General features: G+C 40.2%; 1 protein-coding gene across 1 annotated transcript; it reads left to right on the top strand.

Moving 5' to 3' along the window:
• The first annotated feature begins 21,986 nt into the window (after positions 1 to 21,986).
• On the top strand, positions 21,987 to 29,447 carry LOC135476489 (uncharacterized). Its single transcript, XM_064756521.1, has 8 exons — positions 21,987 to 22,449; positions 22,796 to 23,071; positions 24,330 to 24,521; positions 25,388 to 25,537; positions 26,135 to 26,514; positions 27,302 to 27,386; positions 28,587 to 28,672; positions 29,382 to 29,447. The coding sequence occupies exons 1-8, from the start codon at positions 21,987 to 21,989 to the stop codon at positions 29,445 to 29,447; spliced, it is 1,698 nt and encodes a 565-aa protein (XP_064612591.1).
• The last annotated feature ends 31,740 nt before the right edge of the window (positions 29,448 to 61,187 follow it).

Below are 61,187 nucleotides of genomic sequence, written 5' to 3'. Positions count from 1 at the left end.
TATACCTATGTCCACATAATGATATCTATAAGTATATCCACATAATAAGGTGAATAACTATGTAGTGATGATAATGTCTCTACCTATGTCTATACCAGCCACCGGGTGAGTAAACGAGGCGTTGTTGACATACACATATTTTTTATTTCTGTGTTCTGTGATTTCCAAATCTAGGAGGAGCTAAGCATCAATTAAATTTTAAAACATATTCTAAAACGAGCGCTGGGGGCCTCCGTGGCTCAGTCGGTTAGCGCGCTAGCGCAGCGTAATGACCCAGAAGCCTCTCACCAATGCGGTCGCTGCGAGTTCAAGACCAGCTCATGCTGCCTTTCTCTTCGGCCGTACGTGGGAAGGTCTGTCAGCAACCTGCGGATGGTCGTGGGTTTCCCCGGGCTCTTCCAGGTTTCCACCCACCATAATGCTGGCCGCCGTCGTATAAGTGAAATATTCTTGAGTAGAGCGTAAAACACCAATCAAAAAAAAAAAAAAAAGAAACGAGCGCTGCTTTTGAAACCATGTTATCTTTATGTGGTTTGTATCAAAGCGGGTTTAGTTTTAAACAATTCATTAAAATAAACAACATATTTTTAACTACAGACAGCCCAGGCGTTAAGCTGACAACACGTCCCCAACAGGCGCTTAGCTGATAACACGTCACCACCAGTCAATAAGCTGATAACACGTCGCCACCTGGCGCTTAGTTGACAACACGTCGCCAACAGGCGCTTAGCTGATAACACGTCACCACCAGTCAAGAAGTTGATAACACGTCGCGACCAGGCGCTTAGCTGACAACACGTCGCGACCAGGCGCTTAGCTGACAACACGTCGCCACCAGGTGCTTAGCCGATAACGCGTCGCCACCAGGCGCTTAGCTGACAACGCGTCGCGACCAGGCGCTTAGCTGACAACACGTAGCCAACAGGCGCTTAGCTGATAACACGTCACCACCAGTCAATAAGCTGACAACACGTCGCCACCAGGCGCTTAGCTGACAACACGTCCCCACCAGGCGCTTAGCTGACAACACGTTGCCACCAGGCACTTAGCTGACAACACGTCGCCACCAGGCGCTTAGCCGACAACACGTCGCCACCAGACGCTTAGCCGATAACACGTCGCCACCAGGCGCTTAGCCGATAACACGTCGCCACAAGGCGCTTAGCCGATAACACGTCGCCACCAGGCGCTTAGTCGATAACACGTCGCCAATAGGTGCTTAGTCAAAGAATAATTTAATTCACCGTTCGTCAGCAATGCTGTACACAAATACAATTTAGATTGATTGATTGACTGATTGATTGATTTTAATGCTTGATTGATTTATAAATTGATTGATTCAGTGATTGATTGGTTTAGTGATTAAGTGGTTGCGGCTCTGAATGATTGAGTGGTTTGCTGATGGATTTAGTGATTCGTTTATCCTTGATAGTTCTCCTTGATGTCCAAAATGTATATTTATATGCAATATTGCTAATCCTTGTCTGGTTTCACAGTAACAATTGAAATTGTGAAGAATTGTTCACTGGACATTACCACTACAAATTTCGATCTGAGCTCAGCATTATATGCCCGCCATTACAGACTTACACATAAAACTGAAATTGACATAAAATTTGTCTCAATCTGAGAGCTTTATTGGTCAAAGAAAAGTGATTTAAGGTAAGATAAAAAATGTATGTTTTAGCTGACGGCTGGTATACGAGTGTCTAATCCCATGTGAGACAAGCGTCATATACGCCCACACGGATTTGTTTTGAGACAACGAAGAAAGTTGAAAAATCACGTGACCCAAGGATGGCCGCAACTACACATGTAATAAGTGTATAAAAAGGTTACACACAGTGTTCTGGACTTGCACACTGACTAAAAACAACCAAAATAATGCCTTGATAGACTCCAGAACACCGCGAGAGGGCCCTGGGTATGGAATCCACGAGAGCCACCCATGCCCACATTGCAAGGACCTTCGGCTGCTCTCGTGTAATTGTGTCAAACTTGATGCAACGTTACAGAGTAGACATCGGGCAGGCCAAGAATAGGCCGGCTAGGGTAACTACGCCCAGAGAAGACGGGTACCTGCCTACCTTACACCCAGAAGAACCGCTTCCTGACAGTGACGTCACTTTCAATCAATGCCTTAGTTCACCAAGTCAGTCAGCAGACCGTGTCCAGTTGACTCATGACTCACGGAATTAGGGCCTATCGACCCTTCAGAGGACAGTTGTTGACAGCCTAACATCGTCACTAGAGGTTACGATGAGCTCGAATTGTACGCCGTTTGCAGTACGTGATTGGCAACGTGTTGTTTTCACGGATGAAAACCGCTTCTGCCTATTACTAGCCGATGGAAGACAACGAGTTTGCCGTCGAAGAGGCAAACGAAAGGCTGCATCATACGTCCAGGAAGTGGTACTGTTTGGTGGCGGCAGCGTGATGGTGTGGGGTGGGATTTGTTGACACAACTGGTCATCATCTACGGGAACCTAACAGCTCAACGTTACGTGGATGAAATTCTACGTCCTGTTGCCCTGCCATTCCTTCAACAGCAGCCACGTGGAGTCCTATACCAGCATGACAACGCCAGACCCCACACCTCCCGAACCTCCAGTACGCCAACGACGTCGACGTCTTGCCGTGGTCTGCACGTTCCCCAGATATGTCCCCCCATAGAACACCTTTGGGATATCATGAGTCGTCGAGTAGACAACGGCCAGTTCTTGTCGGTTGGCTGCAAAGAATGGCCGTTGTCTTACTCGACGTTCACTCCCAAGATGAATGGCAACGAATCCACCTCACCTCATTAGACGACTGACTTTTTCTATGCGTCAGAGAGTTTTTGCATGCATTGAAGTAAGAGGTGGCCCACACGCGATATTGATTGTTTTTGATATTGACTGATTTTAAAAATAATCGACGTTTTGTATGCTCTGCCCATTGGTAACCAAGATGGAATGGCTATTTTTCTACCCTGCTCTGTTTGTTTACTTGTAAATGATTTGAGGGCTGCTTTGTCCGTTCTTACCGAAGACTTTTAATATCTAAAGTCATTGGTCTTTTCAATAGATTAAACTTCAGTCATCCTGCCTTTTGCTTTGGCAGAATAAATTGATTTTGAACTCTTTGTAAAGTTTCTTTTGGCCGTCAGTTTAGTTACAGTTTCAACGCTATCTGCTGTTGGCTATTTGCTGTGCACAATTGTTAACATCGTATGGCAGATTAGAAGAGCTCTCCTTCATGTAGAAAGAAGTTTTGCAAGTGAACCAGTTTTTGGGGAGGAACTAAGGGAAAATTCCCCTGGGCGTTGGCAGCGTTAGAACATCACAGAGGTCAGTGTCAGAGTTCTCCAATCTTTCATCTTCGTGTCATCTTCGTGTCATCTTGACAGAAAAACAGCATTTCCTCAAAACCTGTCACCCACTATCACACTAGTGAAGTGTGAAATAATGAATTCTGCGTTAAGTGTGATATAACTGCTGAGTCATAATATGACGCAATGAAAAAACATCAACAGCGTTGAAATGGCGACAGTGCCCAGCGGTTGGGTGAGAGGGGCTCAGGTGGAGCGACAGGAAGCTTTGTCAGCTACATGAGAGTCGCACAAAACAACACAGTATGCAAGCAGCAGCGAAATTCCAAAACGCCATTTCATTGGTCACCATCAGTCGGAATCTAGAACCCGGAAATAGAGCTATTGAAGGCCTGTTCCGATAATCTTGAAATGGGCATGGATTATCACAGACTCAGTCTTAATTTAAGAACTGTTATGTTACTACAGCGCTTAACTAGTAATAAATCACTCAAATTTCAGTTTTAACACAAGCAGTAAGTTTAAATGTCATGACAAAGAAGGAAGTTAATACTGAAGTACAAATCTCAAGGCTCATGAATAGAGCCACAAGGGAAAAGCTAAGTCTGTATGAAACTGCAGACAGCTTTTTGAACCAGGAATCTTACGACGTGAAGATTTAACGGTTGCGAGATTCGATGGCCCCTAAAATCCGTCGGCCTCCTAGGGGCTCCCATTAATCTCCGACTAATGGAAAAACAACAATCAAATAAATAAATAAGCCTGTGTAAAGGAGTGTAAGCATCAAGGATTTACTGTATAATGTCAATCATGTATGAACAATGGCTATTGTGAGTACGACTAATGGTTGAAGTTTAGTTCTAAGTTCTAAAGTAAATTGGAGCAGAGAATCACGCTTCTTACTACTATGGCTTAAACGTTCAAAAGTAAAACCTCATAAAGAAAATGTTCGCTTTGCTACACTTTATCACTGAGTGTCCTTTGTCGAATTGATTCTGTAGTTTACATAACACCGATCTGTAGTGGCGAGTAGATGAAGAATCAGGGTCTTGTAACCACGGGATGAGATGAAGTTAATTACTTAAGCTTGTCAAAATGATTACAAACTGTCATTGTCAACGCTGCCAAGTTCTTGTCGTACACGGGGCTAATTTCTTTAAATATGTAGGACAAGCGGTGAATGCAGCTTAAATCGAGAATTAATTGGTCGATTGTTATCACTGACTTTAAGACGTGAGCTAACATGAGGCAATGCCATGGCGGGAGCAAAGGTATTTAACCTTGATTATCACAGGGGTGGGTGGGAGCTCAACCCAATGTCTCGACAAACTTAATTCTCGAGCAAAAGTTCAAACATGAAAAAATTACATAATAAGACTTACAGCAAGCTAAGTGTACCTAGAGATCGCAAAGTTCTATTAATTTTATTAATATTTAATAACTTAAACACAATTAATCATATGTCAGCACAAAAAGACATAAATCACATTATTTAAGAATGCATATCATTTACTGACCCAGAAAAGATCCTCTTAGCCTGCACGCTCAGATGTTGTTATTGTTCTGCGGTCGACCTCCATTGCTCCGCTACCGTGCCATAGGCATTCCATTGATAGGCATGTTTAATGTCCATGTCATTGTAAAAATCGTAAATCCACATCTCCAACGAACCAGGAATCCCCTTTGCAAATCCTGCTTCTGCTCGCTCCTATGTTGTTTTAAGTCAGGAAGTATCACCGACCACTACCACTATAACGAATATTTGCTTCAACACATACATAAATGATACTGTAGTACTTTTTTATCTTTAGCACTAAAAGAGATCGACATAGAAACTCTCATATTTACAACATCCGTGTTATAAGTGAAAGTCCCGGGGCTCAAACCCGAGTCAAACCTTGCCAGAGGCTTTTGGCAATCTTGATACCTCCCTGCTTCGCCGCTCACCAGATGGTTGTACAAATGGAAGGCCCGAGGTTTGAATATTACGAGAGGGTGCTGCGCTATATCTGATATCATCCAACTTACATAGAGGAATTATTGCCTCGAAACAAACATTTCAGGTCAATTATCGTCAGGCCAGTTCCCAAAAACGACATTTAACATAAACCACCAAAGGGCAAAGAAAGAAATATGAAGTTTCGGTACATTTGTAAAAGTTTCCATCTTTCTGCCAAAAGATATGCTGAAGGCATCAAGCATAGCCGTTTTCTGCACACATACATATAGTTTATGTAGTCTGAAATCCCGCTTCTCATTCGTCTACATTTTTCAGACGATTTCTCAAAAGAGCAGACACGTGAACAAAATGCCCAACTGAGGACTCGACGAGAGCAGTGACAAGTAGGGTCTTGTAAACTTAGGATTGTGAAACATTTGCGTCATCGCTGATAAACAGATGAATGTTAGGTCAAATTTAGGTCGATCTACTACCAGTAACATTCATAAACCACGAAGAAGGGTTCCAAGTGAACAATGGCTAGAATCATTTCTAAACAGCCCATAACAGTAATTTTGAAATGAATATGGAAGGAAATAATCATTCAAAAAGCTAAAAAAGAGAAAACGCGAGTAGTCGTTTAACCAGTTATCACAGTGATTTCGCTGCTCAGAATTTTCTCTCTATGTTGTACGTCTTAATTATATAATATTAATGCATAAACCAGGATTCTGCTGGAGGACAACGCATCCTTTGCGTGGTAATTCTATGTTAAATGTGATGACAGCATGACATTTTGGGTAAATTCTCGATCAGTGACGTCAATAAATTGCAATAATATTTTACCTAATTTTACTTAAGTTATGGTGCTAGAGATCGTGTAATTTGCTACTAAACTGACGACCAAAAGAAACTTTACAAAGAGTTCAAATCAATTTATTCTGCCAAAGCAAAAAACAAGATGACTGAAGCTTAATCTATTGAAAAGACCAATGACTTTAGATATTGAAAGTCTTGAACGGACAAAGCAGCCCTCAAATCATTTTACAAGTGAACAAACAGAGCAGGGGTAGAAAAATAGCCATTCCATCTTGGTTACCAATGTGCAGAGTAAACAAAACGTCGATTATTTTTAAAAATCAGTCAATATCAAAACCAATCAATATCGCGTGTGGCCACCTCTTACTTCAATACATGCAAAAACTCTCTGACGCATAGAAAAAGTCAGTCGTCTGATGAGATGACGTGGGATTCGTTACCATTCATCTTGAGGAGCGAACGTCGAGTAAGACAACGGCCACTCCTTGCAGCCAACCAACAACAACTGGCCGTTGTCTACTCGACAACTCATGATATCCCAAATGTATTCTATGAGGGCATATCTGGGGAACGTGCAGACCCACGGCAAGACGTTGACGTCGTTGGCGTACTGGAGGTCCTACACAACTCGAGCTGTATGAGATCTGGCGTTGTCATGCTGGTATAGGACTCCACGTGGCTGCTGTTGAAGGAATAACAGGACAACAGGACGTAGAATTTCCTCCACGTAATGTTGAGCCGTTAGGTTCCCGTAGATGATGACCAGTTGTGTCCACAAATCCCACCCCACACCATCACGCTGCCGCCTCCAAACAGTACCCACAACCTGGACGTATGATGCAGCCGTTCGTTTGCCTCTTCGACGGTAAACTCGCTGTCTGCCATCGGCTCGGAATAGGCAGAAGCGGCTTTCATACGTGAGAAACAACACGTTTCCAATCACGTTCTGCCAACAGCGTACAATTCGAGCTCATCGTAACCTCTGGTGACGATGTTAGGCTGTCAACAACTGCCCTCTGAAGGGTCGATAGGCCCTAATTCCGTGAGTCATGAGTCAACTGGGGCACGGTCTGCTGACTGACTTGGTGACCTAAGGCATTGATTGACGATGACGTCACTGTAAGGAAGCGGTTCTTCAAGTGTAAGGTAGGCAGGTACCCGTCTTCTCTGGGCGTAGTTACCCTAGACCGGCCTGTTCTCTGTTTGTCTGTAACTTTGCATCAAGTTTGACACAGTTACACGAGAGCAGCCGAAGGTCCTTCCAATGTGGGCATGGTGGGCTCCCATGGATACCATACCCAGGGCCGTCTCGCGGTGTTCTGGAGTCAATCGAGACATTACTTGTGTTTTTTAGTCAGTGTGCAAGTCCAGCACAATGTGTCTGACGTTTTTCCCTTGGGTCACGTGATTTTTCAACTTTCTTCGTTGTCTCAAAACAAATTCGTGTGGGCGTATATGACGCTAGTCACACATGGGAATATGCATCGTACAATGTTTTCCTACAATAATTTGGTATTAATTTGCTGAAAAGGCTGGTTAAATTTAACTCACGGAGTCGTAATGCTTCTTTTGGCCGTCAGTTTATTTATGAATTTACATGAACAGTTGGAGTAAAATCTAACTGAAGTAAACTGACAAGAGGCCGTATTTCACCGGTTACCGTGTGACCATTTGCCGGCTATCACACGTCGCTGCTCTGGTTATTCTCTCTATTGCAGGACGTCTTAATTATACAAAGAAGCAGCAGTCAGTTTTCAGTGCTACAAGAACACAGTCGATATTCTAGGCATCACATCCAAATTTCAAGCTCATGACCCTTGTATAATTCCCAGGCCAAATACAAATATAAGAACTGCAACTGTTTATAAAGAACCATGTTGACAGAATGAACACGGACGCTTATACGTTCATATGTTGAAGTGTGATTACTTATTTATTTATTTATTTGATGAGTGTTTGGGGCCTCCGTGTCTCAGGGGTTCAAGTCCAGCTCATGCTGGCTTCCTCTCCGGCCGTACGTGAGAAGGTTTTCAAGCAACCTGCGAATGGTCGTGAGCTGTGCCCGGCTTCCACCCACCATAATGCTGGCTGCCACCGTATAAGTGAAATATTCTTGAGTACGGCGTAAAAACACCAATCAAATAAATAAATAAACAAATTGATTTTACGCCGTACTCCAAGAATATTCACCTATACGACGGCGGCCAGCATTATGGTGGGGAGGAAACCGGGAAGAGCCCAAGTGAAATTAGATACAACTATGACACAGATTACCAGGGGATGCTGACCTTTTTGTCTGTATTTGCCAACAAAAAGTTTTAATAGTGTTATATTCACTGCAAAATCTCTGAAACTTTCGGGTGAATCCATTCAGATGTTTCAATCTATGTGTCGAAACAGACATTCGTATAGCAGTCGTCAAAAAATTGAAAATGAACGGCCCAGGTCAATGGTCAAGAGGCTTCCAAAACGACGTTCAACACAAACCACCAAAGAACTAAAAATTTATTTAAAGTACGAAATTAGGACGGTATCATGTAAAGAGAAGCAATCAGCAGTTTTCATTCTTGTTGGAAAGGCGCAAGGAACGTTTCAGGCGAACTAGTGAAATCAGTATTCAAATCGTATTCCATTTTAGTATATAATTTGTCGATTGTAAAATATCTATCTTAGTTGCCCCTTGATTGCAACAGTTCGTATATCCAATATAGGTCTAGATAAGATGTACCTTCTGGAAACTCCGTGGTTTCCTTTAAATCCAGTGAACGTGGATATATATCTTCCGGCGACCTGTTCAGGTGGAAAAAAACCCTCTAGTTATCACAACATATAGAATTGTTTTGACATCGGTATATGTAACTATGCCATTTCTTGCGTAACTTCCATTATGCGATGTAACGTGCCATCTCCTCAAAGGGTATTATTATCAGCTTGTGTTTGTGGAAATTTGTGCTATATCTTAACGAGTCTAATTCATCTTATGGTGAGAAGAATACACAGTTTAATTTCAGCGAATATCCGTTATAACTAGATAAAGGAAAAAGCTAATTTATCGGTAAACTGAAATTATCTTAAAACTTTAAGATAAAACTTTTTATCCGGTGAAGAAGTTAACAAGACATAAAAGAAAGCAAATATCGTCGTTACAGCAGGTGTATTTTAAACAGGGCCACCAACCATTTTACATGGTCTCATGACCGATCAAATCAACGCAAACAATGGAAAGGTAAATAACGTTTTCTAATTGTTCATCGCTAAAGGAGCCTAGAAAGCGCAATTAAGTTTCATAAACATGTCAGTATGAAACAGTACATGTATTTATATATAACTGTATATGACTCATTATTTATCTCAGGCCTGTGTCATATCATTCTTGTCAACCTGTCTCTGTATTGGATGAGATACGTCTCTTCTTAGCACCGCAATACAAGCAAATAACGTAACAATAAGTAACGTAAAAAAGACATGGGTAGTGATAAGATTCCAATCCTTTCTTCAGGTAGGCGTAGCCTATAAATGAAACACGTCATCACTGGAAATGTGTGTTTAGGGTTAGGGTTTGGAGATAGGGTTAGGGTTTTGAGTTATGGTTAAGGTTTTGAGTTAGGGTTAGGGTTAAGATTAGACATGTTCAGGAAAAGACCACGCCTACCTGATAGATGGGGTCGGAATCTTACTGTTACCAAAGAAATGCAATGTACTATAATATCAATCCAGCCCAGAGGTTCCCAGGGGTGGGGGGGGGGGGGGGGGGGGGGGGTAAGATGGGCGAGAAGCTGAGGTAGAACATCAGTATGGGTATACTTCTATGTAAGTCGTTTAAATAAGGTGAGGGAATGAAGGGTAACATTTTGGGGGAGATAAATGAGTGTTCACTGATAACGGGATGAGGTTACATCCTGGCCACCCAGTCATTTGACATAGCACGGGAGGAGTGCACAAATAAACTGCAGACAGCAGTGTATAATTGATGTCAAATAAAGCGTAATAATAATAATAATTGACAAACAACAGGAAAGACCTCAGAGCGCTGTGGTTTTGACACGTTCTGCTCTAGCGACAGAGATGTAAACAAACAGGTGTCAGAGCATGTAAGCATTGCAACACGCTTAATTTGTGGTGTAACATAACGTGTTATTGTCTTGTCAACGACGTGTACCATGACTGCACAGGGCACGTTATCACAAGCTTCAATGACGCTGGTAATGAGCCTTCATAGAATACGACAACATTAAACCAAACGTATGACATCGTTTGTTTGTATGTTTGCTTGGGTTTTAACGTCCTACTGAATGCCAAAAACCACTCTAAAAAGAAGTATGTAGTAGATGAAACACCATTAAAAACCTGTCCAGCAAAATAGTTGGATTTATTTTCTTTAAAATTGTTCTAACCGAGTGAAATTGTGTTAAAAGATCAGATTCTAGAGTTGTCTGTTGTGACGAAGAAGGTATCGGTTATGCCACATGTATACTTTAGCCTGAAATAATTTGTTTCAATGTCAAATCGGCGAATGCATTCATAGATCTATATGTATATGCATCTTGAATGATGAAATGTACCAGTCTGAAGTGTGTTCAGTAGCAAAAACTTAAATATAAATAAATTGTCAAAAAATAAATCCAACAATTTCTTGGACAGTGTTTAATCATCCGATAACTACTTCATTTTAGTGTTTTCTTTGCCTTTAGCAATATGACGAGGAAGTACTAGGTGTGTCGACATATATAGTGTGTCCTTGTAGCAGGGCGAGTAGCCCATGTTGCCAAAATGCTGCCGTCACAAGGGAGACAGCAATAAGTCTTCCGTATGACTCGTCCCGGATCTGATCCAGGGTCTCCCGACGTTCTAACCATTACGTATGCATCGATGAAGTATCCCACATCAATTATGCTTTGATATTTTATGATGTTGCATAACGCATATCGCAGTTCAAAATAAGTAAAGCCGAATGTTGAGAAAAGCAAAGCTTCGCAATGTAGTCAGCCTGAAATGTGTGCTTTGTTGCCACCATTTTAACCATTTGAGCGTGAGTAAGAGTGAGGCGAGAACGTGTTTCCGGTTTATCTCAGATTAAACGTTGATATATAAAGTTACTAAATATCTCATGGCCTGGCCGAATGCAACCATTTTTTATCATGCAGTTAAAGATGGCGAATACACAACACTAAATTTTTATTGTGAAAATTTGACCAGTATTTAATGATCTAAGTAGGGCCTATATTGCGTTTCGCAATACTCTAGGCGGGTTTACATACCCAAACAGAAGGAAAGCTTAGGGAGATGCTAAAACGCACCATGACTGTACACTCTAAACCTGGAACTACTTCGGTAAATCGGTGATAATTATCACCATCTCAGAGATGCCACGTATTGTTATACTCGTTCACACTGATAATAATTGTCACACATGTGTCGTTGTACTCGTTCACACTAATACTAATTGTCACACATGTGTCGTTGTATTCGATCACCCTAATACTAATTGTCACACGTATGTCGTTGTATTCGTTCACACTAATACTAATTGTGACACGTGTGTCGTTGTACTCGTTCACACTAATACTAATTGTCTCACGTGAGTCGTTGTACTCGTTCACACTAATACTAATTGTGACACGTGTGTCGTTGTACTCGTTCACACTAATACTAATTGTCACACGTGTGTCGTTGTACTCGTTCTCACTAATACTAATTGTGACACGTGTGTCGTTGTACTCGTTCACACTAATACCAATTGTCAGACTTGTGTCGTTGTACTCGTTCACACCAATACTAATTGTCACACGTGTGTCGTTGTACTTGTTCACACTAATAATAATTGTCTCACTTGTGTAGTTGTACTCGTTCGGAATAATACTAATTTTCACACGTGTGTCGTTGTACTCGTTCACACCAATACTAACTGTCACACATGTGTTCTTATATCCGATCACACCAATACTAAGTGGTACATATAAATTATTGGTGTCTGGCCTTGGCAGCAATCAACTGGTAGATGACGTGCGTGGGGCTGTTTTTGCAATGTGACATTCCCATGAGGTTGCTTTGCTTTCCAACAGAGCTGTTTTGGCTGTCTCACGTTCCCTGAAGGCTGTTTGCCTTCCAGCAGGACCATTCTCGCAGACTGATGTTCACTGAAAGCTGATTGCCTTCCAGCAGAGCTGTTGTCGCAGTCTGACCTCCACTGAAGGCTGATTGCCTTCATACAGAACTGTTTTCACCATCTCACATTAGTTGAAGGTTGCTTTCCTTCCAGCAGAGCTGTCTGACGTTCGCTGAAGGCTGCTTGCTTTCCAGTGGAGCTGTTTTCGCAGTCTGACCTCTACTGAAGGCTGCTTGCCTTCATACAGAACTGTTTTCACAGCCTGATGCTTGCTGAAGGTTGCTTGCCTTCCAGCAGAGCTGTTTTCGCAGTCTGACGTTCGCTGAAGGTTGCTTGCTTTCCAGCAAAGCTGTTTTCGTAGTCTGACATTCGCTGAAGGCTGCTTGCCTTCAAGCAGAGCTGTTTTTGCAGCCTGACGTCGCTGAAGGTTGCTTTCCTTCCAGCAGAGCTGTTTTCGCAGTCTGATGTTCTCTGAAGGCTGCTTGCCTTCCAGTAGAGCACCGATCAAATAATTATATAACATAATTTTGAGTGACAAAGCTTTGTGGCTGTAGTCACAGACTACAGTTCTAACTACCTTGGAACCCTTTTAGGCGGTGGCTATTGCTTCACTGTTGATTACAATCGGTGATGGAGTTCACACCAATAATGAGAACTAACGTTTTACTGGTGGAACAATTGGACTTGATATTCAAGACGCTTATCTTTCAGAAAGAATGTTTAACACTCTTAATACAATCGTCACTTCTTACAAACTTTAAAAAATCAATCCGTAGAAATTCATTCCTTTTTATGAGTACAAGTTGTGTTTTTGTCACAGTGAAAAAATATCTTCCCAAATTGACAGCTTATAAATACAGTAAGGGAAAATATTTTTTAAGGCTTTTCAAATTTTTACATGCAAAAAAAAAACTTCACTATATTACACAATTATAGAAAACTGTGTGTTTTTAGGATAGCACATAAAAGACATTGACGTCAAAATTAAACATTTATCAGCCTAAATAATGTACCTATACGCTTTGTTATCCATAATAGTCTAATTTCTTTATTGTTATTAACTCTAAACAACAGTTGTAGTTAATAGCATTTGTAGTTCAAATTAATGGGTAAGATATACGCTTTTGATGTGCAGATAAGGACCTTATGTACAGATTTACGGACGTGTTATGAATATTCACTTAACATCGCAACGGTGGACCCAATGTTATCTCTTTTCCTGAGATATTAAACATAAATCATGAATGTGTGAAAAAAAAAAAACGACTGAGCACAGCATATTGTGAGACGAAAGTAGACAAACACAAGTCTTATAACATCCTTCATACATTCCCCATTTGTGTCGGCTAAACTTCAAGCATTGTGCAATTCCAGGTCATGTATTAATTCTGTCGTAATATAAGTATAAGTCCAGATTCTAATATATTCTCACCATAGTCGAATTGAATACGGCTTTCGCGCCTTTTGGTTTGTTGACGGCGGCCAACATTATGGTGGGAGGGAACCCGGCAGAGACACACACAGGTTACTGACAGACCTTTCCTCGATCTACAAGAATATTCTAGAGTACTGCGTAAAACACCAGTCAAATAGATAAATAAATAGCTTTTTGTAGAACTGATGTGTTCCATCTAGCTCCGAGGTGAAGGTCGAGGTGAACAAACCAGCGGTCGTGTGATAGTCATAACGTAGGCTGTAAATAGACATACTCTCATTGAGTGAAATATGCTGACCTGATGCTTATTTGCCTTCGGTAAGTCGTCTCAGTGAAGAAGCACTAGATAAAAGGACAGTGGGAATCCGTTCTGCAACAAGGAGGCACATTACATGCACTCTAAGGATTCCTTCGTCGTCATATGACTGAAAAATTGTTAAGTACGACGTCAAACCCCCAAGCACGCATTCACTCACTCATCATCGAGTTGCCAGTTTTCGTCTCGTGTCTACGACACAAACCCATGTTCATGATAGCACTGAATGTAAACAACTTGTGCATCACCAGTGCTGATAACTGTATGATACTGAAATGCCTGTTTAAAATAAACATGATAATCAGGTTAGAAAATCAGTCCTGTCTCCAGGTTAACCGGGCTCTGGAATTGTATAAGCCCAGTAGGCCTAAAACGTGAAAATTCTTTTTTCATAAGAAATATAAAAATCTAGTTCGCAAAAAGATCTCCAGCATCATCTAACCGTTAATATGGTATTCTCGAGGTAATTTATAAATCGTTTAAATCGTTTAATTTATTAACCACCATCTTCTTTGCTGTCAGCCTTGTACGGAAGCCAAATAAGACCATCATCGTATCATCGTTCCATCGCCCGGCGATGACACGAAGCGGTAGCACGATGATGCGAAGCTATGTTACGATGGCACCAAGAGATGGCACGGTGGAACGATGGTACGATGGTACGACAAAGGCCTTATCTGGCTTGCACAGTCTAATGAATGTCGTTGTTATAATGCGTGCAGACAGCCAGAGGAAAAAGGCTGAAACTGGTATGGGTGTATATTCGTTCAGGGTTATTCGCTTGTGCCGCTGGAAAAATCGTATCGTTGACTCCACTGTCTAGGCAGAAAGTCTAGCTTTCATTCGAGTGACATATCTCGTAACTGAATATGTTCAGACCGCTGGAATCTTCATCACAGATCTTATCGCGATCTAACGAAGTGCTGTGGATTAAAGTTGTCTTCTCACATCACGTTATGCACCGAGTCTGAGCTCTTCCAAGGTGACTTTGTGACTATTACTACTAAATTTAAAAGTAAAATAAAAATATGTCTCTACCTTGGGTGTAGCTAATATAGCCCGTAGTTTTAAACAAAAAAATGTAGTAAAGTATGATCTAAAGAAAAGCAAAACCTAAGTGTCGTTCCCGTTGGATGATCCCCATCACCGTGTCAGTGTGGTGCCCGGGAAACGCTTGGGGGGACAGAGAGGAGGGGAAGGGAGATAAGGGGGGGGGGGATATCTGTGGTATCTGTGGGGTTGTCTGGTATGACCTAGCTAATGGTTTATGCTGTCATTGTTGTGGGGGGAAAAGCCGAAATCTTACCATGGCTCCTGCTAATAACCTAATATTCCCGTTAAAAAGTGTGTGTGATGGGGGATGGGATGGGTTGGGGGAGGTAAGAAGTGGCCCGTGGTTTTATTAAATAAATGATAAAACGACCTGGTGGCCGTGATCGCAGACAGGTGTGTTACCTTCTAAACCAAGATGTTCATCACCGTAACATGATAAAGCTAATTTTAGTACAGCCCTAAACTTAAACAGGGCGACAGTCGCATCCCATTAAAGATGAACGCTTTTTTCTCTCTCGTCAGGTCAGTCTCGCCCCATCCCCAGGCGTTCTTGTCCCACACACATAGACTGCTCCAGGCACCCACAAACCCCTGTCACCCATTTCATCGCAATCATCTGTGGCCTTTCTGTGTAATTTCAACATTCCGCGCCATGAAAAAAGAGGGGGCTTTCCTTCTGACGGCCTATTATTAAGAGTTATTGCTAAGAGTTATTTGCTCACACACACATGTAAGTTACATAGAGATATATTCATACCTGTATGCCGTTGTATGTAAGTTATATCAATATGCCCAGATAAGTGTATGTCAGTTACATGTCAGTTAGGCCTACATGCAGGTATGTGCCCAGATGACATTGCTTGTCAGTTATATCTCAGTTAGGCCTACATGCAGGTATGTACCCAGATGACATTGCTTGTCACTTATATCTCAGTTAGGCCTACATGCAGATATGTGCCCAGATAACATTGCTTGTCGGTTACATATAGGTATATTCACAGATACCCTCGTGTGTAAATACTAGCAATGTGCCCAGATAACATTGCATGTCACTTGCATGTCAGTTAGGCCTACATACCGGTATGTGCTCAGATAACTTTGCATGTCGGTTACATACATGTATATGCCCAGTCAACATTGTATGTCAGTTATATAGAGCTATATGCCCATGTAACATTACATGTCAGTTACAATAAATGGGAGAAACCGGAGTTTCCATAGTACACCACTAACTGTTTGTGGTCAGGTAAGGCAAAAATCTCCTGACTAATCAGGGAGAGCTAGTTTCGAAACTGAGAACTCACTGATCTGAGTTTGTTCGGCTACATGTTGGTTATTATCGGCTACATGTTAGTTTTTATCGGCTACATGTTAGTTATTATCGGCTACATGTTAGTTATTATCGTAACACACACACACACACACACACACCTGTAGTAAACACTGTCTTAAGCTTTGCAGCGGTGTAACTGCACCTATCTTCCATTCCTACCTACTCATTATTCAACATCACCGTAGTTTATATCATGACTGATTCAGATATGACAGTGCGGGCCACACCTCCAATTTTTACGGTGAGTTGAGAAAGCAAAATGCGAGCTATAAAGCCTCGGGTAAACTTCTTAGCTACACGCCGTCTGATTACTTCCTCTCAGAGACGACTTCACGGGAGATAAACATCTATCTGGGGTAGTAATGTGCAAGACGAAAAAAAAAAGCAGAAGGAAAAAGTCTGAAAAAAATCCATCGCCACAGAAACCTCCTTTGACGTCCACACATATAGATAAGAATCTGTAAATGTAAATAAGATTAATGAATGATGATAGGCTCACGTGACCTGAGATAAATTTACCTCCCTATATAAAAGAGCGGTGCTGAAGTAAAGCTCCGTAAATTAATACAGACCCTAAGGCTCCGTACACGACCGGCTTAACGTTATCAAAATTATGTGTACTGAGGGAACGTATGTGCTCACTCTTGCAAAAACCAAGAGCAAACGGTTATATCATTTTAAAATTTTTCCCAGGTAACATATATTCTAAAGAAACCATTCATTATTTCTGTCAACTTGACAACTTTCTGACGTATGTGATCAGCACACTTTAATTACCTTTTCAACGCCATAGTTATTGCATCTGTTTATTTATAAAAAATGCAGTCCACAAATTAAAGTATTTTGATTAGATTGAACTGCTGTTCGCAAGAGCTAGGGATTGACCATTTAAAAACATTCTAAAAACACCCAGCAGTAAGACACCGCCACCTTAAGAGTCATATTCTACACAACATTTATATCTCATCATAGCATATACACTCCTCCCCAAGCTCTCAGATGGTCAATTGAAATCTCTTTTACATCGCTTAGCAGCTGTACCACTGGGCTGAAGTTCCCAACATGGGGGAAGAGGCTTTACCACTGGGGCCACTTTCACAAAACTTAAATAAATAAATCCTTTTTTCGTAACTTACGAAGCTTTGTGAAAGTGGCCCCTGGGCTGTAACTCCCAACAAGGGACCGAGGCTGTACGACTGGGCTGTAACTCCCAACAAGGGACCGAGGCTGTAAGACTGGGCTGTAACTCCCAACAAGGGACCGAGGCTGTACGACTGGGCTGTAACTCCCAACAAGGGACCGAGGCTGTACGACTGGGCTGTAACTCCCAACAAGGGACCGAGGCTGTATCACTGGATTGTAACTCCCAACAAGGGACCGAGGCTGTACCACTGGGCTGTAACTCCCAACAAGGGACCGAGGCTGTACCACTGGGCTGTAACTCCCAACAAGGGACCGAGGCTGTACCACGGGGCTGTAACTCCCAACAAGGGACCGAGGTTGTGCCACTGGGTTGTAGCTCCCAGCATGGGCGGCAAAATTGTACAAAATAAGTTTAAAATCTTTTATAAAGATTGTACATAGTATATTTATGCATCGCATCTTGCATTTTGTGAAAATCATCGACTTTTTCTGGTGATACGCATACAAAGTCTCAGTTTTTAGATTTGAACTAATTTACTGCTCCAGTTTTATCTACTTATAGTTAAAAGAGGAAGTTGTAACTTCCTCGCTTGGCGTTCAGCATGAAGGGGATAGTGCAATGACTGGCTGACCCATATCAGTATAATTGGCCAGGGCGAGGCAGCTCACTTGCCTTCGGTCAGGGGTCTCAGTGAAGCAGCACTAGATAAAAGAGCGGTGGAAATCCGTCCTGCAACAAGGAGGCACATTACATACACTCTAAGGATTCCTTCGTCGTCATATGACTGAATAATTGTTAAATACGACACTAAACTCCCAGCACTCACTCACTATTTATATGGCCATGGAAAAAAACTAAAGGTTAAAAATGCTTGCTCTGTAATGTCAAGCAGAAACATGAAAGTTAATGGAAGGCTTTATCTACTTGTGTGGTTTACTTTATTCGATAAATCTCACACATGTATATACGACCCCAGATGATAATAGCATGTAAAACAGACCAATGAAATATCACATGTGGAACTTGATAAGAATTCAAAATAACTGAAGCCGTCACACAAAAGATATCTTTAGCGGATTTATAGTAATTCAAGAATCAAAAAGGATGGATAAAATTGCTAAATGGAAGGCCATAGAAAAAATAAGCTTCTACGTAAGTGTCACACTAGAAATATTCATTTCTTTTATTTTATTGTTGTTTTAAGCTGTACTCACGGATATTTCTCATGTACGACGGTGGCCACCATTATGGTTGGGGAAACCAGACATAAGAAAGTTATGGTAAACTTTATTGAGGAACATTATGTACATGGAGAAGAAATAAAATGAACATTGTTACAAAATGCACAGCTTGTTCAAAAAATAATTCCATACATAAGTGCTTAGACAGACAAATGAGCATGCAGAGGTGTAACTGAAAATGTACGAGTGAGACGTAATCCGTGTTACGCTTCACTTTGACGACATATGACAACATTGATACGATCTCTAGGTCATGTGTGATGTCAGTCGGGCTGATTTTTGTGTGCAGAAAAAATAATCGTTCTTGTCTATACCTCATTTAAGCAATTCAATAGATCTGCACGTTTCAGTGAAAGTTGGCAGTTTCTTTAATGTCGATCAGCTGACGGCATGTAACCTGTCATTCATTACCTTAGGCTGATATTTAATAAAAAAAAGACATGCGTTGAAAAGAACAGTGTGGCTTATTGCAGTAAAAAAAACAGTTATCATATACAGCCAACTCGAGTCAAAAGGTTTTGGGTTGATGGGCCTTGGTAAAAAATTTACTTTTATTTGCTAGGTCAAAAATCTAGCGACCACAACATACAATACGAAAAAAAGCTGAAAAGAAATATAGTCATTGCGATTCTTTTCTTGACCACTTAGCAACCCTAAGCCCTTTGGTCATCACTCAAAAAAAACAGATATGCCCGCTTGTAACATTTACAAATTCACAAAAGCGACATGGTTATTTTGTTATTTTTCATATCCACCCAGCGCATTTTGATTTTAGCCCTTTTTGCGATGGTCGGCCTGAGCATATGAAGATGTTTATCAAGCCGTCGCTCAATTTGGGTGGCGGCTGCGATTGGCGCGCTAGCCCCCGGAGCCCCTCCCCTTTTATAGCCAGAGGCAGATGAAGATCATAATGGGTAATATAAAACACCTTAGATCATCCGCCAAACTCGCAGTCCATTTTCCGTCGCTTTTACCAGACCTGTCATTCGGAGAAAATATCTCAGGTCTGATCGTGCTTTCTGGTAAGGCTAACCTTTCTTCTCTTCGTTGATTATGTAGACTCGCATAGATTAGTAGAAATTACAACCATAGTAAAGGATAACCTATCTACAGGGTGAAGTATTTTACTCGTCATCCTGTTAGCTGGAATGACGAGGCAATCGGAGAAATACCGCACGCAGAGGCGCTTGCGGAACCACTGTCCTGTTCCCGGAAAGTCTCTCTGAGTCGTGGCTTTGTCACACTGTTAGGAAAATGTTACTTATTGTTGGAACGCATGTGTATTATTTCCTGTCCACGAACTGCAGCGAATGTAAGAAAGGAGTCGAAATCTATGGGGATATTGCATCTTTAATTAGACTGGATGACTCATTCTGTTATTTTAGTAAAGGATAACATCCCAGGACCTTATGCATGTTTTACGTTATTCTTTATATCTTATAATATCAGAGAGTATTGAATATATTTTTAAATGTTTTTATAAACAATCATTTTGTACTCTAGATAATGACATGCTGATGTTGTCATAATACATTGTATTATGACAATAATGGGGGGGGGGGGGGGAGTTGGTTAAATGGGTATGTTATCTTAGGTCTGCTTTATAGACATGTATTAACCATTTTGAATGAAGCTTATTTATTTACCTGTTTGTCTATTTGGTTAGAGTAAATAACGACGTATTTAAGAATGTTTTCACTTGTATTAGGTCAGTTGTATTATTTACTTGTATACCAAATCTAAGCATAAACCATAATATTGTGCTGGTTAAAATAATTCTTAAATATGCGGTTGTTACTCGTCCTTCTCTACAATTTAGTTAATTTTACTTCAGTTTTTGTAACCACAAAGTGATATGCATATCTTTTACGTTGAAATTTTTTTCGATGCAACATTAATAACTAGTTTCAAATATTGTTGCCAGCATGTGGTTAATGTTCTTCAGACCAAATTAATCAATCATATAAGTTGTAGAGGTGAAGTACTCATGAGTATGGCGTTAAATACCAATCAAATAAATAAATAAAATCACGAAGCAATCATCAAGCCAGTCTATATTATACTATATACTTCATTTATTGCACAATGTAAATATTTATTTATTTATTTGATTGTTGTTTTACGCCGGAATACCTGAAATAATTAAGTTTTCTTATACCTAAAGAAACTCGTGATTTTTAACTTAAAGCGAGATCTGGATTCGAACCCTCGACCTCAATTTATTTGATTTATTTATTTGATTGGTGTTTCACGCCGTACTCAAGAATATTTCACTTATACGACGGCGGCCAGCATTATGGTGGGAGGAAACCGGGCAGAGCCCGGGGGAAATCCACGACCACCCGCAGGTTGCTGTCAGACCTTCTCACGTACAGCAGGAGACATAATGTAAATAACAGTCGACATGGATATTTGCTATTATGGATATAAAAACAGAATACACAAGATATAGGGTGAAGAAAAAGCTAAACAGGAATAAATAATATTTTTTATTGGTAATTGTAGCTGCACATTGCATTATTGTCATAAACCACGGGCTCCTGGCAAGTAAATGACAAACATACCAACAAATAACACACATATTCCACCCATGTGCAATATTAGTGTAAAGCAAATGATATTAGTGTAAAGAAACTTCATGTAAAAAGACCTTAACGCCTTTGTGAGCCCTGTCGGTGTCGCAATTTAAAAAGCGAGCTGAAGTTCAGCAAATAGACTTTCAGCTACATTAAAATACACCACATAATCTTTATTTGATTCTTTTAACACTATCCTCAAAAACTTTCCGCCTTTATACGATGGCGGTTAGTTCTATAGGTGGAGGAAGCAATAACTTATTGCATTGATTTTTACGGTTTGTTATTTCTTTACGTGTTGCAGAAAGGCCACACAAGAAGTCATCATGCCACGGATATTATTCGCACTAGCCGTGCTTCTCTGCGGAGCACGTGCTCAAGACGGTAAAATTCATTGAAACTCCTACTTTTAGAAAAACATCAGTCTGTAACTACATTTCGTAAATATTTAACATATTTGTACAAAACAAACATCGAGGTTTTTGTTGAAAATTAGCGGTCAGTTTTGTTAGGGCAATCTGTGCCAAATAATATCTATGTCCTATAGCTCGTTTCGCGTATGTTATACAAGAATACAAGGTTTAATATTACTTTTCCATGGTTACAGCTAACTGCGACGAATTCATCGATGTAATGATGATAGTGGATGCGTCTAGCAGTACAGGGCGTTTCAGCGCTGATTACAGACAGGGTGTAATCAATCTGGTACAAAGAATGGACATTGATGGCGCCACTCCTAACAGCAAAGTCCAGCTGGGTATCTGTTACTTTGGAACAAACAGAAGGGAAGTTGTTCCACTCTCTTTGTCCAACACCCAGGCTAGTGTCATTAACGCCGTCCAAACCACGCCAATCCCTGGGGGACGAACATCTTACAACGAAGGTATTGAATGTGCCAACGACAATTTTGCCCAGTCCCGCCGTGCCCGGGCCAAGCAAGTGGTGGTGTTGATTGTTGATGGTAACCCGGATAGATCTGCCCAAGCCCCAAGTGAACAAGCCATCTCTCAAACCAGGAACCAAGGTGTCATCGTTTCCGTTATTGCGGTTGCTCAAGGCTTTGTCAACAGGACAGCCGCTGGAGATTTCGCTACAAACCGAGCTCTTTTCTTCGAGACAGACTCCTTCCAGGAATTCGAGAGCGACACCAATCTGTTCTTCTCCGCTATCTGCCCAGGTGCGTCCAACTGTCCGCCACGTCACTCAAACGTCCAAGCGTTTTATTAAAAAAAAAACACGGTATAACTGTAGATTTTACTGTTAAACCACTTCCGTTAAACATTCTTATTTTTAGGGGAGAAAGATACCGTTTAAAATAAATCACACAAGGTGAAAAATAAACAGTAACACAGTTTAACTCTCCAGATTTCCAATCTACTGATGATTAGATTACTAATCTAACAACAATTACTAATATCACAACTGCAATCTAAAGCAGATACACTTTGATAAACCTCAAAAGTGGAGAAACTATTTATCAAGAATACGTCAGTTTTTTTAATGCTTCTCCTGGTTTCTTTCAGAGGAGTTCATTACAACAACCACAACAACAACAACAACCACAACCACTACAACAACAACGACAACAACAACGCTAGAAGTTGGCGGTCCGTGCGCTACCTGTGTCATTAAAAACGGAATAGGCTATGCTGAAACAGATGATTGCTGGTCATTTTTCCAATGCCTACCCACGGAATCTGGTCGGTTCACTCAGGTCAGACGAGAGCTCGCCGTGGGAACTTACTGGAATCAGGCTCGTCTGGCGGGAGACAATCCTATCAACGCTAACTGCCCCAGAGGTTTGTATGAAACGCTTTCCAGTCTACTTCCAGGTGTTCACACCCGTTAATATTCTCTATACTCTAACAATACCTACAGGTGTTCACACATGTTAATATCCTCTTTGCTCTGACAGTACTTCCAGGTGTTCACACATGTTAATATCTTCTGTGCTGTAGCAGTACTTCCAGGTGTTCACACGTGTTAATATCCTCTATGCTCTGACAGTACTTCCAGGTGTTCACACATGTTAATATCTTCTGTGCTGTAGCAGTACTTCCAGGTGTTCACACGTGTTAATATTCTCTATGCTCTGACAGTACTTCCAGGTGTTCACACGTGTTAATATTCTCTATGCTCTGACAGTACTTCCAGGTGTTCACACATGTTAATATCCTCTATGCTCTGACAGTACTTCCAGGTGTTCACACGTGTTAATATCCTCTATGCTCTGACAGTACTTCCAGATGTTCACACGTGTTAATATCCTCTATGCTCTGACAGTACTTCCAGGTGTTCACACGTGTTAATATCCTCTATACTCTAACAGTACTTCCAGGTGTTCACACGTGTTAATATCCTCTATACTCTAACAGTACTTCCAGGTGTTCACACGTGTTAATATCCTCTATGCTCTGACAGTACTTCGAGGTGTTCACACGTGTTAATATCCTCTATGCTCTGACAGTACTTCCAGGTGTTCACACGTGTTAATATCCTCTATACTCTAGCAGTACTTCCAGATGTTCACACATGTTAATATCTTCTATGCTCTAACAGTACTTCCAGATGTTCACACGTGTTAATATCTTCTGTCCAGGTGTTCACACATGTTAATATCTTCTGTGCTGCAGCAGTACTTCCAGGTGTTCACACATGTTAATATCTTCTGTAGCAGTACTTCCAGGTGTTTACACATGTTAATATCTTCTGTGCTGTAGCAGTACTTCTAGGAGTTCAAACATGTTAACATTCTCTGTACTCTAATGGTACTTCTCTATACTCTAGCAGTACTTCCAGGCGTTCACAAGTGTAAATACCCTCTCTACTCTAACAGTACTTCCAGGTGTTCACACATGTTCAATACTGAACATTTCACATTTGATATACCGGCATTTTAGATATGCTAATGATAAATTCAGAGCTTCAAATCTGACTGTGTATTAAAATGAATGTTAAGGACCTCAGACATGTTGAACATTTTGAGGTAAGGTTACTTCAAACATACATTTTCATGCTTTATAATGACTCCTGTTCTTTTTGTTTGTTTGTTTCCAGACCCTTGTATTAATGCGAACAATGGCTCACTGATCAACGGATATGACAACTGCCGTGCTAGAATTACCTGTATTAACGGGATTACCAGCTTTGTGGACTGTTGTCCATTCGGAACAGCTAACGTCAACGGCCAGTGCGTCAGCGATCCTACCTGTGTGGATACCTGCGAACCGGTTGTGACCAGCGAAGGCCGTAAGTTGACGACATCCACTCAGAGAGTTGCTCAAGAACTCTCCGTCAAATTTGTACACATTGTCTTCAGATGGAAATCCGCTGTTTTAACGCAGGATTTTTCGCTAAGAATTTCCGAAAGATGTTTTTTTTTTTTATTCTTGAGGAATATTTTTAAAAGAAAAGAAAACCAGTGTAATTCGGTCTTTGTCCTAACAGACATTAACTCTGCGCTGAAGAAAGTATTAGGACAGGTAACTTCTATCTGTGTATGATCTTAAAGAGAGAAACATAAACAGTTTCAGCTAGCAAAGTGTGCTATTTGTGTTTTGCCAGAGGTTCAGTTAACATAAATCTAAAGGTTGTAGTTAACACAAACTTGAAGGTCACAGTTAACACAAACATGAAGGTAGCAGTTAACACAATCCTGAAGGTGGTAGATAACATAAACATGAAGGACGTAGTTAACACAAACCTGAAGGTGGTAGATAACACAGACATGAAGGTCGTAGTTAACACAAACCTGAAAATATCAGTTAACACAATCCTGAAGGTGGTAGATAACATAAACATGAAGGTCGTAGTTAACACAAACCTTAAGGTTGCAGTTAACACAAACCTGGAGGTCGCAGTATTGCCTTTTATGTAATCATCCTAAAAGCATATGTAAAATAGACAACTGGACGCCACATCTGTTATTTCATGCTTCGTGGTAATCATCACTTAAAATAAATATGGCTATTTGTGGCCTATTTTTCCTCACGTCGTAGCTTTGTCTCTAGTGTAATTTATACCGTTTCCTTTGACCGTTTGACTTTTTCTTCATCCTCATAGATAAAGTGTTTCCTTGCTTAAGTTTGTATAAAAGTCTACTTTGTGTCGAACAGAATGCTTCTTGCAAGCTGTGGATGGCGACAGAAGCCGGTATGTCTCCACGGATGGAGAGTTTTCTGAGATCATGAGTTGTCCCATTGGAACTTTCTTTGACCTTAACATCTGTGGCTGCGATCATTTACAGGAGGACTTTGCCCCAAGACGTAAGAAAGATTTTATTCTGTGCTGAGATGACATATTTTACTACTATCTACATGATATTTCTTGGTGTATATCCGTTGTCACAAACAGCGGCTGTGCTTTCCACGCAAGCATTGATATTCAAAATACATAACCAGTCAGGAGGACAAGATCACTGGGGAAGACCTTCTCATGGCCGCTTCTGTGTTGTCTAACGTTCGTTGAAAACCTCTTGTCTTCTACCAGTGTAGTATGCATATATGTGTCAAACAAGTGGGAAAGTTCGGTAGAATATTGGCTTACCCCAAGTACTCCGGTGTTCGTCATCCATAAATATTGATCTTCATTGTATAAGAGGAAATTCATCGTATAAGTGATCGCATAAGTGCAAGTTCATCGTAGAAGTGCATATTCATCGTATAAGTGATCTATAAGTGCAAACTGATCGTAGAATTGATGAGACAAGTGCAAATTCATCGTGGAAGTGTTCGCATAAGTGCAGATTCATCGTAAAAATGATCACATAAGTGAAAATTCTTTTAGCAAGTGTGGTGTTAAACAGTTAAATAAATAAATAAATCAATCAATGAAAATAAATAAATTCTATGGCAATTTTTCAGTGTGCGTTGAACACCCCGAGATTGAGCTGGAGTTTGGACCCGATGGTCAAGTCGTGGACGTGTCCAGGAACAGGTATTATACCACCACGGAGCAGTTTTCCACTAGAGAGACGAGAGAGAACTCCGGAGAGTTTGTTGGAGTGTTCAATGGGGACACCCTTGTAAGGGTCCACTCCTCCAACCTCGACTTAACAGATAGGGTTACCTTAGTAGTGGAATACGTCACGACACAGAGCCAGCCCAACGCCATCGTCGTGGCTAACAACGAGTGCGAGGGAACTTTCCGTTCCATCGCCATAATGGATGACAACTCGGTGCCAATGGGCTTCGCCAGGACTGTGCCCGACCGTTCGGTCACTGTCAGCGGCGACCGAGAAACGGTGAGTTTGAAAGAGGAAAATCCTGTTTACGGCACCCCCACCGCTCTTCACCCGATCAAACAGATCTTCCCACTGCGATGGCATTTTGTCTCAGTCTGGTAACGCATGTATTTTCAGGGAACACTGGTCAGTTTAGCTTGGAAGCGAGTCGCGATTGCGCGGGTATAGGTATCTCATTCATTTTGCCGAGCGCACCGGGATACATGACTTGTTCAGTATTATCTTATCAAACCATACACATTCATGTATGACCTTTCAAAAACCTAATTACCCTTCACACAAAAAGCTCGTTAAGTCTGAAAGAAAAATGTCATGTGGGGAGATGTTATAAAATCCTGACTCATTCAAAAACAAATAGCTAAAGCTTGTTATTCAACATTCGTCTTAAACAATTGACCTACGATGCAAGTGCACTGGGCATGCAAGAGTTGCTCAGTGGCTCAGTCGGATAGCGCGCTAGCGCAGCTTAATGACCCTGGAGCCTCTCACCAATGTGGTCGCTGTGAGTTCAAGTCCTCTCCGGCCTTAAGTTGGAAGGTCTTGCAGCAACCTGCGGATGGTCGTGCCCGGTTTCCACCCACCATAATGCTGGCCGCCGTCGCATAAGTGAAATATTCTTGAGTACGGCGTAAAAAAACACCAATCAAATAAATAAATAAATAAATAAACATGTTCACTCGTACATTGCAGTCCTCGCCTACTTAGTTTCTTAAGGCGCTTCAACACATGAAAATCTCATCTTGAAGTTTAGAAAATTGACATGTCTTCTTTGATTTTCTCGTTGCAGGGAAGGAAGGAGGTTATCTACCAGTTCCAAGCAGGACAATTGATAGTCGACTCCAACGGCAGAATACAGGCCGCTGAGGCCGGAGGTAAGCACACCGAGAGAAATGTTTGGGACAAGTGACTCGAAAATCTGAGTAATTCAATGTAGCCAATTTGACTGAGAGAACTGAGTCAAATTACCTGATCAGCTGAGTCAAGAGACTCGCCTGGTTATATCTTGACTCATTTGGTTAGTCGGAAAATTCACAGGAGTCGTCCATGACTCACATGGTACCCACACATTCCACCTCAGACTGGTGATATGAGTTTTCGGAGTCGAATTAGCCCCATTGAATTACTCAGATTTTTGAGTCAGTTGACCCAAACTTTACCCACACATTCCACCTCAGACAGGTTTCACCCTTTGCACTTTTATTTTTCATTCTTTTCGATGTAAAACTAAAATCAAGGCCATCATTGGAAGGATAATTTAATATACGTGTTTACATTTGTTTAAAGAGGGAAAATTTAAAGAATTCTATTTCTGATATTTTAATCCCAAGTTAGATTAGATAAAGCATATTGTTGCCTTCCACACCAGTGCCACCACAAGCTATTTCGTTTCGTTACCCTTCTCAGTCAAGAATGTCCCGTTAGAACGTCTATTAACCTAGATGCACATTTAATCGGTGCAGTTTACGAGACATTTGATTGTGAAAAAAGAATAATTACAAAACCCTGTATTCCGTTCATGCCAAAAATTCAATGGCTTTTCAGTATTCAGTTTAATAATGCAGTCTAGATTCTCACTTATGTCATTCTTTCCGCATCGAGTGAGGATGAACAAATCTGAAACGAAACTGTAAATCTTGTGCGCAATAAACCCGCTGTGGAATAAAAAAAAAACACTCAATCTTAATCAATCTCAATCTCGTGCTGTTAATCCACTATTTAATAAAACAATCAGGCACCAAAATATATACGTCTTTGGGAGGCACCTAGAAGTTGAAAGAGCAACATTATATGGTATATACATGGATAATAACGGTATATGCATAGCAACAGCGAATTAATTGGTTTGCAACCTCTCGACTGTACATTCTGACACTTGCTTAACAACGATGGTAGAGTGTATTTATAGAAGCGTTGTATACCAATATTTCACAAGTTGTTATCCACATTCAAATCCTGTAAAGATAAGATACGTTGGCATAAAACCAAAATGCAAGACAAGTTGAATTGTTAGAATAGGCTCCCATGATATAATGTTTAACAATTTGATAATTTAACCCCTTTATGGTTTGTAGCCTTGTTGGTGGAGCCTCTGATTTGTGATGGAATCAAACTCGGCCGCTCTCCAGACTCCCCTGGCCTCATAGGAGAAATCATTTCGGTAAGTCAGATTGACTTTGAATTTGTGATCTCTTTATAACGCTATTCTGTTGCTTTAAGGTTAGCTTTTGTAGTAGAAATCGGAATATTAACAAATCCTGAGTGAAACTCAAATTGCCCCGCATCATACATGTTGGAGAAGGCTACGAAAAAATAATCCTCCATTCCTCATTTGTGATTTCTTATTGATGAAGTCAAACATAGATATTCTAGTACCGCCCAGCTACCGATAATTTTCACGACGGGACATAGCGATGCAAACGATAGAATTTCATTGACATGAGATTCGGCGTTGAATGTATTTATTGATCTTGCACTGTGTAATATACGATTTTCCTACAGAGCTTGAGAGATGTGGATAACACAGCAATAGCCGGTTAATTAACACCTGCATTTAGGAGATTAATTAAACTGGGCATACAGCCACCATTAATCACACCCCAAATATTTAAAATTTTACCGTTTTAATTCAATCTGTTTAAATGGTTAGCGGGTTGCCCCCGTGTTTATCAATTCATTTCTTAAGTGCTTCCAATTCTTTGTTAATTTTAATTTAATCCATATAAATGTTTAGCGGGTCGCCCTCAGGCTTTATCAGTTTATTTCTTTTTTCCCAACATTTTGTTCGTTTTAATTTAATTTGTAGAAAGGTTTAGAAATACGCTTTGTCGATTCATGTCTTAAGTGCTTTCAATATTTTTTTCTTTCAGTTCAAGCTGTTCAAATGTTTAGCGGATGGTCCCGAGGCTTTCTCTTCATCAGCCGGCAAGAAATAGGAAGTGCGGTGCTTTGAGCAATGTAGAAATCTAGTAGTGTGATACCTTTATCTTGTATGTAAACAAACCATACATAACACTCAAAGAGGTCAACAGCATCTTCAGGAAGTGTGAAACCTTCAGTCTTGTCTGCTTTCACAGCCAAGGCTTTGGAAACAAAGTACTGAACACGAGTCTGATGGAGTCCAGTGTTCTTTGGGGAATGTGGAAAATGGACACGCGGATAAACGAAAAATATATAAAAATATACATTTGACAATAGAATAAAGTCTCAGTCTTTAAGGCAGGTAAAGCAACAATGAAATATTGGTGGATGTTGGTTGAACAAAAAGACTGCGAATTCAGAGAAAAATTCAATAATTTGTTATTTTTTGCATATACAAAGCGAATATTATCTGTGGCTATGTCTTTGCAATGTTGCAGATTCATCTGTAATAAAGCACTGGGTGCAAACCTAACGGTTTTGTAAAAATATCTTTCTTTTTTGTTCTATTATTGTTTTTTTTTTTGTTTTTTTTTTGTTTTTTTGTGTATGTATAGGGCTCTTTATGATTAGAGTATGTAGCAAATACAAATATCACGCATATAAATACCAAAAATGTAAATACATAACATGTGTTTACCAACATGCCCTTACCAAATATACTCATGCTGGTTTCCTCTCCGGCGGTATGTGGGATCTGTCACCAACCTGCGGATGGTTGTGGGTTTCCCCCACGCTCTACCCGGTTTCCTCCCTCTTATATGCTGTCCCCCATCCTACAAGTGAAATATTCTTGAGTGAAGCGTAAAAACATCAATCAAAATCAAATCAAACATCCGCACACCAACATGGCCTTACCAAAAATGCAGACATCAAACATGAAGTCACCAAACTTATCTGGTTTGTTTTACGCAGTAGTATTTATAGTTGCGTGATAAAAACTAGCCATTGTCGTCAAGCGGTGCATCAATATCCAAAGTATCATTCATACAAATTAGTATCACATTGTTTAGAAAATACATGCATGATTTTAACGTATAGCAGTTACATATAAATATAATTCTGTTACCCTTCGATTCCTTTTTATTACATACAACGCACCGCTTGGCTCTGTGCCAAGTGCACATTGTCGTGGTCGTTAGATACCCGCCATCACGAGACAGAAGCGTTTGACTTCTGGACGGGTCTATTGTCGTTGTATGGGTGGACAGAGGTTGTTGTTTACATTGAATAAAGCAGACGACAAATATAAACAAAGAAACAAAATGGCGATTTTTTCTGTCGAAGCGAATGTTTATTTTTTTTACATACGGACCTGATAATTCTTCCTGCGGGCCAACATATGTTGAAAAATTAACATTGAATTGAAAATGTGAACTGAAGTGTTCCATTATTCCAACATTCGTTACCCAGTGTTATTGAATTTGATACAGAATACAACACGACCGCAAAGCATTTACACAAGCAAACCAAATAAAATTCAGTATCAAAGTATTGTTAACCTAATTTTGTGTGTTTCAATTATTATTTTTTCGTACGTAATTCAGACTTTAATTACGTTTAAACAGTTGACCCCCGACTTTTGTTTTCGTTTTGCTGATGCCAGAGGTTTCCAGCTCCTTTAGCTCTGTCAGACAGAGTTTGGGAAAACTTTTGACCTGCCCGAACTCCCGCTTCCAGCAACGAGCGACCTCCCCGGCTCACTGTCAGTGTTTGTCGCTGTTTGACACCGTGCCTGTCTTACCGAAGCCCACCCTTATAACAACGTCTGCGGATGTTTTACTTTATAGTGCTATATTTTACAGTCGGAATTGTTTTCGAGAAACAAACGTATTCTTTTTATTATTCCATTCTAGTCGTGAAGCACTTCCGTAATATTTAGCATCGCATTTTAACACCCCCTGTAAAACACGTCATGGTTTCGTCCAGAATTAGGCCACGCCCCTTTAGAAGGTTCGGTTGGACGAAAACAACGTGTCGCGGAAAGTGGGGACGTTTTTTGCTGTTAATCTATACCGCAATGGCGTTTTTGTTTACTACATTTTACTTCTACCAAGGTAATAGAATAGAAATAATGTTCGCGTCGGGGTAGACTAACGGTAGTTTTACATCAAATCGATTTTATAGCAATTGTTTATATAAACACGGCGCTGGTCTTCTATCCAGTCAACCGGCCCAAATAGCACAAGTGGTAGAGCGCCAGCTTCGGATGCAGTAGATTCAGGGTCAATCCTGGGTCGAGTCCCACCTAAGACCTTAAAAGAGGAAGGTGTAACTTCTTCATTTGGCGTTCAGCCAAGTGGGGATAGTGCAACCACCGGTTGACCCGTATCAGTATAATGACTCGGCCAAGGCGGCTTACTTGTGTTGACAGTATTTATAAAATACTGTCAACATGGAGAAAAGGCATGGCAAATATGAAAAACAATCAACTGGGTTTGAGCCCCACACTACCAGATATCATATTCAGTGCGTCTAGTGCTGAAAACCACCACAGTGTCTCGATCGAGTTTGATCTTGGCGATGCTATATGGTTTGCCTAGGCTCAGTTCAATTTTGAGAGGACAGGGTGCATGTAGGTGACAGGAAATGTTAGGAGATTATAAGTTTGGCCCTCAATCCAAAGACATGACGTGCGGTTTCGTAGTTACTTTCCTGTGCAACATCCTAAAGCCCGCCTCTTCCTTACGGGCATGTAAGGTCGAAACCTGAATAGAAACTGGAAACCGCAATATTTCTTTCACAGTTGTATTTGGCCTAATAAGAGTAACATGTATTGGGCTCGTCATGACTCAAGGTACATGTGTGGATGGCAATTTTTCGTATATTTCGCCATGGTTTTGGACTTATATTCATGATAGCACGGGGGTATGGGGGAATGACGTTGGGATTGTTGAAAATTACCCATGATGCATTGTGATCAGGGCTGGCTTTACGTGCAAACATTGAAAATTATCCGTTGATAGCTGTGTAGAGGAGCGAGAGTTGTTCATTTCTTGATTTGAGTGACAGGCGGCTGACCTATGGGGTAGGTTATTTGCAGCACATGTATGGTACTATACAGTTACCCCTAAAGCCTATATTAAATGCAGAGGCTTACATTTCTATTTCTGAAGTAGAGTGGTGTCATTTAAATATTTCTAGCCAGAATACTATAGATCCTAGCACAAATCAGAAACTACTACGTTGTGGGCTACAATTTGGTGCAAGTTTCAGATTTTTAGCTTTACAGATACAGACCATTGATATTACATGAGTGAAAAAAATTTTTAACCATAAAAGTTTTTGACCATATTTGAAAAAGTTACAAAGATGGGCAACATCCGAAAGCAGATTCAGAATCAGCGTCGCCAAATACACCAGAAGACAAGAAAATATTATCAAACTGAGACACTTTTATGACGTCATAAGTTCGACCAATTGCGAGCTTCCAAAGTTTTCACTGCATGTCCAAGATTTGTTCAAACTTGTTCTAACTGGGATCACACCACAGCTACATCAAATTTCAAAAGAATCCGTTCGTTGATTCTTGAAAAGAATACATTTAAAGGTTTTGATCAAAATCCAAGATGGCCACCATGTCACGTCACCAAAGTTAACTCAAACCAGTCAAAATTTGCCTCTTAACCTTGTTACTAAAATCACCAAATTACAACATCCAATAAAAAGTTTTCTTTTTACAGCTCTTAAAGCTTTCCAAAAAAAAAAATGGAAGAAAAATAATAAAAATCCGAACGATTTCAATAGGTATCTGCGCACAGTGTGCTTGGCCACCTAAATATGTCAGGTTTATGGTTAGATAATAAGAAGATACATTTTTAAACCTCATTAGAAGCGGAACTTGTGGAAAACTATGCAAACTTTATGGTGTTTAGCCACCATTAAGCTGTTAGCCAGCGGAACTCTACCACCTAACAATAATAAGGGGTCTGCCGCTCTGTAGCATCTCAACAGCTTTGCCCTATCCGATCTGTCCGATAAGCCCAAGATTGTCTCCCTTGTATCGATAGCCGTTATCATTCCGCATATCTTGGTTAACAATTATCAGGCACCGATAAATGGAGTCAGTGTACGATAAGAGCCCCGTTAACATGCGTTGTTGGCGCGCACTGGTTAGAGAGTGTTGGTCATTGTACAGAGCGGTTTTAACGTTCTTCTGTCAATCGCTTTAGGACAGACTTAGTCTGAGTTCAAAACGGGTCTAGGACGGAGAGTTTGTGTGATATAGATAGCAATAAGCGATTGGTGAGAATTAAATGTCTTCAAAGAAAACCAATCTGGTTTGCATATCTGTACGTCACCCATAGACATGTTCGCTAGTAACTTGCCAAAGGTCAGCGGTTGACGCCAGGTATTCCAGTTTCCTGCATCCTGCATCTCGCATCCTTGAATAAGTCTTATATTCTTAGCAATCAATCGCTGACCAAGTCTAGTAATGCATGGCTTGTCCCGGATAAAGACTAGAATTTCATCAATGAGGTCGCTTGTTCGAATCCAGCTTTCGCTGATTCACTTGTGGCTTTACGTCAGGTACTTGGTGAAAGGCTATAATTTCTCCAGCCTTTGTTCACTTCCTTCCATTCATACACCTTGTCTCCCACAAGTGAAGAGTTCGAATGTACGTCGTAAAAACACATCAATAAAATAAGTAAAGTCATAAAATTTTACATTGTTGTATACTTGACTTGGTATTATGCTCAGAGGATTTGCCTATCCCTGTGTTTGTGCGTCCACTCCTGTCCGCGGAGAAGCGCTCGGCAAACCGTACACAGTGCACCCTGAACGACGGATATTAACATTATTATTATTAGACAATAATGCAGATCAGCAACTTCATATAATAAAGTTACTTGTAAATTTACACTGAAAAGTGCTGGTAACAAATTGAACACTGGTTTTACTACAAACTTGCATCATCATATTTGACAGTATTGATCAACATGCACATCCTATAATTCCGGGCGTAAGTGGTAAGGTCTCGCAGCAACCTGCAGATGATCGTGGGTTTCCCCCGTGCTCTGCCTGGTTTCCTCACACCATAATGCTGGCCGTGTTTAGTACAATGTAAACACCAATCAAGTAAATAAACAAATAAATCTTTGGGTTGTATCATTGTACTTAAAAAAAAATCATTATAACGTAGAAGAGATATATATATATTTATTTATTTGATTGTTGTTTAACGCTACACACTCAAGAATTCTTCATATATTTTACAAAGCTCAGTTTTATTGATAAAAGAAACCTAAAAGATATATTAATTTGAATATCCTTGACCACTTTCATGCAAAGTCTGTCTTTCAGACGTGGGGGAGTGAATTAATTTGCATAACTATACAACAGTTGCAGGATAGAACACAGTAGGCGCATGTGCAATAGAGCGGAAACTGGACGCCCGCCATTGCCTTTAGGGATATTTGAACCTTCTGCGGAAGAACATTGTAAATGCCATTAAGTTTCGCCCAAAAAGAGTATTTTGTGAGGTAAATAAAAATCATACAATATTAAGTCGAGTGCTGAAACTTACATTTTTCCGGTAAGACATTATCCTACCTTCCAAACCACCACAAATCACCTTTCTAAGACAGGTAGAACTTTCAGGATAAGACCAAATGCTAAACTTAGTGATGGGTTAAGTTTTGGGTCGTTTACGGTATTTAGGGAGGAAGATCGGAAATGGAGACACAGGTTATGTTGGGGTAAACCAATAAGTATATAGCGGTCAGCCTGACCCTAGCATGTCCATTTCTATACAACACTGTTCACTAGAAATGACCACTCCCAGTTTACCTGGACGTTTTCAAACTGGACATTACCTCAGGAAACACCTCTGGACAGTAACTCAGAAAACACTTCTGGACAGGTATTTTAAGTGACCGTTTATCAACTTATGCAATCTTCTTAAGCAACAATAATTTTCGTGCCACAATTACGATTTGAAAAAACAAAAAGGGGTTCAATTTAAAACTGAATAATCGCTAATCGCAGCCTTTTTTTAGCATAAAGTTCAGAATTAAGAAACAGATTTCTCTTAAAATTTATGCGCACAACATATTTTTATCTCAAGCTGTGAAACACAAATGCTGTATGTTTTCATCATCGTGTCAGGCAGAATGCACAAGGACGTGTTCCAGTGGCGCTTCCTGGTGATCACATCTTTACGGCTACTTTACAGCGTAAGCGGACAAACAGGTAAGTAAGTGTTTATTAACTTATATATCTGAGTGGTAGAATTTAACGCCCTAAACGTCCAATTGTTCACTTATACCACGGGGGTAACTTTTGTTCACTTATACCTCGGGGGTAAGGTTTGTGAGTGGACAAACCCGGAGAGAAACCACCACCAGGTACCGGACGAACACCCGTCTTTAGGCTGCAGGCGAATCATGGAGGGCTGGAACCTACCTTGCGATACCACTGGTCAGAGGCCTTGCGCAAGGCCATCACCACAGATAACGGCCAGTTAAAGGCCCAACAGGTATTAATTCAACGAATAAACATCTGTCAGTCTCAACCGAAGACCTGCTGACTTTGTTCTGTTAAAGACACGCACATACTAGCAGATTTCGGGCTCAGAAATAGTTCATATCAGTAGAATTTAGGAAATACAGATACATCGATCGCTTCTAACCATAACGGTATGGGTTGTCAAACAAGTGAGGAACTCTTGGCTAAGGCGATAATTTACACTTTAGTAAAATAGAATGAATAGGTTTTTAAACCCAGATTTTTTTGTATATTCTTTGATCTCAGGATATGGCTGACTGTAAATCATTGCTCGATGTCTTCTTTTCTTTATGCTAATCATGCCTAAACATAAAATAAAAACAGTTTAAAGCAATATCGTTTTATTTTTGTCGACTTCAAGTATTTCAAAGATGACATGTTCATTGATGTAGTGTAATGAAATAATGAATGAGCTGTATGTAGATCAAGTAGAGTTTCTGCACTTTAATACGGATACGAACCTAGTTTCGTAAAGCTTAGCCGACGGTAAGGCCAATCTTATATTTAAGTGTTGACGACAAAGAGAATGACAGTCAGACAGGACTGGGCCATTCGTTGTCGTCTAAACGGTTTGACAACAAATAGAACAAAATACAAAATAGGTCGTCGAGATACAGAACAAAATACATGTACAAAGTAGGTCGACGAGATATAGAACAAAATAGAAAATGGGTAGACGACAAACAGAACAAAATACAAAGTAGGTCGACGAGATATAGAAGAAAAATAGAAAATGGGTAGACGACACATAGAACAAAATACAAAATAGGTCGTCGAGGAACAGAACAAAATAGAAGATGAGTAGACGACATATAGAACAGAATAGAAATGGATAGACATACAGGACAAAATTTTAAAAAAGGTGACGAAGACAAACAGGACAAAATAGTAAAAGGGTAGACGACATGTAGAACAATATGCAAAAAGGGCTAGATGGAATATAGGACTTAAAAGCAAAGAGTAGACAGGATATCGGACAAAATAAGAAAGGGATGGATGACAAACACGACGAACTTGAAAATGGTAAACGACATATGGAACAAAAGATAAAAGCGCCAGTCGACATGCAGGGCAAAAATGCAAAGGGTAGACGGGATATAGGGCAAAACAGAAAAGGGGTAAAGGACATACAGGACAAAATAGACAGTGGTAGACAACATATAGGACAAAATAGACATTGGTTGACTACATACTGGACAAAATAAACATTGGTAGACTACATATAGGGAACAATAGACGTTGATAGACGACATACAGGACAAAATTGACATCGGTAAAAAGCAAAGGATAAACGATATACAGGACAGACTAGATATTGGTAGATGACATTCAGGACAAAATGGATAATGGTAGATGACATACAGATCAAAATAGACATTGGTAGACGACATATAAGACAAAATAGACATATAGGACAAAATGGATATTAGTAGAGAACATGTAGAACAAATAAGTGGTCTTAGCGCGTTGTAGGTAACCATATTAACTCTCAGCGAAGAGAGAATAGTGTCCAGGACGAGTACAGTTACATTTAGAACGATTTTAGAAATCTGCATTTATCCCCCAGATCTGTCCTCCGTGAACCCCTGTGACGGATGTCTCTGGCAGAACGGGATCGGCTTCGCCGCGGGTCCAGACTGCTGGCAATACTATCAGTGTACCCGAGTAGACAACCAGGTTCTGCCCATTCTGAGAACAACGGCGTTCGGAACGTTCTGGGATAACAGCATGCTGTCACAACGGGAGCCGGGTCCAGGCTGGAACTGCCCCATAGGTGAGTAAATACACCAGCCACACGGCTTCTCCAACACAGTGTACAATGTTTTCCTATTAAATCTCCTCTAAACGCTAAAATACTCTGGGGATTTTGTAACGAAAGGAAATATAACTATGCATAATATTTTAACATATGTTGAGGTCCATATCATGTTCTTTTTAATGAAAAAGGAATTATTATTATTGCGATAATTTATTTATTGTTTCACTTATGGTAAATAAATTTAAATCGTAAATGATAGTAATTCCTACTTATGACTGACTTTTCCGCCCTTAAAAGAAATTTTTACTCTTGGTCGCAGATCGCTGTTTTGGGTTACCGTCTGGGGCCCGCTATGGACGGCCGGATAACTGCCGGATATACATGCAATGCCGAGCAGATCCTTTCGGTATCGGTACCTACTTCATCGACTGTTGTCCAGACGGCATGGGCTTCGCGGAAGGTCAAGGCTGTGTCCTTGATCCATCCTGCCAGGATAGTTGCATGGAAGGGCCTCTGGATGAAGAGGGTACGATACCATTCTTAATTTCAGTGTTTTATCACTTTCATAAACATAAAATCACTTTTTACCCCTCATAATAAAATGAAAAATACATTGCAAACCCGAAATTTGTAAAAAAGTACAAAAAAAGTCAAGATACATGTAGCATAGAATAAACATGTTAATGCTTCTATGGCAACAATTTACACGCCCGCTATCATCATTGAACACGAACACTGAGAATAGAGCAATCTACAAACTCTCCAAAAGACGGGGATCGAACCCTCACCTTCCATACCTTACTGACTGAGTTTCATCGCGAGATATAGATACAACAGATTTAGGCTCTTATTGTGCCGTTGAAAAAGTTTTATTCTTTTTTGTGTTGTTTTGTTTTTTGGGGTGTTTTTTCCATACATTTGGAAACACATATCATACTAAGAATGAAGTTAGATAGTTGACGCTGCTCGAAGTTCATTTGATTGTAACTTACTTCTTATCAACATTAATGTGCACATTTGCAGACTGCTCCCTGAAGCCAGTTCCAGGCAGTGACCTCACCTTCATTTTGGGGGAAGCTGCCATGTTATGTGCGGAGGGCACCCGCTTTGACGAAGGTCAATGTACATGCGTACTTGACAACAGAGAATTGTCGAGGATGGCCGATTTAGGCAGAGGTAGATGTCCCTAACACATCCAACAGTTTATAGCAGCAGCTTGTAGGTCTGTCGCCCATAACAATTCTCTAGTCGTGGATTTCCTCCGGGCTTTGCTCGCTTTCCCCCCACCATAATGCTGGCCGCAGTCGTGTAAGTGAAATATTCTTGAGTACCAATGAAATAAATTCTCTGTTACTTTCGATTCATCGTGTAAATCAGCCCTATATGCCAGATATTTGGTTCGTGTTTTACACCTTACTCTGGATTATTTCACTTACACAGTGGAGGTTAGCATTATGGTGGGAGGAACCTTTCATTTAAAGGCCATACATCTTTTTGTTTAGCATAATTTAGCATTGTTTTTACCCCTATTTTCCAGTGTGTCAGCCGGATTTAGATTTGCTGTTCGACTCCTTTGGTGTTCGAGATGTGTCGCGAAACAGGTTTCCGGTTACCAACAACAATGTGACAACACGCGACACAGGCTTCGGTCACGTCGGAGTGTTCGAGAACGCTCAGTTGATCATCGATGGTTTCGCCAACAGAGACATGACTGACAGTTTTGCGATTTCCATGAAGGTCCGACCAATCGACTTTGACCACCAGAACGAGGTCGTTGTGTCAAATTCGGGCTGCCAATCTGCCCAAGAGACGTACGCACTTCTGGTAAACAGTCCTTTTGGATTCCCGCAAATAAGTGGTTCAGCTCACACAGTGCCGGACACACAAACTGAAACAGGCTCTGCTCTACTTCCGGTAAGAAACTTTGCAAACAATGATCTTTAGGGTTAAAGAAGATGAATACTATTTCTTTACCATTTTTGGGACAATCCCCCCCCCACACACACACACACAAGCATGTATTTAATCATAAAAATTCTCGTTTACTCTCTTAAAACCGAACTGTTATACATTAAATTGTAAGTGTTGTAGTTCGCATTATAAATGTTGTAATTTAATGTTACGCACTGTCTGCAAATAATCATCAAGCTGGGTAACGGTTTATGTAATGTGAGTGTATGTAATGTGCCTCCTTTTGCAGGACGGGTTTCCACTGCTCTATTATCTAGTGCTGCTTCACTGAGACGGTTTACCGAGGGCAAGTAAGTCACGCCGCCCGAGCCATTATACTGATACGGGTCAACCAGTCTTTGCACTATCCCCTTCATGGTGAACGCCAAGCGAGGAAGTCACAACTTCCTCTTTTTTAAGGTCTTAAGTGTGACCTGACCAAGGATTGACCCTGGATCTACCGCTCCCGACGCGGACGCTCAATCAACTGTGCTATCGGGGCCGGTCAAAATACCAGGCGCAATTCCCCACTCATGTTAGACGAATAAACATTAACATTTTGGGTGATATCACGAATGGCGTTCCTGCTGGGAACTACGTTGAAAGAATGCTGTTTTCTCAAATGTTTCAGAGTTTAAATTACATTTGACTTTTGCTGTTTTTTTTTAGCCCGATCGATTCTCAGAAGTTGTGTATGAATTTGATGGCACCGCTTTGACTCTGTTTATAAATGACGGCTTAGGTCCCTTGGAGCTGATTAATACTTTTGGTAAGAACTGTTTTTGTGAGGTCGAGTGTTGGAATTCAGCTCACGCTATTTCAACAGTGCCTTTTGCGCATGCCATCAATAAACATGACTGCCGTCATGAAAAACAAATAGCACGGCATTAAACACCAATAACAAATAAAAAAAAGATCTGATCTTTATTTGGAGCTGTTGGAGAGTGGGATGAGGATGTTGGCTTCAATCCCAGCCTCGATGAAGTAGTTTTGTAGATTCCATGCCGCTAGCCTGGTAACACTATGCTCTTTAGGTGGTCAGTAACATGACGTATATTTGAGATCACTTACCATTGGAGATCACTTACCACTGGGGATCACTTACCGCTAGACATCACTTACCACTGGAGGTGATTTACCATTGAAGATCACTTACAACTGGAGATCAATTACAACTGGAGATCATTTACCTTGTTACCACTATGACTCTGAGGGTCTGTGCGGCATGTGTGATAGAGTTTGTCAGATAATTCAAAAAGGTCTTTCCTTCCCCTTACCATACGTCTTACAAATGTGTTATCCATGGGTATGGCTTTAAATCCTAAGTAATCAATCGCTGGTAAGGCAATTTCCTAATCCTGTAAAAAAAGGAATGAGTGATTCTTCCAGGACATTGTTTTGATTTTGATATTAGATTCTTAGGTTTTGAATACGGAAAACTTTTCATTGCAGTCGGGCCGTTGATGACCTTGCGGCAGCCATCTTGCGCCATGATGGTGGGAGGTGGTGAGTCATTCACACATTTCAGAGGAGAAATATCCGAGGTACGAGCCACCTTGCTACATTCACCAATGACATATTTTTTCATTTATTGACTTTTTAGTTTTAAGTGAAGTCATTATCAAGTCATGCGGACTTTATTTGGGGTTACACCAGAGCGATAAATCCATGTTGTTCCGAGAACACTACTATGTTCTCAATATCACGTTCTATAATTCTATAAGCGATCAAAGGGCGGAGCTCTTCTCTTCCATGCAAATCCAGCATCAAGTTACAGGCCTTTACGAAATCTGCCACATCTTGTATCTGTTCGAGGTTACGGTAGAAGTAGATTACCACATATTATAAAGAGGCATTACGTGCATTGAAATTTCATTTTATTTCAAACCATTCTCTTGGCACCTAATCCAGTAATTTATTTTGTCAGTGTATTAATCTCGATAGGCTTTCACAATTTGATCCCCGGAGCTTTACCAATGTGGTCGTTGTGAGTTCAAGTCCAGCTCATGCTGGCTTCCTCTCCGGCCATAGGTGGGAAGTTCTGCCACCTATCTGCGGATGATGGTGGATTTCCGAGAACCGAGTTTCCTCCCAAAATAAAAAAGCCGCCGTCGTATAACTGAAATATTCTTGAATACGGCGAGAACAACAACCATATAAATAAATAAATAAATAAATAAATAAATAAATAAACAGATAAATAAGTAAATCATAATTTGTCCTCTTTGAAATTTTAGCTTAAAAGCAGATAGACCTCTTTTGATGTATAGTGAATTTTTGGTATGGTTTGTTTTGCAGTTTAAAGTTTTCACGTGTATCCGAGAAAACTTTGAGGCGTACTTTAACTGAGGAGAAACCGGGACTGCGGTGTATTCGAATGGTGACAGTTGTAGTTGTATATATTGGGAGTACGGTATATTCTGTTAGAATTGTTACAGTTGTGATTGTATACATTGGGAGTACGGTATATTCTGTTAGAATTGTTACAGTTGTGATTGTATACATTGGGAGTACGGTATATTCTGTTAGAATTGTTACAGTTGTGATTGTATACATTGGGAGTACGGTATATTCTGCCCGAATTGTTACAGTTGTAGTTGCATACATTGGGAGTGCGGCATATTCTGCCCGAATTGTTACAGTTATAGTTGTATACATTGGGAGTACGGTGTATTCTGCCCGAATTGTTACAGTTATAGTTGTATACATTGGGAGTACGGTATATTCTGCCCGAATTGTTACAGTTGTAGTTGTATACATTGGGAGTACGGTATATTCTGCCCGAATTGTTACAGTTGTAGTTGTATATATTGTACAGACATTGCAAATACAGATGTATTTGTCCAGACGGTAAAATTTACTTCAACAAGAATGAACGTTTGAGCTTCAAGTCATTAATGTATCTTTTAATGCGTGTTTTATATGTATCTATATGTACGACTTAACGTCGTACTTAACAATGTTTCAGTTATATGACCACGAGGAGTCATTAGATTTGTGCACATATATACACAAGTGTTTATTTATGGCAACAATACACAAGTGCTCATTTGTATTAACGGTACACAAATGTTCAGTAAAATAGTGACGGTACACAAATGTTCAGTAAAATAGTGACGGTACACAAATGTTCAGTAAAATAGTGACGGTGCACAAATGTTCAGTAAAATAGTGACGGTACACCAGTGTTTAATTATAGTGCCGGTACATACGTTTTCAGTTAAAGTGATGATATAAATAATTGCCCCGTAATAGCTACGACACACAAGTTTTCAGTTATAGTGACGGTATACAAGTGTTCAGTTATACTAACGCTACACAAGTGTTCAGTTATAGTGACGGTACACATGTGTTCAATTATATTGACGGTACACAAATGTTTAATTATATTGACGGTACACAACTGTTTAGTTATAGTGACTGTGCACAAGTGTCCAGTTATTGTAACTGTGCACAAGTGTTCAGTTATATTGACGGCACACAAGTGTTCAGTTATATTACCTGTACACAAGTGTCCAGTTATACTGATTGTACACAAGTGTTCATGTATAGTGATGATACAAAACATGTCCAGTTGTATTGACTGTACACAAGTGTTCATGTATAGTGATGATACAAAACATGTCCAGTTGTATTGACTGTACACAAGTGTTCACTTATTGTGATGATACAAAACATGTCCAGTTGTATTGACTGTACACAAGTGTTCACTTATTGTGATGATACAAAACATGTCCAGTTATACTGACTGTACACAAGTGTTCATTTATAGTGATGATACAAAACATGTCCAGTTATACTGACTGTACACAAGTGTTCATGTATAGTGATGATACAAAACATGTCCATTTATACTGACTGTACACAAGTGTTCATGTATAGTGATGATACAAAACATGTCCAGTTATACTGACTGTACACAAGTGTTCATTTATAGTGATGATACAAAACATGTCCAATTGTATTGACTGTACACAAGTGTTCACTTATAGTGATGATACAAAACATGTCCAGTTGTATTGACTGTACACAAGTGTTCATGTATAGTGATGATACAAAACATGTCCAGTTGTATTGACTGTACACAAGTGTTCATTTATAGTGATGATACAAAACATGTCCAATTGTATTGACTGTACACAAGTGTTCACTTATAGTGATGATACAAAACATGTCCAGTTATATTGACTGTACACAAGTGTTCATGTATAGTGATGATACAAAACATGTCCAGTTGTGGTGATAATAAAAGTTTCTCAACAGTTCTTTGTTTTCTTGATACTGTATTAAAAAAGTTACCCTTTGGTGTGTTAGAACCCGTAATAGCCCCGGAGTAACACGCAAGTCAGTGCTGTGGGTAGGGGCGTGTGAGAAAACAGCAATAAATCACCAGCCTTTGACAAGATTTAGACAAGGAATCGCAAAGTCCTGGGTGAGAATCCACAAGGCGATATTTACGTAGTTTACGGCATTAAACTTGCGGCAGACTGACATATAATTTATTATATATTCATTACATTTACCACTAAGGATTAACTTTCACACTGGATTTCAAATTCTGACTCCAGTCAAAAGTGATTTTGATGAGTTGTCATCAGTTCCTTATTGTAACGAAAAATCAACCACACGTTTCTTCAAAAAAACTTAACTGGTTCATCAGTGTGTAAAATGTCATCTTTCATTGGGCATTTCTTCAAACTTTTTTCCTTCTGAACTTTTCCACTTCTTGTCAACGTCAACATTTTATTCGTAACGTTTCAGAAGCCCTTCTGTGCAGTGCAACTTGGATTCTATTTACTTTTTGCCAAGCCTCATGCGCTATTACATCATAATTATTGCAAATGACACATCAAGCATATTTCATAGATGTATTTTTTAAAACATAGTAACTTTATTATTTATGAATTATAAGCGTAATATAAATATATCTCTTCGGGTGATGGTTCAAAAACCGCATATTTCATCAAACACTTACGTTAACGGAGTACAGATATATCTGTGTCGTGACCAATTTAAACAAGCACTCACGAATATGCCATGTAACCAGGTCACGTGACATCCCGTGTTCGGGAACTGGTTTGGATACTCGCTTCGATGATCCAACTATATCCCAATCTCCTGACAGGTACAACTTTTCCACCCAGCGCCTTATCGTGTGCATAACCTCTGCTGTTGTCAGCAGGTGTATATGGTGTAAAAATCAACATTTTCATTTCAATGAACTTATTAACTAATTGAATATTTCTCGTCACAGCACACAATTTTGACTTTAGAACGATTTATTCATCTACTTTTTTTTACTTAATGCCGTATATACACATTAATTGTAACGATTCTTTGTATGGTAAGGTGGGGGTTTTTTCTTTCGTTTATTCATATACTTATTCATTTGCTTTGTGCTCCACGCTGTACTCAAGACTCTTTCACTTATACGAATCTAGAGGTCCTGTTTACAAGTGTAAACCACAGCCCTTCACCAGAAAAATGCATCTGACAAACCCCCTGATTTAACAGGAGGTCACATCAGCGAGGGCTGGATTCGAGCCAGCGACTTTACTGTTTTGTGGCCAATTCGCATTTTGCTGATCCAGGGGGGACTATATGGTGAGAAACGATGCCATAATGTCGTTGTTGTTCTTGTCATTTACAAAGACAATCGTATAGTATATAACACGAATTAAAAATAACGTACCAAGTACCAGAAATGAAACTGCTGGTTTCAAGAAACCGCTGAAAGGCTCACGCTGTATATGACTGCGACAAGGAATGAACTTTCTGGGTCACTTTGGTGGATAAAATATTTCCGGTTTTAGACTTGCGCACCTCTAAGCAGGTTTGTTTCCAGTCCAATCAATTTTCAGGTGTCGACTTTTTTCAATGTTTTGTCTATACACTTTAAAAAGACAATGGTTTAAACGACTTTTATGTCATAGATTGTGTTTATTTAAAGAGTATCCAGCAGCGTTCTCACGTTCGGTCTAATTCTGAAGCAACCAGGGCGTGTGCTTGAGCTCATGTATTCTTAAATCTGAAACGGAAGCCGTCTATATATGCGCGTAGCTTAAATCCTTCCACACCTGCTCGCGTGGACCACAGGTGTCTCTTCTCTGATCAGACAAACGGACAGGTGAGTACTAGCTTACCAAAGTATCATCTCCTTGCCTATACATCTCTGTTACTCATGTTACTTTTCCTTCAGATGATTGAATGATTTATTGATTAATGACTAACTGGATATTCTCTAATTACTAACCTTATTTTTATCTTCTAATCGCTCTACATTTCAGATGTTTCTTACAACTTTAAAGCTTGTAATCTTTTGTAAAAAAACAAACCTATTGATAAATTGCATATGAGGAATGAAGGATTGACTTAACCAGTTCTGTGAAAAACAGAACTACAAATACTCGCCCTGGATAGAAAGCGCCAATAACACTTCATGCTTAAGCGTTTTCTCGAATAAGACACCAGAAACAGCTCCTTGAAAATAATTTTTTTCAAGTTTCAAGATAATGCAAAGGGTATCCGTCATGTAAGTGTACATTGTACATGGGCAATTCAAATAACATGCAACAAAACTGTAGCAAAATCCACACGTTAACAAATATGGTAATGTTTGTATTCACATACTCTTTGCATGGCTCACCTGGTGTTCATGGACTGCGCATGCACCAACGTGCGAACAGGAGTGTGCTCGAATAATTCTCCCACTAAGCTACATGTTTGTGCCTTATATATCAATCCATCAAACATTTCTCGGCAACTTGTAAATCAAGCAATCAACCTGTAATCTCCAAAATTGTGCCAATAATGAAAGACAAGCATTAAATCTCTGCTATTAACAATTGTTTCAGTATGGATTATTAAATAGACCCAGGAACCAGTCGCTCTGAGTTGAAGTCCAGCTTATGCTGATTTCCTCTTCGGCTGTAAGTGGGAAGTCTGCAGCAGCCGGCGAATCCACAGGCTCTGCCTGGTTTAATCCTACCATAATGCTGGCTGCCTTCCTATGTGTGAAATATTCTTGAAATATTCCACAAACCGTCAACCATGCATTCATCTCTCCGCAGCTCGTCGGTACCTGATCCTTGAGGTCGAGGGGGGGGGGGGGGGGGCTCCGTGGCTCAGTCGGTTAGCGCGCTAGCGCAGCGTAATGACCCAGGAGTTTCTCACCAATGAGGTCGCTGTGAGTTGAAATCCAGCTCATGCTGGCTTCCTCTCCGGCCGTACGTGGGAAGGTCTGACAGCAACCTGCGGATGGTCGTTGGTTTCCCCCGGGCTCTGCCCGGTTTCCTCCCACCATAATGCTGGCCGCCATCGTATACGTGAAATATTCTTGAGTACGGCGTGACACACCAATCAAATAAATAAATCAAATAAATTGAGGTCGAGGGTTTGAATCCAGATCTCGCTTTAAGTTAAAAATCACGAGTTTCTTTAGGTATAAGAAAACTTAATTATTTCAGGTATTCCGGTTTTGCTCCACTCGCATTTAAATAAGTGAAAAAGTATTGAGTATACCCCGTGAAACACCAATAAAATATATTGCTGAAAACAAAAAATTGAAACTCATTCCCTGCTGAATTTGAACTGTTGATGTGCTCATAAATTAACCGATTCACTTCTCTATCAGTATGTCAGATAACTACATGGTGTCCATCAGTGGCAGACCATAAACAATCCGTACTCTCAATCCGAGATTTTTACTCAGCCAGTGTTACAGGTTCCGCAGAGTTACAAACAGCAGTCTTTAAATGATGTATATTTATTTTAACGAAGTTGACATGTGTATATTGATGTGTAGGGTGATGTTTAAAATTAGGACGTTAATTTATTTAAATAACATTTTAGTTCATCTAATGTTTGTCAACATCAAGCTAAAGTCGGATCATGTCCGGAACTTTTTTTTGGACAATCTTTACCTTCCGGGATAGGCGATTAGCAGAATTGAGAAGGTAGAGACTTTTTATCTTTTGTTGATGAAAGTTATCTTTTTTTCACTTGGACGGGGTATCAGGTCTAGTGTCACCACGCTGTGACTGGATGGGGTGTCATTTCTGGTGTCTCCACACTGTGACTGGGTGGGGCGTCATGTTTGGTGTCACCACACTATGACTGGATGGGCTGTCATGTCTTCTTTCAGTACACTGTGACTGGACGTGGTGTTATGTCTGGTGTAACCACATTGTGACTCGGTTGGGCTTCATGTCTGGTGTCAGCATAAAGTGACTGGGTTTGTTTCATGTTTAGTGTTAGCATACTATGACTGGGTGGGGATTCATGTCTGGTGTCAGCCTACTATGACTGGGTGGTGTTTCATTTCTGGTGTCACCATTCTATGACTGGGCGGGGCATTATGTCTCATGTCAGCATTATGTCGCCGGGTGGGGCGTCATGTCTGGTGTCAGCATAATGACTGGGTGGAGCGTCATGTCTCTTGTCAGCAAACTATGATTGGTTAGGCCTTCATACCTGGTGTCACCATACTGTGATTGGGTGATGTTTCATGCCTGGTGCCAGCATACTGTGACTGGGTGGGGTGTCATATCTGGTGTCAGCATACTGTGATTGGGTGAAGCGTCTTGTCTGCTGTTAGCATTCTGTGTCTGGGCGGTGTCTGGTGTCAGCATACTGTGACTAAGTGGGGCTTCACGACTGGTGTCAGCAAACTGTGACTGAGTGGGGCTTCACCACTGGTGTCAGCATACTGTGACTGAGTGGGGCTTCATGACTGGTGTCAGCATACTGTGACTTGGCAGGGCGTCTTGACTAGTGTCAGCACACTGTGACTGGGCGGGGCGTCATGTCTGGTGTCATCATTCTGTGACTAGGTGGTGCTTCATGTCTGGTGTCAGCATTCTGTGACTGAGTGGGACGTCATGTCTGGTGTCAGCCTACTATGATTGGTTGAGGCGTCATGTCTGTTGTCAGCATTTTGTGACTGGGTGGGGCTTCATGACTGGTGTCAGCATAAAGTGACTGGGCGGGGCTTCATGTCTGGTGTCGATCTACTGTGACTGGGCTGGGCGCCATGCCTGATGTCACCAGTCCATAGTGTGACTGGGTGGAGTGTCATGTTTGTGTTATTGGCATTATGTCTGGTAGGTTCACCATGGCGTTCCCTTGAGGCAGCACTAAATGAGCAAAGAATTAAACTAGTAAACCGGTCTCTGCGTTTGGATAGACGTAATGGACGAAGCCCAGCTATCCTTATAACATGCTATCGTTACATTTCACCGCACCGCACCGTGTAGTAATGCATGGAAAGGGGAGGTAATGTTACCTTAGCAAAAACTTGTTATTCATGTCATAAGCGATAGACTTTTTATAACAGTGTGGCAATACCCTATAAATAAAAACAATAATAGATAAATGTCACAAGCGTTATGGAGGGATGGGGGCAGGGGGGGGGGAGTGTCACCCGTACATGTTCCAAACAAAATGTAAAACAACAAACCTTCTAGATAACGAAACAATAAAAAAACAATTAAAAACAATAACGTAGGCCTACATAACATGGTTTTGCTGTCTGACGGTACAAGCTACACTTGTAGCATGCAAAGTGGATACAAACGTACAAGTTTCATGTGACATGTATAAAATTTCAATAAAAACGGTTATAAAAGCATTCATCAGATGTTCCGATGACGTGCGATGGAAAATTCACGACAGTATAAACCGCAATATACTGACCTGGGATTAAATGAAGAAATTATACTCCCACATAGTTTATTACTCTTAATTAACAAACATTTAATATATATATATATATATATATATATATATATATATATATATATATATATATATATATATATGTGTGTGTGTGTCTATTTTTGGGTGAAAACCGGTATGTCTGGGTAGCTAGGTTGTCACCCAACACTCGCTCTGCGGCATCATTGGCAGACACGGCCACCACATGCGACGTCCACACATCACCATATCACGTCATGGAGATTTACACCGCCTCGTCGGCATGGGAAATGCTTTTCTCTCTGACAGGATGATATATTATACACCCACGGCCTGTAACATACACCAATTAAGCAACTGTGGCTGTTTGAACAATCTGCATGCGTGTTTTTTTAAACTCATCATACCACTTGGTTAATCCGAAGGGACAACTTGGGAATACTCTTGAGATATTTTTGCTGAGCAAAAGATCTCATTATTTTCTGAATTCAGACCATTCTTGACACTTGTGCCATATTTTACAAAAGAACGATTACTAAGAAAAGGTTGAAATTGAGTTCATATAAATGCGCCGCTCCGAACTTGTTGATGTTCGTTCCTTTGTACATATTCCATTAATCACCGAATAAATCAGCCGAAATTCTTTATTACACGTCGTCTCACAGGTTCTGATTACTCATGATAAGCACTTGTGTAGTCAAGATCAACTTGTGTGCGTGGTCAAGGTCAACTTAATACATCTATGGATTATTCCTGATCATTGCGTTCCACTTCCGGTCTGAGAACGAGGCATCAATCGTTTGTCTTGCCCTGTTATTGGTGCAACACGGGTTCATAAACACCACCACATATTTTATTACGCCACTTTAGAAAAGAAGAAAAAATTTACAATGGAGTGGAAAAAAGTGATGCGTTTTTTTCCTTAACATGGTCATATTTAAATTGACTATTCAAATTTAAAACCATCTGATTTGAACTTGAATCATGATTTCTTATATGGCAGGCAAGTGTATGTCGGGAGGGAAATCAACAGCGCCAGGAGTATTACTGCACCTGGCTAGGTATATTGCCTTAGCTGGAATCAAACGCTTGTCCTTATATAGTCTGAGACAGGAGTCACTTTCACTAAACTTCGTAAGTCACATTTCTCGTAACTTTTTTGTTTTGTCTAGGTTATAGTGCCATAAGGTGACGTCAGATACAAATAACTGATTTACAAAGTTTGTAAAAATGGCCCCAGTTGCAGATATATATTTTTTCGGTGTGTTTTTTTGATTGTTGCTTACACCCATGCTACTGAATCCTTTATATGGCAGTGGTCAGGTATATGGGTGGAAGCCAAGTGCCTGAAGTAAACCACCGCCCTCCACCAGGTTCCTAACAAACTTTCTGCCATAATGCCGCAACCAAACCAGCGAGAGCTGGACTCGAACCGGCAACCTCACCGGTGAAAAGAATACTTTAGCTGCCCATAGACCAAAGAGTGCTATAGAAAATGATTTTGTATAACACACTTAAACACAGATATCACTTGAGTTGCAGAACTTGATGAGAGAGATTTGATCACCTGTTAATCTAACGGTGCAGCCGCTCCACTGGCTTATGTTCACAAATGAAATTAATTCATCTCACGTGTTATCACCGCGATCATCGTTTGCTCGTAGTTTACAGAACTTCCCTTCTCTACATTTAGGAATTTAAATGAAATAATCAACGTGGGCTCATCTATAAGATGTCCTTTGATACAGATCGTTTATTTTTTTCTTATCCCACTAATAAAAATAATAATGCTCTTCTTCAAATGCTCGATGTACATATAGAAAACAGATGACATAGATTTGGTTTATTGTTAATCAGCATAGAGATAACCTAACATAAATCTAAAAGCCTAGTCGTGGGAAAATGGACAGATTTCCATGACTAAAATCAACGAAGTATAAAAACCATCATCAGACGGTTCAGCCCAACTCCAATTAGTAAAAATATTAACCGTTAAGTTTAATTGTGTGTGTGAAAATGTAATATGCACTAGTTTTAAATTATCTTTTTAATTAATCTCGTTTATTTGTTCAGATATTAATATTGTTCTACCTACATGCATTTGTATATCAAGCCAAGGCACAATTATGTAAATCCATCGTAATGCGTAAATGATGCGAACGGAGAGCTTAATCACCACGAGGCGTTCGAACTAACTCATTTCAGGTCCTTCTTGTGACGTCATACAATTAGCCCCTGGTTAAATGCCTTATGTCCCTCATTATATTAATGTCGGAGGCGCATGAAGGCTTTTTTGGCCCGCGACGCGGCTAACCTGTGGGCTCCTACGGACTCCCCCTTGACCTCGCCAAGACACGCGAAATTCAGCGAAGCAAATCGGTTATATTTGTTTGTAATTAGCAAAGCGTGAAACCTCCTATTATATGTCGTCCCCGGTGTACTCGCCTCAGGGAGAGCTCAAATTTTGAAATGTCGCGCACCCTGTGGGCCGCGGGGAGAGAATATAATCAGCACACTCCCTCATACCTTATTAAACAAACAACTAATAATTGTAGTTTCTGATGAAGTAGCGGTATGTAAGATTAAAACAGCAACGCCCGTAAAGAATGACACACAGATGAAGGGAAGAAAAAAGAAAAGAAAAAATGGCCTTCTTTAAACACGTGAGGCTAGTGAGCTGATGGACAGGGACTATTAAGTGGCTATTTTAAGTATATATACACAGATCTGGCATAAAAGTGACATATTTTACATGTATTTGTTATCAGTTCCTTCTATCCCCTAAGCTTTTGTCCGGTTTCCTCCCACCATAACGCTGGTCAGCGTCGTTGGACTGTAGGTAAATTTTTCTTGAGTACGACTTAAAAACATCTATCAAATAAATAAATAAATATCTTTTACAGAATTTATTTCCTGACTCTGTGATTCTATCAAACGGTCCCTACGGTCGCTAAACGCTCGTGTTACTGCCTGCGCAATCTAACGTTCGTTCGACCGCGCTCGTGTTACCGTTTGTGCAATCTGCTATTGACCCTACTTTTGTCTTTTTATAAAACAAAAAGCATAAATCGCATCACTACAATTTTTCACACACATGTTCTTCAGTGACTGTATTTTATGTTAAACAAAGTTTTACTTGTTTTATTACATTAAAAAATTAACACTTCACTGCTGCACAAAAATCTCAAATATTAATGCATTGTATACATTGATACATTTCATCTCTGAGGGTAAGTTCATGTGTTGTTGTATATCTTGTATTTAGGTCATCCTAACCTTGCTATAATGTAGGCCTACGTCTTTTCTCCGTTTCATGTACTTGTAACGTCATAAAATCACGACCTTTTCGCTTTTTATTTTGTATTATTGTACCTGTTTACGAACGTCAAAATGTCGTTTAGCAGGTTTTTCTCGTAATATTGTTCTAGTTAAAATCGTCTTTAGCTTTCCTTTCTCATTGTTTGTAGATATATTTGTTACGTACACTGTTACGCAAAGCAGTAAGCCGCCTCCACGTGTATTCATCCGCTGGGAAAGGACATATTTTTTTTACTCAGGCTATTGATGAAAGAAAGTATACTCTGCTAGAGGAACACTATATGTGAAATAAAGCATAATGTTAAATGGAGAGTTTCGAGTTCAGACTCTTTTATCGACAAAGGTTGAAAAAGTCATATTGTATCATGTGACGTGTCAGATATTTTAGACAATTACTTTTAATCACATTTACGAAAACATGGGCGTTTGACAAAAGTTTCAGAAAAAGTAGTTTCGAGTATAGACGAATGATGCAGAGAATTGAGGAGCGGAACGGGAAGCGCCTACAAGAAATACTCTAGGTGTCATTTATGCATCCGGGACAGTGGGAGACAGGTGATGGGTAAATAATGTAAATAAGTTACACGACATAACAGGACTGCTGTTCCAACCCGCAACTCACGTATTAGCAAACTCTCACTTCACTTCCCTTCTTGAGGACAAACAATTATTTATAATGATACCCATACAGCTATAGGTAAAATTGAATGGAAGACAATATTCAGGTTTCATTTTCTTAAAATGCTAATTTTATTTGTAAGTTACCTTTTAAGATTTCATGGAGATCCTTGAGGTTAATTAAATATGATTATGAAAATGTGAAGACGGCATAACCCGGACCTGCTAGAAGCTGCGTACCGCACGAGACTGTGACAAGGGACATAACTCTGCAAATTGCTTAACAATTGGCCTCGAAAAATAAATAGGCCGTACGCTGAGTGTGAAAAGAGGCTAGAAAAACGAAAAGGAAAGCTTGCTTAAAATTGAACAGCTGATTGGTTTTATAGATTTCCCTTACCGGTTCAGACTGTTGTTGTTGAGCAGTGGTGCTAGAAATGTTCCATTGCCTTTCCCAATCACTTCTAAAATACGTAATCTTTACACATTTAAAATCACGAAAATGATTTTAAGATTGCAGACCGCAGACCGCAAACCGCAGACTTAAACCGTCTTCCAAAAAAAAAAAAAAACATTTGGAAGCGTATTAACACATAAAATAAAACATAATCATCCTAAAACTGATTTTGTGAAAAATAGGAAATAGGAAAGCGGACAGAGCCCGGGGAAACCCACGACCATCCGCAGGTTGCTTGAATGGCAAGATTATTTGTATAAGTGAAAAAATATCAGCGGAATATTCCTGTGTCTGGCGTAAAACACCAATCAGATAAAATCAAATAAATAAATAAATTAAATGATTTTTAGAACAAGCATATAGAATTCATAATACTACAAAAAGGTCCGTATTTTTTTAGTGCAAGATTAGCACGTCATTCAGGACGGCGCACAGGCCTAACGCGCCAATACAACAAGTATTACCGTGATTGTACGCAGTTTTATAGCACGTCCTTGAGACAGCATGTTAGTTCAGCCATGCTATTTGCATCACGGGCGGCGTTATGCCTTAACGCCAAACTCTTCAGAATAGACGTAGGCCTATATCAGTCGTGGTACGCGGCGAAAGCCAGTGATATTCCAAAAATTTCATTAAACATGTTTTAATTACAATAAAACGTTACCAATCCCATTTAAAGCAGACGTGATGAATGGCTTTAGAATAGGTCCTGCAGTCATCTTGAGATGTATAGCTATATATAGAAGACAATCCATTAACGTGTCGCAGGTGCCCGGAAGCGGCCAACGCCGTGATAAATTGTCCGAGCTAGTCTTTTCGACGGATTCCGGTTGGTTGAAATTTGATTGCGTTGGTTGAAGTTGATTGACATATGTGACAGGCGTCAGTCAACCATACACGTCAATATTTTTGACGGGTAAAAAGACATGCTGTTAAATCTGAGTCATATATCTGTCCACATTTCACAGAAATACGTCAGCATCAGCAAAGGAATGTTGCTTGAAATGCAACGTTGAACATTTAATTTGAAAACTTTTACGTGGCTTTTGTTCAGATTAAAAAGGCATATGATTCATTATCAACAAATGTCATATACAGTTTTTGCTTGTTTGAAAATAGAAATAAAACTAGAAGAAAATTTCCTCGTCAGCTGTGTGTGGTTCGCATGCACTGTTAATATAATTGCCCTCGTGAAAAAATTTCAGCAAAGGTCGCGATGCCGAACTTGTATTTAATGTACAAAGGACCTTCTTTAATCAGGTTCACCAGGTGCCATTTATCGCACTCGAATGAAAATGGAGAGACTTTATTTCATGTCTTGGTCACGCTGCATGATTTATCGAAATTTACAAATCGCAATATTTGAACGTGTGTTTAGGCAGTTTCTGCCTGTCTGATCCGGCCTTTTTTTTCAACTCTTTCAACATTGTTTCGGTCAAAACACGACGCAGTATCCTTGTGGCAGACCTGTCTTCTTCACTTAATCGCTGCGGCGTAGATACCATGAAGATGGCGGTCTTTTCTGTTGTCCTTTATAGTTACACTAGATTGTTTAGTACTCGACCGATTCTCCAATGAAGATCGTCTAGATTGAAAATTAAATAGAAATGAACTGTGGCCCGACTAGGATATGAACCCTAGTCGCTGGTTCTGAGATGGAGGCTTTAACCTGCTGGCCGCCACTGCCAGGTCTTCTGCAGACTTTATTTGTCAAATTCAACATTCAACACCACACGTCAACGGGAAGGCACGCTCGAGAATGACAAAGGCGACGGGATATATCCATTAACAACTCCAAAATACCAAAATAAATGATAAATATGTAAACAAATAAAAAAGTACGTATGAAATAAGACTGATTACTTGTAAAAATACAAGCATTGATAAGTTTTCAGTGATGCTCGATAGAACTTCTTTGAATTCCTAAACACGAAATTCAGATCTCAAACCCAAAAACCCCGAAATGCTACACAGGAATAATTCAATATGATGGGGGGGGGGGGGGGGGGGGGGGCGCCGTGGGCCGAGTTGGTTAGCGTGCTAACGCGGAAGAATGACCTAGGAGCCTCTCACTGATGCTGTCGCTGTGAGTTCAAGTGCAGCCCGTGCTGGCTTCCTCTCTGGCGGCACGTGGGAAGGTCTGGCAACAACAAGCGCATGTTCGTGGTTTACCCCGTGGCTGTTCACCGTTTCCTCACCGTTTAAATGAAGTATAACACCAATCAAATAAATAAATACAATACAGTACATTACGATGTATTTAAATCTCACATCACATTACCGGTTTTAGTAATCAATACTTTGTTATATAAAACTTAATTCAGAGTTTTGCTGGTTTCTGCACCTCAAATTAAAATCTTTCTCAGTTTCAAATTTTTAACTCTAGTAGGTATTTATTTCATGTTTTGTGTATTCCATCCCTAATAGCATAGCTAGAAATGAGCAATATGTTAATGGGAGAGTTTATAGGTATTATCTCCATGATAAATCTCCAAGCTGAGACAGCTAGCGTCGTGTTCGTGTGTCGTTAATTTTATCTGAAGGTTATTGGTTATTACAGAACGGTCCTCATATTGAGGTTGACAGTTTCAAAAGACAGAAGAAACAAGAAATAAAGGGAATGGATAGGGTCAAATGGAAAAAAATGGGGGAAAATGGAAACAAATACGTAGGACTTTGATTCAAAAACTTAATTCACCGTACATTTTCCGGAACTTCTAGAATTAATATACACAGTTGTTGGCAAATCTTAACAGACCCTGGCGATCTATGTCATAATTGTCATGGCTGTAATTCGACTTAACCCATGCAGAGCTATAAGGGGCTGTATAAGCATTTATATTCGCTATGCCAACATACCGATTTTATAAACAACTGCTATCAAAAGCTCGATTGAGATACCTATATTTGTATTCCATTAGAAAATTGTTTACAGACTGCGAGTTTGAAATTTGAATTGGATGTCATACCTAGAATGTCGACAGTCTTCCCTGACTGACTTCTCTCTTTACGTAATTATATTAATATTTACGTAATTATATCTAATATGTTCCTATGGACACTGGTATTTTAGGTTGTTTTGGAAATGCCAGGGTCCTGTGACTGTCGAATTGGAACATTCCTTCGACTTGATGCTTAGATTTGCTCTTCTGTAATTGTAGAATTTATTTATTTATTTGTTTGATTAGTCGTAATGCTGTTCTCAAGAATACTTCACCTTCATGAAGGCGCTCAGCAATGAAACCGGGCACGGCCATATGCAGGTTGCTGGCAGACCTTCCCACGCATAACCGAAGAGGAAACCAGTATGAGCTGAACACGAACCCTCAACGACTGCATTGGTGGAAGGTTCCTGAGTCATTGCGCCGCGCTCTCACGCTAACCGCCTATAGGCCACGGAGGCGTCTATAAAACCCATACCCGTGTTAAAGCAAAAGGGTACAATGTACTGCAGAACCTTCGACCATTGCTCTTACTGCCTAAAGAGTATATCAACATAAGATACAATAACTACCTCTACATATACATGGTACAGGTATATTTGTCACTTTGTGAAATATTTTAAAATAAAAATGAGTGTCGTTTATGTTTTCCAGACGCCACCATGAAGCTTGCCCTATTCATTGTTTTGTTTCTTGGCTTTCGAGCGACTGGAGGCTTTCAAGCGACTGGAGGCTTTCAAGAGACCCAAAGCTTACAAGCGACTGGAGGCTTTCAAGAGACCCAAAGCTTACAAGCACCTCAAAGCATACCAGCGGCCCAAGGCTTATACCGTAAGTTGCGTTGCTCATATAAAGGGAGACTACTCTTGCGAATATAACAGCGAGGTGTTGTCTAGAAACGGTTGAGCGACAGCACCTAGAGGAACAATCAGACATTTGTTGTTGCACTTTTCTAACATGAGTTAGTGTTAACACCTTCCAACAAAATATACCATGCGCGATGTACTGCTTTTGGTTTGGAAAATATACAAAAATTGTTATGTTTGACATCGTTTATATTGTTTGCTCTTAAATCCAAAGAATCTGTGCTAACTCGGTAACTTTTTTATTCCTGACGGCACAACACTCGTTCTCGCTGAATCGGATACACTCAAAAAATTAGTCTGTTAGGTATAACAGAAAGTCTGTTGTCTGAGTAATGCTAGAATGTATTCCGCTATTATCACAGAATATCCTGTCATATTCAACATAACATCTTGTTAGTCTAATATTTGTTGAAATACTGGTTTTAGGAACACTTCACTCTCAGATATCATGGCTCGCTCTGGTCTAATAGAATCTTTATGTTGAATTAATAGAGTTTGTGTGTTATATTTAGCAGAACAATCTGTTGCAATAATAGAATTCATTTTAGCATCACTCAGGCAACAGATGTTCTTTTAAAATTAACAGATTCATTTTTTTAGTGTACGACTTTACTTCACGTTGTTTGTGAGAGAACAATGAGCTTCTAAAGTCTTTACACAAGGAAAACAATCCCGAAACACCAATGAAACATTTCTGTCTTTCTGAATTCTTGCTCTCTCACAAGAAAAAATCACAATCTTCTGATCTTTTCCGAGAAGCATGAACTTCACATGAGCTGGTTTTTAATATTCCCTCTCGCTTGCAGAATGTCCACTCAAAGCTGACATCGTGTTCGTCCTGGACGGCTCGGACAGCGTGATCAACAGAGAATGGGTGGTGTTCAAGGAATCTGTCATCACCATGCTGTCCAGTTATCCGATTGACCCCATCACGGGGGTCACGGTAGGCTGCGTCGTCTTCGCTAGCGCCGTGGATGACACCATTCCCATCAAGCCTCACCTCACACCATTTGAACTGACGTCCCGCATCCGCAAATTGAAGGCTTCGAGGACAGGAACTGGTACTTCCAAGGGCTTATACCGCATGCGTCATCTGTTCAACACTCAGGGTCGTCAAGGCGTTCAGCGAATCGGTATTCTCATCGTGGACGGGAATTCACGGGACATGGTGGAGGCAGAGCGCCAAGCTCAGCTGGCTAAGGAAGAGGGTACATTAATGCTGGTTGTCGGCGTCGGAAATGATTTTGAGGACAAAGGCGAGATTCGTCGACTCGCCTCTAGGCCGGACCTGGCTTTTGAAGCTCTGGATTTTTTCGCTCTTAGAGATATATCCAGCTTCTTGTCTCAGAGATTTTGCGAGGGTAAGATATATCCTAAATTTTGTTACCCACCACAAGAGGACTAATAATTCTGCTCACTAAGATGAGATACTGAAGATCATGTTTGAGATTTTACCCAGAATTTGAATACGCATTAGTAAAAGTTGCAGTTCTACTTCCCCAGATAAATAACTTTGGTAATCGTGTAAAACAAAAGAGAAAACACATGTATAAAACCTATACGTTACCTTAAAAGAAAGAGCCCTTGAGCTTTTCTTCTTTTTTTGTTTTGTACGATTTTTTTTAAGCAACCGATTCGAGGCACATTGAAAGCCCAACCATATTTTAGGCTCGTCCAGTGAAAAGCCTTCCTTTTTCCTCTTGATAATTATGGTAATCGTGGAATTTAATGTCTGTGAAAGGCAACTCTAAAAAGGAGAACTAGGGCTGTAAGCTGCCAAAATATGTCTGGAACTAAGCACGATGACGTATGCAATATGTTTAAAATGGCGGCCTAAGGGAGCTACGATGTTTAACAATTGCAAAACCGAAAAAACTATTAAGATAGTTTATTTAACCTTAAGTCTAGCTCTTGCATATACGATATAGATTGTATAAATGTGTTCTTTTTAAGTTTAACCAAACGCATCTTGCCATACTGTTTCACATCCAGCTCTCGCTGGCTCACCTAGCTGTGTCCGGAAGACTATCTGGTACTTGACAATGGTCGATGGTTAATTCCGATCTCATCGGTTTCCACAATCCTTAAAAAAGTTTAATCGTCGGAGCGAAAGTCAAAAAGTTTGAGCAAGGTGTTAAACACCTATCACATAAGCATATAAGTATAAGTATACTTATATATAGTATACAAGTATAAAATACCTACAGAATAGAGAGTAAAACCAGAGTAGCGACCACAGTGTGATAGCTGGCAACTGGTTACTCGTAACAGGTGAATTCAGGCCTCTTGTCAATTTACCTCAATTAGGATTTTATTCTAGTTTTTCATGTAAATGATTGAATAGTGGCAAATAACATCCTCCTAGCACAATAGCTTCACATTGAAGGTTTCGTGCACGCACTTTGTCTTCAGTCAAATGTCCATAAAGACGTTTCTCACTTGGGTCAGAATTTAAAACCTGGCCAAAATGATTAATACTCAGATACTGAACGTTGGGATTTTTGACCCATTTATCTTAAGATAACATTCATTAGGTGGTATAAAATTCAATTTTCAGAGCTCAAAAAATAAACTTTAAAGTCGTAATTTAAATACTGGTTCAAATCAGCAATGGCTTTGTGGAATTGGTCCTTGAGTGAGCTATCATCTATGCAAGTGTCGGTTTTTTATAAGGGTATTTTGTTTCTTCTACAATTACGCTACAGCTTGCACCCACAAGAATACACTTTGTATATACACATAAGCAACAACGGTTGATTTGTTTTCTATGCTTTCAAAAGCGTCGACTTGGACCTGCTTTAGCTGCCACTCAAGTAAGCAGAATAATACGTTCTGGCTTTAAGTTGATGTGTGTTAGTTAAGTCCATTCATAATTGTTTTTGTAATATAATCGCCTTTACAGAGATTAGGATAGAAGTAATTCGTAGACAGCCTACAACAACTACAACCCCACCGCCACCAACAACGACAACCCCACCGCCAACAACAACTCCAGCACCAACAACAACAACGCATCCTCCCACGACGACCCGGCCTTCGACCACAACAACGTGGCCACCACCACCACCACCAACGACACGTCGTCCCAGAACCCGTCCTCCTCCTCCTCCTCCTCCGCCCACTCCTGCCCCAGCACCAGCCATCCCCACCCCCAAGCTCCCGCCGGGCTACGACCCATGTGACGGCTGCAGGATAGCCAACGGTATTGGCTACAACAATCACCCCACGGACTGTTCCATGTACGTCCAGTGCCTGTTCCCGTTTGGGGTGGCCGTGCCCAACTACCGTACCTGTTCCGGTGGAACGTTCTGGGATCAAGATGCCCTGACCTGTCGTCTGCCCCTCTACGTCAATTGTCCGCAGGGTAATCAGTACTAATCCTAATTAGTGTGACTGGCCGGGTAGAATTTCTTCAAGATGAGAGACTAGTGGAAATTTGTCCCTGCGTATAATGGCCAACAGGGGTCTGAAATTCCTTCCATGAATTCCAGCGCCATCATTTAAGTGAAAAATTCTTAACTGAAAACAGAACACCAGACCAAATGTATATATGCATCGGCACGTGAAGTTTTAAAAGCATAGCCTTTTAATTTTGTAATTTTATGTAACAGACACATCACAATTCAAAGTAAGCAAAATCACAAATA

This window comes from Liolophura sinensis, chromosome 10 (genome assembly GCF_032854445.1).
Source record: "Liolophura sinensis isolate JHLJ2023 chromosome 10, CUHK_Ljap_v2, whole genome shotgun sequence".
NCBI lineage: Eukaryota > Metazoa > Mollusca > Polyplacophora > Chitonida > Chitonidae > Liolophura > Liolophura sinensis.
Note: the sequence above shows the minus strand (reverse complement) of the source record. Positions and strands in the feature narration are given on the sequence as shown.

What these genes read in the sequence shown, in the direction of transcription:
- LOC135476489 (XM_064756521.1), top strand. Translation starts at nt 21,987, where the DNA reads ATGGACATTGATGGCGCCACTCCTAACAGCAAAGTCCAGCTGGGTATC. An exon ending in CTTCTCCGCTATCTGCCCAG is followed by an intron (nt 22,450 to 22,795) that starts GTGCGTCCAACT and finishes GGTTTCTTTCAG; the next exon opens with AGGAGTTCATTACAACAACC. An exon ending in GGAGGACTTTGCCCCAAGAC is followed by an intron (nt 25,538 to 26,134) that starts GTAAGAAAGATT and finishes GCAATTTTTCAG; the next exon opens with TGTGCGTTGAACACCCCGAG.